The sequence below is a fragment of the Sinohyriopsis cumingii genome, chromosome 5, assembly GCF_028554795.1.
Source record: "Sinohyriopsis cumingii isolate HCF-2022 chromosome 5, ASM2855479v2, whole genome shotgun sequence".
NCBI classification, from domain to species: domain Eukaryota; kingdom Metazoa; phylum Mollusca; class Bivalvia; order Unionida; family Unionidae; genus Sinohyriopsis; species Sinohyriopsis cumingii.
In genome coordinates this window covers 41952143-42024231 of record NC_142965.1, presented here as the reverse complement: position 1 = coordinate 42024231, position 72089 = coordinate 41952143, and the positions used below count along the sequence as shown (strand labels likewise).

At 37.7% G+C, this 72089-nt stretch overlaps 1 protein-coding gene across 1 annotated transcript; it reads left to right on the top strand.

The window, feature by feature from the left end:
* The first annotated feature begins 18116 nt into the window (after positions 1 to 18116).
* LOC149799023 (COP9 signalosome complex subunit 6-like) lies at positions 18117 to 69206 on the top strand. The gene is made up of 10 exons (XM_089957968.1): positions 18117 to 18341; positions 26464 to 26595; positions 30158 to 30246; positions 36652 to 36714; positions 41276 to 41323; positions 44521 to 44635; positions 48701 to 48793; positions 51306 to 51406; positions 61970 to 62038; positions 68877 to 69206. Exons 1-10 carry the CDS (start codon positions 18185 to 18187, stop codon positions 68946 to 68948), a joined length of 939 nt encoding a protein of 312 aa, XP_089814094.1. The 5' UTR covers positions 18117 to 18184; the 3' UTR covers positions 68949 to 69206.
* Positions 69207 to 72089: the final 2883 nt, after the last annotated feature.

The following is a 72089-nucleotide window of genomic DNA, read 5'->3' as shown; positions in this document are numbered from 1 at the left end:
TGTGTGTGTGCGTACGTTGTGTAGATCGTATATTGGTTGGTTTTTTTTCTTCTTCCTCCCGAGTGTGGATAGTATATTTGGGGTCTGTATGCGTTAGCGACATTGTGTCAATAGTATATTTTGGGTTTGTTTTTTCTTCTTCCCTCTGTGGTGTGTGTGTGTGTGTGTGTGTGTGTGTGTGTGTTGGTCTCTGTTTGTCCCTATAAAACTCCCTTTATCCCTATCAAATACATTCAACCTACCTACCTACAGTAGCGCGTATTCAGGTCAGCCACTTGCAACACTGTTGACATTTATCCCCTAGTGTTCAGTACAGTGACGTCACTGACGCTGGAAATTTTAAGACTATAAATATGGACTTGGGGATTTCCACAGGTTGTAGCTATACATATGTACTAGAGTTCATAAACAGGAACGTCACTCAAGCTGAGGCTATAAAAAGATAGTGGGGTTTTCCAAAGGAATAACCCACAAGTTGTAGTATAAATAGATAGTGGGATTTCATATGAATTTTAGCTGATTATAGCTATAAATAGATACATGGGTGTTTATCCACGATGGTCACACAAGTTGATATTGTAAGTAGTTACTAATTTTATCCATTTTAGTGTAAACCATTGTAACTTAATTTTCGGGGATATATTTATTTTCCTTTAAATTCTGGGACAATTTCGTCATTTTAGCGTTACTTTTAGTCACATCCATTTTGTCGTTGAGCATTTCCTTGATTATAGCTATTTATAGCATCATTACAATTATGCAAATTTTTGAACACCCCAGCAAGATTTCAGGTCTTGGTAATGCTTTATATATAAATCTCACGCTTGTACTAGTGTATGTATGTCTCTGTCTCTGTTGTGTTTGACCCTCTACCATCATTGTCCCTAGACAATCCCAATATGTTCAATTCCCCTTGACGCTATACAGACCCACCATGTTCAATTTCCATACGTTAAATTCCCCTTGACACTAGACAGTCCCACGATTTATTCCCATGTTCAATTCCCCTTGACGCTAGACAGTCCCACGATTTATTCCCATGTTCAATTCCCCTTGACGCTAGACAGTCCCACGATTTATTCCCATGTTCAATTCCCCTTGACGCTAGACAGTCCAACGATTTATTCCCATGTTCAATTCCCCTTGACGCTAGACAGTCCCACGATTTATTCCCATGTTCAATTCCCCTTGACGCTAGAGTGTCCCAGGGTTTTCCGTAATGTTAAATTTCCCATTGACGCTAGAGTGTTCCAGGGGGTTTTGTAATGCTAAGTCCCATTGACGCTAGGGTATCCCACTTAACTACTTCTGTCTTACCTGATTAATATTTTCACCCGGCCTTTTTAGTACGTCGCCGATGCATGCTTTTCTTTTACTGACCTGACCATTTTGTTTTCTCCGTCAGGCCGTTTGGTTTTTACACGGTGAGAGATCTTTTTACTGAAAAAACTTCCCCCATTGTTAGTTAAAAATGACCTTTTCATTTCTCACCAAAGTATGTAGTCGATTAAGTGCTCATTTGAAAATGCAAGAAAAATCACAATCAGCAATTTACACGTGTCAACAGTTGAGGCTGTTCATTGTGTAGCACATCACTGCAGATATGATGTGTGATATGATTTTGATTTTTAACGTAGCTTTAACAATTTTTCAGTCATATCGCTACGATGTCTGCAATGTGGCAGTTTATAGTGATGTCTAGCACTGGGACATCATGCAGCAGACATGTAGCATAATGTCCCACCCAGTTACATTATCCTGACACCAGGCCGACCAGTCCTAACACTAACCTCTTAATGCTGAACGCCAAGCGAGGCAGCTGTTAGTACCATTGTTGTAAGTCTTTGGTATGACTCGGCCGGGGATCGAACCCACGACCTCCAGCATCCGAGGCGGACGCTCTAACCACTAGGCCACCGGAGCGGTCATCACTGCAGATTAACATACACCATAAACTAGACCCTTGTTTACTGGAAATGATTTTTATCAGTAATGTGTCTACAGCTGACTATATAGGATTAAAGGGATTATCTTTCTAAAAGTGAATTGCTTTCGTCACTGATAAACTCAACGTGAAGTTTTTGAACTGAACAAGTCAGCTACTACCCTTGCAGGTTCTCCATCTTTGCAACAGCAACACTACTGCTGCTACTACTACTGCTACTACTACTACTACTACTAATAATAATAATAAACAGAAACAACAACGTTTAATGAAATAAAAGCGTGTTAAAACAAAATAAACTGCCTTTTGTATGCACAAGATACGCGTTAAAACCGCCCTTTTTGGGAGTTTAAAGTGGCCGTTTGGGAAGATAATTACCATGCTCGTATTAGATTCCAGGAGGAAAACTTATGAGGCACACAAGATTTTCTTGATAGAAGTGTGCGACAAAATAAAAAAATTGCCGGAAGTATGCCAGAAAATTACTTGAATCCATTTTTTGCAACATTATTACAATCAAGACACAGCCAGAGAAAGGTTTAAATTTAATGTAACGCAAATACAGAACTAACTAAATCTTTCATTTTACAAAAAATGAATTTTTTATTTATTGAAAAACCCCAACTCTATGATGGTATAAACGAGGGAACTTGAAAAATGTGGCATATTGAAAATGTGAACATTGTGGAAACTAATTTAATAACATTTTTTTGCTTAAAGGCTTGATGAAGATGGTTGTAACAAAGTGTATTTAAATCTTATAATATATGCCTGTGTTCTGATTATATCCCAAATTTGTATTTTCATAATTTCTAGAATGCATGCAGTTCTTTTCATATTTTCACATTTAAGGACAATAAAGGAATAAAATGTATTTGAACAAAATATGCAATAAAATGCTCGGATGAAAGAAAACTTAAATACAAAGGGTATGATTATGAGTGTGAAATCGAAATGAAAATTTCAACCACGCTGTGTATATCAACGGCCAACTCTCTAACCACAACATAGGAAATTGAACTTTAAACACGAACAATTTGATTCAACATTTGTAATTGGAATGTCGATATTATCCATTGAAATTGGAATTGTCGACATTATACGTTGAAATTAGAATTTGTAGACATTATACATTAAAATTGGAATTGTCGACATTATACATTGAAATTGGAATTGTCAACATTATATATTGAAATTGAAATTGTCGACATTATACATTGAACTTGGAATTGCTTGAGTAGTTGGTCTGAAATTCAAAAACGGGTTCCTCAGGGGTCGATCCTTGGACCATTACTTTTTAATGATTTTATCAAAGATATCTTATATTTTATTAGATAAGGCTCTTTATATAACTATGCCGACAATAAAACATTGCCGTTTTTCTCACCAGATTTTACACTCTAATTAACACACAGAGCCGAATATTCTGACTAACTGGTTCATTGTTTACAAAATGTATGACAACTCTGAAAAGTTTCAAGCACTAAGCTGTGGTTAAAAAAAACAAAAACATTCAGCATGAAGCCTGTACTAAACGGAAACAGTGGTGACATAAATTGTGAAGAAATTATTAAACTGATTTGAAATTATATTGACTATTAATCTGCAATTCGAATTACATTTAGTAAAATCTCTGCAGAAAAGCTTTAAGGCAACCATCTGTCTTGAAACGTCCTGGCCATAAGTTAACTAGACTCAAACGTACTGGCTATAAGCTAAATAGACACAAACGTACTGGCCATAAGCTAACTAGACTCAAACGTACTGACCATAAGCTAACTAGACTCAAACGTAGTGGCCATAAGCTAACTAGACTCAAACGTAGTGGCCATAAGCTAACTAGACTCAAACGTACTGACCATAAGCTAACTAGACTCAAACGTAGTGGCCATAAGCTAACTAGACTCAAACGTACTGACCATAAGCTAACTAGACTCAAACGTACTGACCATAAGCTAACTAGACTCAAACGTACTGGCTATAAGCTAACTAGACACAAACGTACTGGCTATAAGCTAATTAGACTCAAACGTAGTGGCCATAAGCTAACTAGACTCAAACGTAGTGGCCATAAGCTAACTAGACACAAACGTACTGGTCATAAGCTAACTAGACTCAAACGTACTAACCATAAGCTAACTAGACTCAAACGTACTGGCCATAAGCTAAACTGACTCAAACGTACTGGCCATAAGCTAACTAGACTCAAACGTACTGGCCATAAGCTAATTAGACTCAAACGTACTGGCCATAAGCTAATTAGACTCAACAACTTAACAATACATTTATCCTCTCCATTTCAGTATCTGTCCCTTAGCCTATCATTTCTGTAGTAACATAAACAAAACAAAACTTTTAAAAAAATACAAAAGCGTGCTCTGAGATTTGTGTATGTTGATTTCATAATTAGCTATCATAAACGTTTACTAATGTGTGATGTTTTACCCCAACCCCTTGTATTATACATGTATTTATAAGTCTGTAAGTGGAGCCAGGTAAGCTTTGTTTTTCCAAGTGCCTAAGTTGGCTAATCCTCTTACGTAACCCAGTCTTTGTTTGAGCTCTTGAGTGGAAATCTGGCGGGAATCTTTGTACATGGGAACACGTGACGTAGACAACTTCAAAGAGCCGGAAGCCGACAATGGTAGGCTGGACAGTACATGGGGACACACAGACTGACATTTTTATGATTGACAGTTCGATCAAATGACCAGAGTCCGTCGCCATCCAATCGGGATGCGTTGTAGGTGGGACTTGATTCGAGAAGCTGGAATAAGACTTGTACAAGCCTGAAATTCGTCAGTTGGTGTTTAAGAGTCGCAGTGACACACACTCCGTTAGCCATTCGTAAAAATTGGCGGAATTTAGGAAATTCATGAAATAGCTTCGATCAGGAAGCTTTCGGGGGACGAAAGAATCTCAGAGAATTTCGGGGGACGAAAGAAGTTCAGAGAATTTCGGGTGACGGCGAGAGATACCGAGTGAATTTCGGGTGACCTCAAGGGATACCGTCAAGGGTTCCGGATACTAGAAGAGGAACCGGAAGTCAAGATAACGGCAAGGAACAAGGATTATAGAAGAGGAAGCGGAAGTGGAGATCAAGAAAGGAGAAAAAGACAAGGGAACGAAGAGATTTAGATGAGTAGCACTCAAGAAGGGAAAAATCTCCTCACACTGTGAACTCAAATGATGATCAAAGGGATCATTGGGTGAAAGAGAAACATTGATTACTTTAAATTCTTTTAAATTTCATTTATTAAATTGTTATTGTTTAAATTTCATCTTTGTATTTCTTTTAATTTAACTGTCGGCATTGCTGACTGGGGGCTCGTAGCCATAAATATATTTAGTCAATAAATAATATAGTGTCCAGAATTAACCTTCTGAATAAGGACCAGGGGAACTTCTCATAATTCGTTAAAGTCTATAAGAAGAACCCCACCCCTAGACAACCACTACACCCCCACAGTGGGCGCTTCGTCCGGGATATGAATTAGACATATATATTATTTTGGGACTTAAAGTTATTGGTAGAAGTAGTAGTGAACAGTGTGAGATATTTTCCATTCTTTGTATTTGAAATTTTGTGATTTTCTCATCTTGTATTTTTATTGTCATATGTGCAGGCTTTGTAGATCTTCCATTCATAGCAGTACGTGTGAAGCAGATATCGAACAAATATCTTACCTGAACGAAACTAGTTGTTGTCGACAGGTAAGTATTTAAACTGGTATTACAAATATCTGTATATTGTTTGAATTTTGAGACAAGGTATCACTTTACATTAGTATAATGGCTACCGAACGACAAATGATAAAGGAATACCGCGCCATGGGGTCGGAAGATCTTGGATACGAGAGAGATCGCCTGGCAACCTTTGTAGAAGAAAGGATCAAGGAATGGAAGGCCGAAAAAGCAGCGGAAAGAGAAGCCCAGAGAGAACTAGCCAAGATAGCAGCGGACCAAGAGTTAGCCAAGATAGCCGCGGACCGAGAAGCCCAGAGAGAACTAGCCAAGATAGCAGCGGACCGAGAAGCCCAGAGAGAACTAGCCAAGATAGCAGCGGACCAAGAGTTAGCCAAGATAGCAGCGGACCGAGACGCCCAGAAAGAGCTGGAGCTAGCCAGACTCGCTCACACTCTGGAGATGGAAAAGGTCAGAGTTGAAGCTAGGACCAACGGACGGGACGACGCCAGTACAAGCTCTGGAACAACCGGCCGACCTTTCATCGACCACCGGATAGTCCAGATCAACATGTCACGCTTCAATGATAGGGAGGAGGCTATTGACGATTTTCTCGTCCAGTTTGAGAAACTCGCACGCGCTCATCAGGTCCCTGAACAGCACTGGGCCATTAATGTCTCAGCCTTTTTGCAAGGTGCAGCTCGGGAAGTCTACCACGGCTTAACTGCAGAAGAGGCTGATGACTACACTGCCCTCAAGAAGGCGCTTCTCTGCCATTATCGGCTGACCGCCGAGACTTACCGGAAACTTTTCCGGGACTCGGTGAAAAAGGTAACAGAGACCCACTCTCAATTCCACAACCGTGTTCGAGGTTTATTTGAGAAGTGGATGAAAATGGCCGAAGTCGAACGCACGTACGAAGGGCTACGCGAGGTAATACTCAAGGAACATGTCCTGGGTACTTACCGTCGCGAGTTGACAGTTTTCTTAGCAGAAAGAGAACACCGGACGCTCGAAGAGATCGCTAACATGGCGGAGCGATACGAGCAGGCGCACTCGAAGAGTGGAGGTTCCGGGGTTGCTGACCGACCCCGACCCTCTGAGTCGCGTCGTATGGGGGAGGTTGAGCCGGCTGTCCGTAACCGTCAGGGCGACGGGAAGGTCGGAGGGGCACCTACAGGTAGGGCTGCCGCCTATCGACCTGGACAGGCCTCACCCACGAAACCAGGACTTGCAAGTCGGCGAGGGCCGCCGACATGTTTTAATTGCAAGCGCCTGGGGCATTTTGCCAGGGACTGTCCCAAGGGCAGGCAGACCCAGGTGAATGTCGTAGCTAAGAAGGAATGTGTGCCGGAAGCGAGTCGCAACCCAGCCAACCTTGCGGCCGCAACTGTCAATGGTGAAGGCGCCACCATCTTGTATGACACTGGGTGCAGCGTCCCCGCGCTTGTCGACAAGAAATATGTCAAGCCGGAGGACTATACAGGGGAGGTAATAGAAGTTCAGTACGCGAACTGCGCGCGTGACTCATTACCAGTAGCTGTCATTGACCTCGATTCACCATACGTGAAGGGGAAAATTGAAGCTGCTTGCTTGGAGGGGCTATCACATGACGTCATATTGGGTTGCCGTTATGTGTTACCCCAGCCGAACCCCGAAACCTGCACACCTATGCCAGTGAGTGCTGTTGAAACCAGGGCCATGAGTCGACAGCCGAAACAAAAGCCAATCCAAGTTACATCGACACCGGTTAGTAATGTTATTCCAGCGGAGTTAAGGAAGCTGCAACAGGAGGACGCAACTCTGGCGCCGTTGCACAAACACGCAGAAGCGGGAACAGAAAGGGAAACTCCGAACGGCGCGGTGAAGTTTGTCTACAAGAAGGGAATCTTGTATCGCCACGCCAGGAAACACAACGAACACTTCAAGCAAGTCGTCGTGCCAAAGGAAAAGCGTTGCGAAGTACTGAAACTTGCACACGAGAGTCTCATGGGTGGACACATGGGAATTGCTAAGACGCGTGACCGTCTTGTAAAAGAGTTTTACTGGCCAGGGGTCCAGGGAGACGTAAAACGGTTCTGTCTCTCCTGTGACAAATGCCAGAGAATGGCACCGAAAACGGATCAGCGACCCATCCCTTTGGGGAGTACGCCCCTTATCGATGAACCATTTAGACGTGTTGCCATGGATTTAATCGGACCGATAAAACCCGCGTCTGCGCACGGAAATCGATATATTTTAACGGTTGTCGATTATGCTACACGCTATCCGGAGGCCGTTGCGTTGCGTAACATTGACACGGAAACCGTCGCGGAAGCTCTGTTTGCGATCTGGTCAAGAGTCGGAGTGCCCGACGAGATCTTGACCGATCAAGGAACACAATTTATGAGTCGTGTGATGGCGGAGGTGAATCGTCTCATGTCGATTAAACACCTCACGACTACACCGTATCACCCCCAATGTAACGGATTGGTCGAACGGTTTAATGGGACCTTGAAAAACACGCTCAAGAAATTGTGCGAAGGCCGCCCCAAGGATTGGGACCGGTATATTCCGGCCATGCTTTTTGCATACCGGGAAGTACCGCAAGCGAGTTTGGGGTTCTCTCCCTTTGAACTCTTGTACGGGAGAACCGTACGCGGCCCAATCGCCGTACTGAGACAGCTGTGGACAGACGACCACGCTGTAGAGGAAGTACGCACTACCTACCAGTACGTCGCGGACTTGCGCAACAAACTGGAAGAGGTTTGTTCTCTCGCGCAAGAAAATCTCAAACGAGCTAGGGCGCAACAGGCGAAAAATTACAATAAGCGCGCAAAACCACGTCAGTTTGAGGTAGGGGACAAAGTGTTGTTGTTGTTGCCCCAGGAACACAACAAGTTGCAAGTTTCCTGGAGGGGTCCATACGTCGTCACCAAGAAGGTCGGAGGTCAAACCTACCGGATACAGCTACCGACGAAAGAGAAATTGTACCATGCCAATTTGCTCAAGAGGTACCGGGAAAGGGAGACCGCCAGCGATTTTGTTGTCGCAGCGATAGTCACCGAGGATATCGAAGGCGATACGGAAGGTGCTAACACTGTCCCGAGCTGTCCATTAACGAGGGCCGAGACTCCGTCGGACGTGGAGTGTGACCCCATGTTAACTGAAGGGCAGCGGAACGAGATAGAGACCTTGCTGGCCGGATATTCCGACGTGCTAACAGAAAAACCCGGGAGGACGACGCTTGTCGAGTTCGGGTTAAAGATGGTGGACGACCGACCAGTTCAGCGTAAACCCTACCCCTTGCCCCACGCGAAACGACAAGTTGTAAGGGAAGAAATCGAGCAGATGATTGCTCTGGGAGTAATCGAACCTGCCGACTCTCCGTACAGCTCACCAGTAGTCTTAGTGCAGAAGAAGGACGGCACCCATCGGTTCTGCGTCGACTACCGGAAGCTGAATCAGGTGACAGAATTTCAAGTTGAAATGCTACCTGACCCCGAACATATCTTCGCTTCGGTCTCGAAAGCGAAATATTTTTCCAAACTGGATTTGTCCAAGGGGTATTGGCAAATTCCGGTAAGGAAAGAAGACCGACCGAAGCTTGCTTTTGCTACTCCCGACGGGACATACCAATGGTTGGTGATGCCGTTCGGGGTACAAAACGCGCCCAGCGTCTTTACCAGAATGATGCGGAAGTTGTTGGAGCCCTTGCGCGATAGGGGTGTCCACAACTTCATGGATGACCTCTTGTTAGCTACAGAGACATGGGGTGAACACCTCGCTCTGTTAGCTGACGTTTTGGAGCGGCTACGTCAGGAGGGCTTGACAGCCCGCCCTTCCAAATGTCACCTTGGTTTCAGGACATTAGACTATTTAGGACATACCCTGAGCCAAGGCACGCTGTCTCCAGAGAAGTCGAAGGTGGAGCAGTTGAGAAACGCCGCACGCCCCACCACGAAAACGGAAGTGAGGTCATTCCTGGGACTGGCCGGATATTACCGGAGGTATGTCGCTAATTTCAGCGCGATTGCGGGCCCGTTGTCTGACCTAACCAAGAAACGGACCCCGAGTAAGTTCGTTTGGACAGATGCGTGTGAGCACGCATTCCAAACGCTAAAGGATAGACTTACATCCGACGCAGTTGTTCGTCTACCGGACTTGGATAAAGAATTCGTTCTGCGCACCGATGCATGCGACACGGGACTGGGAGCAGTACTGCTCCAGGAGCATGACAAGACGCTTTTTCCTGTCGCATACGGCAGCCGGAAGTTGTCTGCTGCCGAGAAGAATTACTCAGTATCGGAGAGGGAATGTCTCGGAATCGTGTTCGGCATATCACGGTTCGAGCGATACCTATATGGACGTAAGTTCATATTGGAGACCGACCACCAACCACTCGCCTATCTGGCGCAGGCAAAGTTGTCCAATGGTCGATTGATGCGATGGTCGCTGTTTTTACAGCAGTACCAGATGCAGATCAGATACGTGAAAGGATCTGAAAACGTAGGCGCAGATTTCATGAGTAGAAGCGCCGAAATGATATAGATCATTTGTTATATTTTCGTGTTCATACTCAGTTTAGCATTTAGTTCATTTTGCTGATTTTGTTCTTTATATCGTGTAACACTTTTGCTTTTTTAGTTTGAGTGAATAAAATCCTGATTTTATTCTCAAGCGTGGGGGGATGTGATGTTTTACCCCAACCCCTTGTATTATACATGTATTTATAAGTCTGTAAGTGGAGCCAGGTAAGCTTTGTTTTTCCAAGTGCCTAAGTTGGCTAATCCTCTTACGTAACCCAGTCTTTGTTTGAGCTCTTGAGTGGAAATCTGGCGGGAATCTTTGTACATGGGAACACGTGACGTAGACAACTTCAAAGAGCCGGAAGCCGACAATGGTAGGCTGGACAGTACATGGGGACACACAGACTGACATTTTTATGATTGACAGTTCGATCAAATGACCAGAGTCCGTCGCCATCCAATCGGGATGCGTTGTAGGTGGGACTTGATTCGAGAAGCTGGAATAAGACTTGTACAAGCCTGAAATTCGTCAGTTGGTGTTTAAGAGTCGCAGTGACACACACTCCGTTAGCCATTCGTAAAAATTGGCGGAATTTAGGAAATTCATGAAATAGCTTCGATCAGGAAGCTTTCGGGGGACGAAAGAATCTCAGAGAATTTCGGGGGACGAAAGAAGTTCAGAGAATTTCGGGTGACGGCGAGAGATACCGAGTGAATTTCGGGTGACCTCAAGGGATACCGTCAAGGGTTCCGGATACTAGAAGAGGAACCGGAAGTCAAGATAACGGCAAGGAACAAGGATTATAGAAGAGGAAGCGGAAGTGGAGATCAAGAAAGGAGAAAAAGACAAGGGAACGAAGAGATTTAGATGAGTAGCACTCAAGAAGGGAAAAATCTCCTCACACTGTGAACTCAAATGATGATCAAAGGGATCATTGGGTGAAAGAGAAACATTGATTACTTTAAATTCTTTTAAATTTCATTTATTAAATTGTTATTGTTTAAATTTCATCTTTGTATTTCTTTTAATTTAACTGTCGGCATTGCTGACTGGGGGCTCGTAGCCATAAATATATTTAGTCAATAAATAATATAGTGTCCAGAATTAACCTTCTGAATAAGGACCAGGGGAACTTCTCATAATTCGTTAAAGTCTATAAGAAGAACCCCACCCCTAGACAACCACTACACCCCCACAGTGGGCGCTTCGTCCGGGATATGAATTAGACATATATATTATTTTGGGACTTAAAGTTATTGGTAGAAGTAGTAGTGAACAGTGTGAGATATTTTCCATTCTTTGTATTTGAAATTTTGTGATTTTCTCATCTTGTATTTTTATTGTCATATGTGCAGGCTTTGTAGATCTTCCATTCATAGCAGTACGTGTGAAGCAGATATCGAACAAATATCTTACCTGAACGAAACTAGTTGTTGTCGACAGGTAAGTATTTAAACTGGTATTACAAATATCTGTATATTGTTTGAATTTTGAGACAAGGTATCACTTTACATTAGTATAATGGCTACCGAACGACAAATGATAAAGGAATACCGCGCCATGGGGTCGGAAGATCTTGGATACGAGAGAGATCGCCTGGCAACCTTTGTAGAAGAAAGGATCAAGGAATGGAAGGCCGAAAAAGCAGCGGAAAGAGAAGCCCAGAGAGAACTAGCCAAGATAGCAGCGGACCAAGAGTTAGCCAAGATAGCCGCGGACCGAGAAGCCCAGAGAGAACTAGCCAAGATAGCAGCGGACCGAGAAGCCCAGAGAGAACTAGCCAAGATAGCAGCGGACCAAGAGTTAGCCAAGATAGCAGCGGACCGAGACGCCCAGAAAGAGCTGGAGCTAGCCAGACTCGCTCACACTCTGGAGATGGAAAAGGTCAGAGTTGAAGCTAGGACCAACGGACGGGACGACGCCAGTACAAGCTCTGGAACAACCGGCCGACCTTTCATCGACCACCGGATAGTCCAGATCAACATGTCACGCTTCAATGATAGGGAGGAGGCTATTGACGATTTTCTCGTCCAGTTTGAGAAACTCGCACGCGCTCATCAGGTCCCTGAACAGCACTGGGCCATTAATGTCTCAGCCTTTTTGCAAGGTGCAGCTCGGGAAGTCTACCACGGCTTAACTGCAGAAGAGGCTGATGACTACACTGCCCTCAAGAAGGCGCTTCTCTGCCATTATCGGCTGACCGCCGAGACTTACCGGAAACTTTTCCGGGACTCGGTGAAAAAGGTAACAGAGACCCACTCTCAATTCCACAACCGTGTTCGAGGTTTATTTGAGAAGTGGATGAAAATGGCCGAAGTCGAACGCACGTACGAAGGGCTACGCGAGGTAATACTCAAGGAACATGTCCTGGGTACTTACCGTCGCGAGTTGACAGTTTTCTTAGCAGAAAGAGAACACCGGACGCTCGAAGAGATCGCTAACATGGCGGAGCGATACGAGCAGGCGCACTCGAAGAGTGGAGGTTCCGGGGTTGCTGACCGACCCCGACCCTCTGAGTCGCGTCGTATGGGGGAGGTTGAGCCGGCTGTCCGTAACCGTCAGGGCGACGGGAAGGTCGGAGGGGCACCTACAGGTAGGGCTGCCGCCTATCGACCTGGACAGGCCTCACCCACGAAACCAGGACTTGCAAGTCGGCGAGGGCCGCCGACATGTTTTAATTGCAAGCGCCTGGGGCATTTTGCCAGGGACTGTCCCAAGGGCAGGCAGACCCAGGTGAATGTCGTAGCTAAGAAGGAATGTGTGCCGGAAGCGAGTCGCAACCCAGCCAACCTTGCGGCCGCAACTGTCAATGGTGAAGGCGCCACCATCTTGTATGACACTGGGTGCAGCGTCCCCGCGCTTGTCGACAAGAAATATGTCAAGCCGGAGGACTATACAGGGGAGGTAATAGAAGTTCAGTACGCGAACTGCGCGCGTGACTCATTACCAGTAGCTGTCATTGACCTCGATTCACCATACGTGAAGGGGAAAATTGAAGCTGCTTGCTTGGAGGGGCTATCACATGACGTCATATTGGGTTGCCGTTATGTGTTACCCCAGCCGAACCCCGAAACCTGCACACCTATGCCAGTGAGTGCTGTTGAAACCAGGGCCATGAGTCGACAGCCGAAACAAAAGCCAATCCAAGTTACATCGACACCGGTTAGTAATGTTATTCCAGCGGAGTTAAGGAAGCTGCAACAGGAGGACGCAACTCTGGCGCCGTTGCACAAACACGCAGAAGCGGGAACAGAAAGGGAAACTCCGAACGGCGCGGTGAAGTTTGTCTACAAGAAGGGAATCTTGTATCGCCACGCCAGGAAACACAACGAACACTTCAAGCAAGTCGTCGTGCCAAAGGAAAAGCGTTGCGAAGTACTGAAACTTGCACACGAGAGTCTCATGGGTGGACACATGGGAATTGCTAAGACGCGTGACCGTCTTGTAAAAGAGTTTTACTGGCCAGGGGTCCAGGGAGACGTAAAACGGTTCTGTCTCTCCTGTGACAAATGCCAGAGAATGGCACCGAAAACGGATCAGCGACCCATCCCTTTGGGGAGTACGCCCCTTATCGATGAACCATTTAGACGTGTTGCCATGGATTTAATCGGACCGATAAAACCCGCGTCTGCGCACGGAAATCGATATATTTTAACGGTTGTCGATTATGCTACACGCTATCCGGAGGCCGTTGCGTTGCGTAACATTGACACGGAAACCGTCGCGGAAGCTCTGTTTGCGATCTGGTCAAGAGTCGGAGTGCCCGACGAGATCTTGACCGATCAAGGAACACAATTTATGAGTCGTGTGATGGCGGAGGTGAATCGTCTCATGTCGATTAAACACCTCACGACTACACCGTATCACCCCCAATGTAACGGATTGGTCGAACGGTTTAATGGGACCTTGAAAAACACGCTCAAGAAATTGTGCGAAGGCCGCCCCAAGGATTGGGACCGGTATATTCCGGCCATGCTTTTTGCATACCGGGAAGTACCGCAAGCGAGTTTGGGGTTCTCTCCCTTTGAACTCTTGTACGGGAGAACCGTACGCGGCCCAATCGCCGTACTGAGACAGCTGTGGACAGACGACCACGCTGTAGAGGAAGTACGCACTACCTACCAGTACGTCGCGGACTTGCGCAACAAACTGGAAGAGGTTTGTTCTCTCGCGCAAGAAAATCTCAAACGAGCTAGGGCGCAACAGGCGAAAAATTACAATAAGCGCGCAAAACCACGTCAGTTTGAGGTAGGGGACAAAGTGTTGTTGTTGTTGCCCCAGGAACACAACAAGTTGCAAGTTTCCTGGAGGGGTCCATACGTCGTCACCAAGAAGGTCGGAGGTCAAACCTACCGGATACAGCTACCGACGAAAGAGAAATTGTACCATGCCAATTTGCTCAAGAGGTACCGGGAAAGGGAGACCGCCAGCGATTTTGTTGTCGCAGCGATAGTCACCGAGGATATCGAAGGCGATACGGAAGGTGCTAACACTGTCCCGAGCTGTCCATTAACGAGGGCCGAGACTCCGTCGGACGTGGAGTGTGACCCCATGTTAACTGAAGGGCAGCGGAACGAGATAGAGACCTTGCTGGCCGGATATTCCGACGTGCTAACAGAAAAACCCGGGAGGACGACGCTTGTCGAGTTCGGGTTAAAGATGGTGGACGACCGACCAGTTCAGCGTAAACCCTACCCCTTGCCCCACGCGAAACGACAAGTTGTAAGGGAAGAAATCGAGCAGATGATTGCTCTGGGAGTAATCGAACCTGCCGACTCTCCGTACAGCTCACCAGTAGTCTTAGTGCAGAAGAAGGACGGCACCCATCGGTTCTGCGTCGACTACCGGAAGCTGAATCAGGTGACAGAATTTCAAGTTGAAATGCTACCTGACCCCGAACATATCTTCGCTTCGGTCTCGAAAGCGAAATATTTTTCCAAACTGGATTTGTCCAAGGGGTATTGGCAAATTCCGGTAAGGAAAGAAGACCGACCGAAGCTTGCTTTTGCTACTCCCGACGGGACATACCAATGGTTGGTGATGCCGTTCGGGGTACAAAACGCGCCCAGCGTCTTTACCAGAATGATGCGGAAGTTGTTGGAGCCCTTGCGCGATAGGGGTGTCCACAACTTCATGGATGACCTCTTGTTAGCTACAGAGACATGGGGTGAACACCTCGCTCTGTTAGCTGACGTTTTGGAGCGGCTACGTCAGGAGGGCTTGACAGCCCGCCCTTCCAAATGTCACCTTGGTTTCAGGACATTAGACTATTTAGGACATACCCTGAGCCAAGGCACGCTGTCTCCAGAGAAGTCGAAGGTGGAGCAGTTGAGAAACGCCGCACGCCCCACCACGAAAACGGAAGTGAGGTCATTCCTGGGACTGGCCGGATATTACCGGAGGTATGTCGCTAATTTCAGCGCGATTGCGGGCCCGTTGTCTGACCTAACCAAGAAACGGACCCCGAGTAAGTTCGTTTGGACAGATGCGTGTGAGCACGCATTCCAAACGCTAAAGGATAGACTTACATCCGACGCAGTTGTTCGTCTACCGGACTTGGATAAAGAATTCGTTCTGCGCACCGATGCATGCGACACGGGACTGGGAGCAGTACTGCTCCAGGAGCATGACAAGACGCTTTTTCCTGTCGCATACGGCAGCCGGAAGTTGTCTGCTGCCGAGAAGAATTACTCAGTATCGGAGAGGGAATGTCTCGGAATCGTGTTCGGCATATCACGGTTCGAGCGATACCTATATGGACGTAAGTTCATATTGGAGACCGACCACCAACCACTCGCCTATCTGGCGCAGGCAAAGTTGTCCAATGGTCGATTGATGCGATGGTCGCTGTTTTTACAGCAGTACCAGATGCAGATCAGATACGTGAAAGGATCTGAAAACGTAGGCGCAGATTTCATGAGTAGAAGCGCCGAAATGATATAGATCATTTGTTATATTTTCGTGTTCATACTCAGTTTAGCATTTAGTTCATTTTGCTGATTTTGTTCTTTATATCGTGTAACACTTTTGCTTTTTTAGTTTGAGTGAATAAAATCCTGATTTTATTCTCAAGCGTGGGGGGATGTGATGTTTTACCCCAACCCCTTGTATTATACATGTATTTATAAGTCTGTAAGTGGAGCCAGGTAAGCTTTGTTTTTCCAAGTGCCTAAGTTGGCTAATCCTCTTACGTAACCCAGTCTTTGTTTGAGCTCTTGAGTGGAAATCTGGCGGGAATCTTTGTACATGGGAACACGTGACGTAGACAACTTCAAAGAGCCGGAAGCCGACAATGGTAGGCTGGACAGTACATGGGGACACACAGACTGACATTTTTATGATTGACAGTTCGATCAAATGACCAGAGTCCGTCGCCATCCAATCGGGATGCGTTGTAGGTGGGACTTGATTCGAGAAGCTGGAATAAGACTTGTACAAGCCTGAAATTCGTCAGTTGGTGTTTAAGAGTCGCAGTGACACACACTCCGTTAGCCATTCGTAAAAATTGGCGGAATTTAGGAAATTCATGAAATAGCTTCGATCAGGAAGCTTTCGGGGGACGAAAGAATCTCAGAGAATTTCGGGGGACGAAAGAAGTTCAGAGAATTTCGGGTGACGGCGAGAGATACCGAGTGAATTTCGGGTGACCTCAAGGGATACCGTCAAGGGTTCCGGATACTAGAAGAGGAACCGGAAGTCAAGATAACGGCAAGGAACAAGGATTATAGAAGAGGAAGCGGAAGTGGAGATCAAGAAAGGAGAAAAAGACAAGGGAACGAAGAGATTTAGATGAGTAGCACTCAAGAAGGGAAAAATCTCCTCACACTGTGAACTCAAATGATGATCAAAGGGATCATTGGGTGAAAGAGAAACATTGATTACTTTAAATTCTTTTAAATTTCATTTATTAAATTGTTATTGTTTAAATTTCATCTTTGTATTTCTTTTAATTTAACTGTCGGCATTGCTGACTGGGGGCTCGTAGCCATAAATATATTTAGTCAATAAATAATATAGTGTCCAGAATTAACCTTCTGAATAAGGACCAGGGGAACTTCTCATAATTCGTTAAAGTCTATAAGAAGAACCCCACCCCTAGACAACCACTACACCCCCACATAATGGTAAAAATGCAAACTCTAATGGTGAACATACTTCGGGTTATGGCTCAAAAGACCTTCTAATTACTGATAAAGTGTTTGGATGATTTAATGTTTTAAAAACAATAAATATAATTTTGGATAATCAAATAGTTTAGATGTCTCAAGAATTACAACATAAACATTTGACAAGAAATATTTTAGTTATTCAGCTGCCATTCTACGGAATGAGCTAACAAATCACTTTAGAGAGCAATTCAATTTTAGTTAGTTTAGATCTAGAATTCTATCCTGGAATGGTAAAGAATGTAAATGTAATATCTGTAAATAATACACCCACCCACGCCATAATGATAGCTAATGCGTGTTAGCGTTTGTTGTTTATCTGGCCTTGCCTTATACACTAATCAATAACCTTACTGCTTGCTCCTTTTTTAAGTATGGTGTGAGCTGCATCGCAGCATGCTTTTAAGTCCTAATTTGGGGCCCCTGTCTTTATTTTAAATTTAAATTTTGATAAATTTTGTTTGTAAAACCTAAATTGTGTGTTTTTTTTTTTTAAAAAAATTCCAAACAATAAATTCATTTTTGCCCGCTGACTTCTGGGGTTCTTTGCTTACTCATGTCACAAGTTGTGCGTTATGTTTTATCCAGTTTGTATCTATGTATAATGATGCGTTTGGGTATCTTGCTAATCATGTTGATTGTAATGCCTTATTTGTTTTATATAACGTCAGTAAAATGCTCATCAGAGCTTATTTTGAATTGTTGTTTTAAATCATGCCGACTTTAAATAAAATCTTATAACCAACTTTTATCCGTTACGGCATCTCATATGTTGTTCGTATTTAATGAAATTAAGTCGAACCTCTATCCGAGGTGATCCGAATTGTTTAGCTTTTGTAAAGTGAAATTATGCGATAAAAATATTAAAATTTCATAAACGATGGCTACTAGCATGGAAGTGGAATATGGAAATCCTGGCGTGATGGCATCTGCCGGAACGTCAGGAAGTGTTTCCATATCTCTGCACCCACTTGTTATAATGAATGTCTCGGAACACTGGACAAGAGTACGAGCTCAAGAGGGAAAACCACAGCAGGGTACTTGATCTCTGTCATGATAAATTAACCTTTTGAAATTTTCAGGCACATAAGCCAACTATTTTAGACGTACAACTTGATCGTACTGATTTAAAAAGTTTGCGTCCAGGACTTTCAGCCTGGTAAAGTTGAAACATCAGCGGAAAAAATAAACCGGGATTCCGGAACTAAAATTAAGGTTATAAAACCTCATTATTTTCATCTGTTGGCGCTTTGTGACATAATTAGTTATTGTTGTCTCTTTTACATGGATTTTCCTCAGTGTTGTTAAAGATTTTATCTTTATTTTTTGACAGTCGGAATACAAAAATGGTCTCACCCACCCACTTCAAAAGCTATACAAATGTATAGTCCAACATGTAACACCTCGGGGGCCCCGAGTGGCCGAGTGGTCTAAAGCGCTCTCCGTTACGGATCACTGCCATCTCACCTCTGTCTACTTGGGTTCGAATCTCGGATTCAGCCAATGTGGGTATGTGAGAAAGCTTGCCAGTAGCTTCTCGTGGGTCGGTGGTTCTTTCCGGGGTTTTCCTGGGTTCTTCCTCCACCATTAATACTGGCCGCCATGTATAGCCTATCGTGTGCTAAAAAATGGCGTTAAACCCTACAACAACTACAACAACATGTAACACCTCGACGCTGATATTTATGTTGTGTAGGTCAATGTCTTACAGCCTAACTAACTGCGCTGTGTAGTGTGTTTTGATGTCGACTAACATCGTTACGAAAGTCAAATTTTCAGGAATATTTCACACAGCCGACAACTAAAATAATGCTTTTCTACAAAGTAAATCCATAATGTTTTAGTCAGACTTTACTCACTCTGACGTCTTTTCTCAAATCAATTCAAATTCTCACAAAAGAAATGGACTTGTTTTCAAGTTTCATTGGCCTACATTTTAGTTGGCTGGAAAGCGATGAAACCCGGGAATGCCGAAATTGGGTTAAATTGAAATATTATTCTTTAATGAAAGGAATAAAAATATATTATGCTTGTTGGAACTGTTTCGTACAAGAAACGTATCCCCAAAATGAACCTACTTGAACTTACTTTGGCATACCTTGACTACTGCCGCATTGCAGCAAATTGAAATGTATGTCAACAGAACATGAAAATGCGTCCATTTACTAGTATCATATTTTCATTCCGCCAGGATAAAGACGCATAGTAAGTATATTAATGATGCATAAATTAGTGGAGGAGTGCCGATATAGACTCCCAAGTGTGCAAGATGTTCCTGAAACTTTGATTACTCATTCCAGTATCAACAACATCGGAACATGCTATACAAGGCCGTTATTTGGATAGTATGACGTAGCACTAAAACAAAAACGTGCTATGTCTTACATTGTAGGACTATACAAATGTAATAATCACACAAGACATACAAAAACCTTAGCTGAGAAATCTGCAAGTATACAAACAATACCAAGAGTAAAAGAAAGAGATAAATGAAACTTCCATATTCTTAGTTCAAAATTAAAGAGATGTTAGATTTCAGTCTATCTTGGCCAAGTTGACTGCTGTTGATTTTTAGAAACTAGTAGTTCCACTTGCCTGCTGACATTGTTGTTATTATTTGGGATTTAATGCTATTTCTTAGTGCAAGATAGGCTATACATGGCAACCAGTAGAATTATTGGAAGAAAAACTCAGTGGGTGGCAGGGACAACCCAGTAAGAACCACTGACCCATGGGAAGATACTGGTAAGATACTGGTATATGAAGAACTCGCCACATGGAGAACTTGCCTTGGGAGAAATCGCTCAATGGAGAATTCGCCCCAATGTATCTGGAGAAGTCAACCTAGATTGGAGATATACATACCACTTTTCGGCACAGATATATCATTTCTGTAAATATTGGATCATGTTTTGTTTTGGTCAAAAATCAATTTGTATGAAGAAACAATGATCTTTCTTTAATTTAGGTAAGTAATATTCATAAAATGTAATAAAATTAAAATATATCCCACATTTCTATTCTAAATGCATATGTAAATGTGATTTCTCACTGTCAACATGAAGACCCAACCCATGACCTTCTTCAAGTTGTAACTTAGAAAATCCTATTTAATATTTATCTTTCAGAATCATCCAGATAAATAAATTATTTGAAAGATAGAATTGTTCTTGAACAATACTGCATCTTAATCCAAGTTTCAAATTTTGCAAGAAGTTGTCCCACACCAAGTTTATCATCTGCTAATGAACTTTATCAACTTGCTGACTGAATGAGATTGTTAAGAAGTTATCGGGTTTATATTCAGTTTCAAATTTTGCAGTACTTTGGTGGTGGTGGTGGTGGGGGGGCCGTATAGAGGGGTTGTTAACACACTACATCCTGATCATTATTTTTTCTCTTCAGTTTAATAACTTATGAAATTTATAAGATGTTGAACTTTTCCAAATATTTTATTTTTTTAAAATCAGTTGTTTAGTTTGCTTAGTATATCTTGCCATTTGTTACATTGGTGGGTGGTTACTAAAACATGAGTTAGTTCCTCTCTTATAATGCTTGATGCATAAACACTACATCTTTTCAAACACATACAAAGAATAGGCCGACATATCATGAGTCAGCATTGAAGTATTTTATTTTAATTAATGCTTAGCAAAAAGTTAATTAGGGCTTTCTCTGGTTGTTACACCTCAATAAGCATTTGACATAGTTGATTGTCTGTGTGTGTGCTGATCCACATCTGTGAAGTTAGTGGACAAGCAGAGATAGTGAAGACTTCAGATATTCCCCACATATTTCAGTCATTCTAACCCAGGTTTATTCCAATTACAATGTTTATTTGGTGATATAGTTTATATGTTACTAAATTAAGAGGCAAAGATTAAATTCCATTGAAAATAATTGGGTTTATTTAAAATAAATAGTTACAATGAAGGGTCTGTTTTTGATGGAATGAGACCAAGTTTATTATGGGAAATTAGGAAACTGTACAATAATCTGATAAGTGATGTAATAAATAGGGCTGCTGTGAATTTCTTACCATCTTGGACACCACACAGATGATTATATCATCTCATTTTTTGGTAACTTTCAGTCAAACAAGTCTGAAACAGCAAACTGCAATTCCACAATGACTGGTAATACTAGTCCAACCTATACAGGGCCAAAGTAAACAATTGCTATAAAAAATGATAAAAGGAAGGGGCTTATATTTGAATTTTAGTGTGAATGTTAATCAACATGAATTATAATCTTAATTAGGTAATAGAATAGCTGAAGAGGCGATATAATAAAGTGGTAACCACCATGGGGTGACATACCCAAATTAGTACTGTATATATGATCTTTTGGGTGACTTCTTCAGATGGATTGGGGCGACTTCTCCAACCACTATAGGGCTACTATTCTTTTCTCACATACATTGGCCGAGCCAGACAATCGAACCCACATGGATATGGGTGAGATTGCAGTAAAGGTAAGTGCTTTAGACCACTTGGCTGCTAGGAGCACCAACAAATAAATAAAACTTCTGTGTAATAAATAGTGGTTGTGTTGGATGAAATACTAGAACACATTTGACACTGAAAAGATAATGAGCATCGAAAACATTGACTAGAGCCAGTAGGTGAGGGTAATGAAAAAGTGCCTTATATCTAATGATTAGCCTGCCTTCCATTTTTAAAACGTTTGAGCAAATACTTGCTAATGACATTGTTTGGACAAATTGTGAAGGCCAGTTCCTCTCTGTATCATAGGAGAAACAGGGTTCTCCATAGGATTTTGAAAGTTGCAGTGCAGGACTCTTCCTTGAAAAAAGTTGCAGTCCCAGACATAAAAATAAGAGTCCCAGTATATATAGTTTCTTTTCCCTTGCAGTAATTCAGGACATTATGTGTATATTATTAGGTCACCAATAATGTCATCAGATTGCTAAGGCTCATTCATTGTGAAATGTTTAGAATTATATCAAATAAATTTATGGCAATTAGAACAGTGATGACTGTGATTGTGATGTTACAACTAAAACATTGTTCAATCACTATACCCTGTCATTCTTTGTTTTTTTAATACAGCTATAACATTGCTCAGTTGCTTTATCCTGTCATTCTTTATTTTTGTATGCAGCTTAAAGGAACTGAGGAAGACATTACATTTTCTTTTCTATATTAATTTACTGAATTCTCTCAATTCCATTTCAAAACAATCTATTTGCCATGTAAAGGTATGCCCCTCACTTGCAAGGGGTGTGGGTTGATTGGCAGATTATACCTTCTTTCAAGGTGTCCACTTTATTTGGTTCTCGTTATCTAGGAGATGATCGCCCTCGGTGTTATTGCCCGGATCAAGTAAACTTATAGGTGGAATAAATAGAGATCAGAGCATATATATAGAACAGAATGACACGAGCCCCGTACAAAAAGAATCAAAATTGAATCAATTACATAAACACTGGAGATAATATAATACATTAGGAAGATACTCTTCTTTGGAATGAATCTTTCACCGAATTTCAAAATACAAATATATTTATAAAAATAGCTAATCTGTTTTACTGATAGAATTAGTCATCATACAATCAAGTGAACAATCAAAGTTGTTGCCTTGTACAATTGCATAACCTGCTTAGCTCTGGTTCCCTCCAGTTTCACTGTAGCTGTTCTCTGTCCTTTTGCCCCTTCGTTCCTTCCTTTTTCTTTCTCCTTTCCAACCTTTCTACTGCCTCCCTTTGGTCCTCTTTCTTTGTGTGGGTAGGTGGTTATGTAAGCATGTAGATGCACAGCTAATTGATTGCATTAGTGCGTAGGTACATCTGAGGATATGTTGGAAGAGCTATTTTCCCCTTTTAAAATAAACAAACAGCGACCTAAATCATCTGTCGGCTATCCTACTGGGAATAGATCATTCCTCCACTTCTCGTTATTAGATCTTACTATCGGCATTCAAATACATACCAAAGGCTATTTAGTTGGGCCAAGCATGGCAGACCAAAACAGTCCTAGTTTCATAAAATTAATATCATTCTTAATGGCTATAACGGTTCCACTCTCATCTCAATTACACAAATGAATGAATAAAATTCATTACAGGTCATAATTACGCTATTCCAGCGAGTACACACATTCAAGTCTTTATCATACGTGAAATCATTTAATATCGGTGAATTCAGATGGATTCCCGTAACTCATATCAGTAAAGGTTATACATGAATTCTTAGAATACCCAATTCCTATACAAACAAGACGACAAATTCGAACAATTTGACAGTCTTATATGAAGAAGATTATTGTACAAATTCATATATGTATAAACTCAACACAGTTATACTCATATCAAGAGAATTGATTTACGAATTTAAACAACTAAATTCATGCACATATTATAAAATAATTCAAGCAAAACATTATATTGGCATAAATGAATTTGAGGAAATTTTGACGCACATACCTGTGCTTTCAACGTTTTCTTGCTCTTACTGCCAAAATTGTGACTGTTGAACTTTCAGACCTCTGGTCCCTTGGACAAGTGTTTTACAAGAGAGAATATCTCCTCTCGGACTCCACGTTCGTTTACTCTTGCAGCAAAGCTTAGACTAAATAGATTTTTTCGATGTGGTGATATTTAAAACTAGGAAATTTAGTGTGGGAAACATGCCCCTTATTTAGCGTAACCAATCAGGATTAAATGTATTTACCACCTTTTATAATAGGCGCCAAATCTGGGGTCAGTTTGACCTTCTACATTGTGACTAACGGTTTATGGAAATTTTCAATTTTTGATAGTTCCACTATGAAATTGAAGTTTAACCGTGTCCCTAATAGTCCGTCTGGCTGCTATATAAACAAAAGTGTAATTAGCCTCACTACCGTCCCTGACTAGACATTTAGAAATTTTTGCAGTATAGCGATTTAACAAGTGTCTGTCTCCATAAATCTGTTTAATTGTTCTCTGGTCTCAAAGTAATGAGTTCTTCATAGATCAACAGAAATTTGCCCCCTCACATGCCAAGACACTGAAAGTAGAAAAAATGACCCAAGCTACATTCACTGTTTTCATTGCATCTTTAAGAAAACAGCATATTATCCTACATTCACTTTTTTCTTAAACTGTAAAGTGTGCCCATCTTGGACATTACACCATGTATTTTGCATATTAGTTTCAAACGAGCACAGCAGAGACTATACATGATAGTTACTTTTAACCAACAGGAATACCTGGACTACAGTGTTGTGGTCACAAATAGGTAACAAAAATTAATTAGAAAGATTACTCAACTGCCACTAGAACAAGCTAGTTTTGTTTGTTTGTTTTACTTCTCAGAACTTTGCAAAACATTAACCATGTGCAAAAAATCCATGTTTCTTTTGAATTAACCCCAAAATATGTAGTTGTACACTTAAGGTTAATCATCTGTAACATCAGACCTCTCCGGTGGCCTTGTGGTTAGAGCGTCTGCCTCGGATGTGGGAGGTCGTGGTTTCGATCCCTGGCCAAGTCATACCAATGACTTACAAAAATGGTACTAACAGCTGCCCCGCTTGGCGCTAAGCATTAAGAGGTTAGTGTTAGGACTGGTCGGCCTGGTGTCAGGATAATGTGACTGGGTGAGACATCATGCTACATGTCTGTGGCATGATGCCCCAGTGCTAGACATCACTATAAACTGTCACACTGCAGACATCGTAGTGATATGACTGAAAAATTGTTAAAGCTATGTTAAAAATCCGAATCACACACACACACACACTGTAACATCAGTGACAACTATGGTTTGAGTAGAGGAACACTGTGGCATGAAGACATGTTTTCATGTACTTTATGTATGTTTATAGAGATTGTGTCAAAATTGTTTTGAAGTGTTTCTGACTTTTATTTCAGGTGAAGTTGTAGAAGCTTAAAAGTCTTCATTGCTTGTTTATCTCGTAGTTGATTAACTATTTTTACCGATTTGTAATTAACCGTTCCAGTGGCCTAGTGGTTTTAGCATCAGTCTTGGATGTGGAAGGTCGCGTGTTTGAACCCTGGCCAAATTGTACCAAAGATTTAAAAAATGGTACTAAGAGCTGCCTCTGTTAGTTGCTCAACATTAGAGGTTAGTATTAGGACTGGTCAGCCTGGTGTCAGGATAATGTGGCTGGTTGGAACATGATGCTATATGTCTGTGGCATGATGCCCAGTGCTATACATCACTATAAACGGCCACACTGCAAGACATAATAACAAAATAACTGAAAAATTGTTAAAGCTATGTTAAAAATCCAAAGCACATACAAATCTACATGTAATTATAATACTATCTGGAAATATGAGTGCATATAGCTAGCATTATTTTCGGATTTTGAGTCCCATGGAAATGTCCTATTCATTGCATGAATCTCTCAGTCTCTTGGACAAGCTATGCTCTTTTACTTTTAAAAAAAGACAAATACATTAACTGTTTTCTGTTGTCCAGTTGTGCAAGAGTCAGGCTCATCAGCTGCCTTGCACTTGGCATCAAAGAAATTATGCAGAGTTGCCACTGGAAAAAGAAAGTGATAATCTCTTGAATTGAAAGTATATTCAGAGTGTATTAATATGTATTAATACCAGTGTAGAGACAGCTCCAGTATTAAGTTAATTAACAACTCCAAATATTACAAATGCTTTCTGGTTGTTTTTTTTTCTTCCTTAAAATGAAGTTACACTTTTTTTTTCCGAGCCGTAAGGAATACCATGTCTTCATTAATTTGCAATTCAGGAATCCAGAATTTATTTATGTCTGTTTCTTTCCGGATCTGTATTGTGCACTGAAAGCATGTTAGTACACTAGGGACATGTATCTAGTCTGGCCATTATGGAGACTGTAAAAGAGCTACCACTCATGTGTCATACAAATTGCACACATAAGCTGTGTTTTATCAGGCTTTCTTTGTTATATTGAGAAATAGGATGAGGTTGAGTAATACCAATATCTAGCTGTAAATACAATTCTCAGACTTAATTTAGTGCAAGCACCAAGCTTCAGTTTCTGTACGTGAACTGCATGTACGAGTTCAATGTTTTGTATGTGCCAAGTGCTTTTAATGCCCAATTCATATACATTTTTGTATGAAATGGAATACTGATATAATTAACTACATTTTACCTCACTTGATTTTTTTTCTATGATTTCTTTATTTTCAGTTCTTGGTGCATTGATTGGGAAGCAGAAAGGTCGAAATATTGAAGTGATGAATTCCTTCGAGTTGCTGTTTGATATAATTGATTCAGACATAGTAGTTAACATGGATTACTACAACACAAAGGAGGAGCAGTGTATGTGTATCAGTCTTAATATTTTACATCAGATATTTTATATTCAGTGTTCATATGCAGGTATGAAGAAAATAATTTAAATAGATTAAATTTAAGAAAATGTACATTTTAAACATTTTAATTAAAAAATTTTAGTCATGAAGTTCAAAATTTGTTGCTTTTCTTGATGCATTTAGGTTTTACTGAATTTGTCAAACAATAGTGTCACATAATATGGTACCAAGTTTTTATGTCGGGCTTTGTACAGGGCATATCTTTTTCATTTAGTTAAAGCAAAGAAAACTCCGTTTTAATTTGTCAATCTGATGTACTTATAAATAGTAAAGGAAGGAAAAATCATGAAGCAAAAGACAAGTTTTTCAATTCCCTGGGTAAGTAAAGTTTTCTGTCACTGACCAGAATTTTACATTTTAGTGCAGCTTTGTGAAAATTTGGTTTTGCACAAGTAGACAGTTTCAGCATTTGTCCAGCCTCACAGTGGGTTTGTTGAACGTCTAAAAAAAGACAGCTGTCTTGCATATTGCTGTTCAGAATCAGTTTCATGTACATCAGTCATGTATGAAGTCACTGGAGGGCACAAATTATCAAACTTGTAGAATTATGCATTTTGAAAATACCTCATTTGAATTTTTACAAAGATAGTGTTCCAGGTATAAAATATAATATTAAATGGGATTGGAGACTGTCTGCATTATAAAGCGGTATAGCGGTATCTTGAGAGGGTTAATAATGAGGGACCACTGTACGTATTTTATCAGTTAATGTGTATACCAGTGAAAATTGTCAACCAGGTTCACTACTACCCAGTACTTTGGGTATTTCAACACAAACTCTTTCTTTTGGAGGTTATGAACTATGAGTACATTTTTGCATGTGTATTCCTTCTGGCACAAGTAAAATAAACATGCATATTTTCAGCTGGTGAACATAAAAAATATAATCCAATATTTCAGTGAAAGAACTGTTGATGATAGTCCATTGTCATAGGTCCAGTTCAACTTTGACTTAATGTATTTATCATTTGCCGCTTGCCCACTGCTTGCCTACTGGCAAGTTAAAATTTTGTGTAATATCCGATCTTACAAAAAGTTATTATTTTTATATCCTAGAACTATGAATCACATGACCAGGAAAGGATTTGAACAAAGCGGGAAAAGAGAAATTTACAATGTGTATGTGTGATTTGGATTTTTGACATAGCTTTAAAAAAAATTAAGTCATATTGCTACGATGTCTACAGTGTGGCAGTTTACAGCGATGTCTAGTACTAGGGCATCATGCCACAGACATGTAGCATCATGTCCCACCCAGTCATATTATCCTGATACCAGGCTGACCAATCCTAAAACTAACCCCCTAATGCTGGGTGTGAAGAAAGGCATCTGCTTGTACCATTTTTAAAGACTTTGGTATGACTCTGTTGGGGTTTGAACCTGCAACCTCCTGCATCCAGGGTGGACACTCTGACCACTAGGCCACTAAAGCAGTGAGAAGTTTACGGTCTAAAGTCACATCGTTTATGTATTGAAATGGCTATGTTGCTGCATGAGTGGACTAATGTCATAGCCAATAATCTCACTCTTGATATTTAGATTGACGGGTTTGTTAACCAGTCAGCTTGTCATCTTGACATTTGGATTGGTGAGTTTGTTAACCAGTCAGCTTGTCATCTTGATATTTGGATTGGTGGGTTTGTTAACCAGTTAGCTTGTCATCTTGACATTTAGATTGATGGGTTTGTTAACCAGTCAGCTTTTCATCTTGATATTTGGATTGGTAGGTTTGTTAACCAGTCAGCTTGTCATCTTGACATTTAGATTGACGGGTTTGTTAACCAGTGAGCTTGTCATCTTGATATTTGGATTGGTAGGTTTGTTAACCAGTTAGCTTGTCATCTTGACATTTGGATTGATGGGTTTTGACCAGTCAGCTTGTCATCTTGACATTTAGATTTGTGGGTTTGTTGATCAGTCAGCTTGTCATCTTGTCATTTGGATTGATGGGTTTTTGACCAGTCAGCTTGTCATCTTGACATTTATATTGATGGGTTTGTTGACCAGTCAGCTTGTCATCTTGACATTTGGATTGGTGGGTTTGTTAACCAGTTAGCTTGTCATCTTGACATTTAGATTGACGGGTTTGTTAACCAGTCAGCTTGTCTTCTTGATATTTGGATTGGTAGGTTTGTTAACCAGTTAGCTTGTCATCTTGACATTTGCATTGATGGGTTTTGACCAGTCAGCTTGTCATCTTGACATTTAGATTTGTGGGTTTGTTGATCAGTCAGCTTGTCAGCTTGTCATCTTGTCATTTGGATTGATGGGTTTTTGACCAGTCAGCTTGTCATCTTGACATTTGGATTGGTGAGTTTGTTAACCAGTCAGCTTGTCATCTTGATATTTGGATCGGTGAGTTTGTTAACCAGTCAGCTTGTCATCTTGACATTTTGATTGACGATTGTATTATGAGTCAGCTTGTCATCTTGACATTTGAATTGGTGGGTTTGTTAGCCAGTCAGTTTGTCATCTTGACGTTTAGATTGACAGGTTTGTTAGCCAGTCAGTTTATCATCTTGACATTTGGATTGGTGGGTTTGTTAACCAGTCAGCTTGTTGTCTTGTCATTTTGATTGATGGGTGTTTGAACAGTCATCTTGTCATCTTGATATTTGGATTGGTGGTTATTTTGACCAGTCAGCTTGTCATCTTGACATTTATATTGATGGGTTTGTTGACCAGTCAGCTTGTCATCTTGATATTTGGATTGGTGGGTTTGTTGACCAGTCAGCTTGTCATCTTGACATTTTGATTGGTGGGTTTGTTGACCAGTCAGCTTGTCATCTTGACATTTTGATTGGTGGGTTTGTTGACCAGTCAGCTTGTCATCTTGACATTTTGATTGGTGGGTTTGTTGACCAGTCAGCTTGTATTCATGATACATATTATCAGCATATGCTTCTGATAAGGACAAATGTGAAAGACATAATTATTGAATATTTAATATTTTCATTTATAGGTCACAGGAATATTTTAGGATTAATGTGATAAAACTTATGTGATTGTTAATGATTGTGAATAATCATAATTGTGGCGTATAACTACCTTGTCAATAAAATCTTGGCACAAGGATCTGACTGTAACTGTTGACTGTCCCACTCACTGCAATAGAATGTATATTGATGATGTTTATTGGAATGATTCTTATGTCAAATTTCTCAATAGTTAGTGATCAAAGGATTCTCTTTTAGTTTGGATGAATTTCTTTCTCTTTTTGTTCTGAACTAAGAATGTTGGATTAGATTTTGCACTTTTTTGCAACAATTGATTCCTTCATTGACAATTTGTAGCTTTCACATGAGATGCTCATCGTTTATAAGGAAGAGAGATTGTCTTGTGATTGACTGTTTTTCAGTCTTATATACTTTCAAATACATTTTGTAGCCCATGAGAGTAGCTGCAATATCAAATATACCAATTTGTCTTTCTGCTGAGCTGAATACATGCATTCTTGAGCTGAACAGTGGCGTATTTCTCATCAGTTAACTGTTGTTTTTTTCTTTCAGTCAAACAAGTATTTAGTGATATGGATTTTCTTGGGTGGTACACGACAGGTGATGACCCAACAGAATCTGACATTAAGGTTCACAAGCAGGTACAGTAAATGAATGTGTGGAAAACATTGTGTTACCAAAAATTTTCAACAGTGTTAACTGAAGTCTCATTAAGAGATGAAAATGTAACAAATTTTGTAACAGGTCTATCGGGAAATGAAATTTTAAGTGACCTTTCTGCTTGTGATGATTATGATACAGTAATGGGGGTTGCTTGAGGCACTAATTTGGTTTGCAGTTTTTAAATTTATGTAGTTACACAATTGTAACATACACATCATAGCAACAAAAGACTGTGTAAAGGGCAAGAACTCTAATGCTATTTGTTACTTGCTTATATCTCCATGTTATTGCCAGTTTTAATAAATCACTGAGTACAGATTGTTACAGAGTTTGGCATTATATTGATGTTAAACTGTTTTCTCTGGATACTTCGGTTTTGCACCATCAAATATAACCCTGTGCATTTAGCATCTAATTCTGTGAGAACTAAGTTACTGTAAATGCACTGTCTTTTTTGGGCAACCAGTTTTTATGTTCCTTAGAAATATTATCTGATCATGATACATTAGGTGAGTAAAACCATAACCTCACAAATTCTGCACTTATAATGTTTTTTTTTTTAGTAACAAAAATGCAAACAATGTTGTCTGCCCACTAGGGTGGGAGTCAAACAAGAGTAATCTCCCCATGGGTTAAGTGATTCACTCCAACACCCATCTGATCATTGAGCTGTGAAGTATACTCAAAATATATTTCTGTCTTTGTATTACTCTCGTATCATTGTAGATGAATATCTATCTTGCAGTTCATATTGTTTAATGATAAGCATGTTGGTAGCATTAAAATAGATTTCCCAGAGTTCATAGTACTTAACAGCAGTTCAGCTACAGTACTTGAGCTTGTCTACAAACTCTGATTTCACTTATTTGGCACTAAAATCTCTGGCTTGAAAACACAGATAGTGCTCAGCACATGACCACCACAATTAGCGTTCTCTCAGACCCGTATGAGAAACATGTTACGCATATCCAACACTGAAATTGGTGAACTGCCGAAAGCTACCCTGTATCACACAGCTTGTTATGTCATATCAGTTATTGTTGCCATCCCTTGCTGTTGTCGCCATTGTGAAGATTCATGTTCACAAGAACCTTCATCCCTTATCAGTTGGAGGATGTTCAAAAAATACTCAGCCCTCCATGATCGATCGAGTTTTCTGCCTTATGCCTACAGGGCTGTTTCGTTGGGCAGCCAAGCTATCATATGGCAATTTCAGTTACAGAACAGTTTAACACTTCCCAGAGACATGTTGAAGGATGAATCATTGTTGTCCTTACAAAAGTGGTGCTAGTTCAAACATAAACTCACTAAACATTTACTCCAGGCCTTTCTTGGTACCAAAGGCCAGTGGCACACTTTGTCTAGTTATAGAACAAAGTACTCTAAACCTTTTCATTGCAACACCTTGTTTAAGAATTGAGACTATTTCTCAGTGCCATTCAGAATGGAGATTTTGCATTGAGAGATGAGATATTTTATTTTAGGGCACTTACTTTTGGCCAGAATATCAGTATATGTGTCTTCATGAGAGTTATGGACAGAGTTGTGTCCCCTGTCACATTTTGAACCGTATCCCCATGTCCATGATTTTCAGTTGCCTGGACAAAATTCTACGAAAGCACCAGGTGAATTATATGCTAGATCAAGACATTTCTCATCTGCTCATCCTTGGATTCCATGTCAGTAGAATCAAATCTGATATCATCCCTTCTCATTTTATCCACTTGGGTATGGGGTAAAAATGCTTGTGAATGTCTCTCTGTCTCTCTCTCTCTCTCAAAAATGCCAAAATGTGCCTTGAAAATCATCTCAAACTTGCATCACAGCCTAGAAATTTCTTCACATTATTGGTTCTCTCCATTGCACCAGTGGATCTCGGTTATTTGGATTGCCTGCTTTATGAGACTTTTGCAAATAATTCTCTTGTCTCAGTGAGTACTGAAACTATGCATGCATGATCAAGCAATCCAGATTTCAGGATACATAATATCCCATCTCAACAAATGGGAGAACCTCACCTGACTTTCTGTAGGTATTCACTTGCAGATTTAGTCTTTGCAAGTTACAATCTGCATGAATTCCATCATGGTTGATAGAGATACTCACCACCTGCCCTCCTTTCAGGATGTCATTGGTGTGTGACCCCTTTAGGAGTCTCCTAAAGATGAAGTCCATATTGAATACATCTCAACCTTAGCAGGAGATTCTGTCTGAGAAAAGCATTGTTCTAACATACTGTATATAAGCATGTATAAACTGACCCCTCAAACTGAATAGGTAAAACTTTAAAAAATGCATGACCCACATGTAAGCCAACCTATATGTCCAGCCATATTGAAAAATCTTAATTGGAGAAATTGAAAAATATGTGAAAAGTCTTGAAAAAATCTTAAATTTTTGTTATTACAACCCTTTTAGTCAGAAACTAGTAATGTGGCTACTCTTTTGCCTTTGGGAGAATTTTAGTATATGGATTCAGACCTCTTTGGGAGATACTGTTAGGTTTGTAAATTTTTATGTTTTGGATGGGAATCTGCTTTTAAAGTTGTGGCAGGAACCCTGAATATAACAGGCCCTTGGGGTTCAGATTAAATATGTGAGCTCATCTTTGGTGATCTGCATTAACAATATATTCCAGTAGTCAACAAGAAAACTTAAAATTTTTTAAGTTTAAACCTTGTTCCATTAATAATCTGACCTCCCTTCTTCCAGGCATTTATTTTTTCCTGAATTATTCGGCTTATATACAAGTATATATAGTAATCTAATATGACAGTCTGTTCACACCTTGGTATTGAGATGAACTTTTGCCTGCTGGGAACAATCACTTGTGGATTTATTTGCAACAAGGTTGAATGCATAACTGCCAACCTTTTATATCTCAGTCCCTTATCCAAAAGCCTGGGCAGCTGATGCTCATTCCATGACCTGGAATGGTTTAGATGAATGCTATTTCCAACCACTCTTGTCCCCAAGGTCTGGCAGAAAGTTAGGGAATGTGAGTGACATCAGGACCTGATAAATGATCAATTAAAATTAGCAGCAGAAGCTCTGAAGAAAGTCTTGGTTGTTCCACACTTGCTCAAGCAACATCAGTTATATCTGAATCCAGAATTGTTTATCCTGCATGCCTGGCTCATATCATGCAAACCCTCAGGGGAAACCAATTTTCAGAACGTGTGATGGACAAAATCGCTCAGGCAAGAAGACCAACTAAGTTGAAAACATGAAGAGAAGGGGGCTTATAGGCCAAAACAAAGACCTCTCTAACCTGGTGAACTTTGATTTGTCTCAGTCGAATGCCATGACCCTGTGTCCAGAATGAAACCTATTGTTGGTTCTTGAATAGCTTCATAAAGCAGCTTTCAAACTTATGTCTGTAACCTTCTCAACTCAATTCCTATTCAAAACATGCTTCTTAGGCATTCTAGCTACAGCAGGTAGAATTACTGAATTACAGAACAGGTTCCTACTCATGGGGAATCAGTTGTTTGCTGAGAAACCACTTTCTTTGATACATCCTTTGCCTGAGGGGCATCTGTGTAAGGATTTTGAAGTGGTACCTGAAACAAACCGAGCCAGTAAGAAGATGGAAATCTTGTTTGCTTCTACCATTTAAAGGACAGTTCAGCGCTATCATCCTGGGTAAAGTGGGGTATTCACTTGCTTGTAAAGATTAACTGAAGAAAAAATGAGTTTCTAGCTTGTATTGGCTGACGAAATTAGGGCAGTAGCCTCCATTATAGCATTCTACTGTAACTGTTCCCTGACTGACATTTTCCAAGCTGTGGAATGTTTGTCAGATATGAATTTCTCTTGCTTTTGCCTCAGAGACCTTACATCCTAAAAGGCTCATTTTGACCTGGTGGGACCTATAGCAGCAGCACAACAGGTTACCTTACCAGGTCATTCAGCAACTTCACACTATCATGGCTGTGTTCCCTAAGGAAAAAAACAAATTATGAATAAAAAGAAATGTGTTTGATACTTACCTGATCATAATATAGGCACAACTTCTTAGCTTTTGTGCAGTAACATCAAAACCTGTACAGGATTCACATCTGCTCCACTAGCAACTTACATCTAGACAGTATTTGGCACAAATACATTTACCCAAGGGAGACTACTCATGTCTGATTTCTTCCTTAGTGGGCAGGCAACATTTAGTGCTTTTGCAGCTAAACCCAAGCTTAGGACAGCTAGATTTGCATTGCAGTGTTTGTACCTTGATATACTATGGATAGATATGAATAAAACATATTTCATGGTTGCAGAGAACCACAGATTTAAAGACCAGACAAACCTTGTAGTCTTCCAAAATCCATGAATGTAAGCACAAAGTGAAAAATTAATTCTTGTTACAAAACCATAGCAGTTGATATCCACAGAAATGATGTACAGTATTTTGACTCAATGGTCTTAAAATAAGTAATGGAAAAGAGTGAGAGGCAACAAGCTTTGTCCATTTCAACAGATAATTTATTTCCCTAGAATAGAAAGTAAAAATAGTAAAAAGAACTTATGGTATTGCTAATTAAATCTTAGCTAGTCTTAGAATCGCAGATACAAGTCCTAATTATTAAAGTACTGAATAAACTTTTTTGGTAATCAAAATTACATCCAATGCTGGAAGTGTTGTTGTGCCTTTAGTGGCCTGTGTAGTGGTGATGTGCCAACAGTGTTTTGTTGGATAGCATTAATACAATCCCAAAATATACACTTATTTGAAATTATACTATAAATGGAAGTCTCTCTTTCCAAGACCGTTATTTTTGATGAGAAACACACTGTCCTTGACTCAGGCCAAGATAATAATCCCAATAGTTAAGCCATACTCATGGGAAACTTTTTGTTATGTATAAGTTGTTTACAGAATAAAAAACAAACAATGATACAGGTGAAGTAGAAAATGAACTTGATTTTGGACAAGGTCAAGTCCAACATACCATTTTCCGTAGCATATAATCAAATTAAAAAAAAAATTAAAAAATAACTACCAAACAATGCAGATTAAATACACATGACAAGTAAGTTCTTTAAAGAGTTTTTTTCTATATAGAATCCTTCATATGCATCAATCTAAAATAAGAAAATTCCACCGGAAAGTCAGAAGTTTGTATCAGACATGAGAATCTGCTGAATCCAAGGATAGAGTTTTCCCATTCAACAGTGTTGCACACTGAAGGCCCATTTTTCTATCATTTCTAAATGAAATTTAATATGGCATACTGTGAATACTAATGAAAGATGCATTGAAAATGTTCTTGCCTTAAGATATTGCATAAAAAGGTAGCCATACACTGAAACTTCAAGCATAAATTTAAAGTGACTTTTAAGTACATATCAGCATTGAGATAACAGTGGTTGAGACCATCAAAGTAATGACAACACAGCATCCAATGAGACCATCAAAGTAATGGCAACACACATCATCTAGTCAGACCATCAAAGTAATGGCAAGACAGCATCCAATCAGACCATCAAAGTAATGGCAACACATAATCCAATGAGACCATCAAAGTAATGGAAACATAGCATCCAATGAGACCATCAAAATAATGGCAATACACAGCATCCAGTGAGACCATCAAAGTAATGGCAACACAGCATCCAATGAGACCATAAAAGTAATGGCAATACATCATCCAATGAGACCCTCAAAGTAATAGAAACACAGCATCCAATGAGATGATCAAAACAATGGCAATACACAGCATCCATTGAGACCATCAAAGTAATGGCAACACAGCATCCAATGAGACCATCAAAATAATGGCAACACAGCATCCAGTGAAACCATCAAAATAATGGCAACACAGTATCCAATGAGACCATCAAATAATGGCAACACTCAGCATCCAATGGGACCATCAAAGTAATGGCAACACACAGCACCCAAATATTGTACTGAAGATAGCTTACACAATGATACATGTGTGAACAGGCAAAGAAAAAGCCTACTGTTGATAGTGTGATTAAATGAAACAGTAAAAAAGATAATGACATAGTCCTTAATTCAGGTTTTTGTTTAGAAATGATTATCCATCGATTGACCCAAAGCCAGATTCATAATCAGTTCTTGTTAGGTTGTTGTAATCAGTATGTGTGGCAGGTGAAGGTCATGTGATAAAAGTCATCTGTCACATGATGAATGATAGATATATCTCCACTAGTGTTCTGCGCTGGATAACACGATCTTACACATATAAGAATACAAGAAAAACATATAACATGGACAATGTTATGGGTTTTTTTAAGTAATGATGCTAAAATGGGTAAATTTTTAGAGTATTTTCATATTGAAATAGGCAGAGAATATTCTTCAGTCATATTTAATGTTTAAAAAGAATGTTACTCTTTGATATTAATTCTTTCCTTTTCAGATTTGTCGCATTAACGAAAGTCCTGTCCTTTTGAAGTTGAATCCCTTTGCAAGACATGCAGATGTAAGTTGAATCCCTTTGCAAGACATGCAGATGTAAGTTGAATCCCTTTGCAAGACATGCAGATTAAATTGAATCCCTTTGCAAGACATGCAGATGTAAGTTGAATCCCTTTGCAAGACATGCAGATGTAAGTTGAATCCTTTTGCAAGACGTGCAGATGTAAGTTGAATGCTTTTGAAAGATGTGCAGATGTAAGTTGAATCCTTTTGAAAGACGTGCAGATGTAAGTTGAATCCCTTTGTAAGATGCAGATTTAAGTTGAATGCCTTTGCAAGACATGCAGATGTAAGTTGAATGCCTTTTCAAGACATGCAGGTGTAAGTTGACTGTTGATAAATATGGATTTCTCTGTCCAGAAAATGTCTTAGCATTATTTAAGTTTAATTTCATTGACAGAAGACTGCCTTTACTACTTTATAAATCTGTTTATAAATTTATGGATCTACATGCACCCAGGAATTAATGAGGTAAATTCTGAAGGCATCACCTATTTATAGGTTATTGCATTTGTATGATAAAATATGAACACGTTTTTTGGATGGATATACTGCACGACTTTGGGAGTGCAGTATATCCATCCGACAAAACGAGTTCATATTTTCCCAAACAAATGCAGTAACCTTTTTATTATATGCTCATTTTCTTATTCTACCTAAGGCTTAATTATATAAACAAAAAATACACTACAAGAAACAAAATGACTGAAGTTATGCTGTATTCCAAACTAAATACACAAGCGCTGATTCATCAGTACACAACAACAACATTATTAATGCGCACATAACTCCGCCCAGATAAATTTGAACTTAGTCGCACACTTGACATCACTTTCGAAAGAAAATGGCATTTCGGTCTACTTAAATTTAGTCATATTGTGAATGATTGCACATTGCAGCAACTTTTCTATTTAGTCTGGAATGAATAGATTTTGGTATTTTTGTCGATTCTACTAAATTTTTTGATAATGAAGGGATTTATCTGTGTCAGCTCTACATGATGTATGTCTGATTTCAGCAGCAAGTGAGAAGCATGTTGACATCTGCAAGTGTGTTTTTGTTCTGTCATTGAATGTTTGAATCCCTTTGTGGGAAAAATTTGAAGTCTTTCAATTGTAATTATCAAAAAGAAGCTTTAATATAATGTTTGTTTTATTTTGAGTGCAGTAAGGAGGATGTAATTTGACTTGGAATGTAGTTATAGGTTACTGCGTTTGTATGGGAAAATATGAACGAGTTTTCGGAATGAATACTGCACGAACTTGTGAGTGCAGTATATCCTTCCGACAAAATGAGTTCATATTTTCCCATACAAATGCAGCAACCTTTTTATTATATGCTCATTTTTTTATTCTACCTAAGGTTTAATTATATAAACAAAATACACTACAAGAAACAACGTAAATGAATGAGTGCTGTATTCCAAACTAAATACACAAGTGCAGATTTGGCATTACAAAATGACATCATTATTAATGCACACATAGCTCCGCCCAGATAAATTTGAACTTAGTCATGCGGTTGACATAACTTTCAAAAGAAAATGGCGTGTCTAGTTAAAATTGAAATTTGCAGTCATATTGTGAATGAATGCGCATTGCAACGACTTTTCCATTTGATCTGGAGTGAATATATTTTGGTAATTTGTTTCAATTCGACGAAAGTTTGTGATTTTGGACTGGATTCATCTGTGCAAATTATACATGAAATACATCGGATTGAAGTGGTGCGGGAGAAGCTTGTTTACGTCTGCAGATGTGTTTCTGTTTCTGTCATTGAATGTTTGAAATCATAACATGGGAAGAATATGAAGTCTTTCAATTGCAATTATCAAAAAGACGCAATGGAATTTAATGCTTATTTCATTTAGAGTGCAGTAAGGAGGAAGCAATTGCACTTATCATCGAAATTACAGCACAATTTCGAAATGTGTAATCCAGATTGAAAACCTATGACATGGCTCATGTAATTCGGATTTGCAGAATTAAGAAAAAACATTTTGAGGAAATTCAGGATGTAAAACTGTAAGTATATTTTATTTTGCCATTCTAATCACCAGCTAATGAAAACAGTTATATGCCTTGTTATTTGTAAGGACCTAATCCGCCATTTATATAAGGCAGCTAGCCTAAATCCGTAACAATGTATCAACGCAAAATGTCAAGACAGCTGGGGTTTTTTGCAGTTTACAAAACATGTTTTAGTTCATTCAGAAACAAATTTAAACAACCACAACGTAAAGAGCCTCTTACGCGAGTGTACATGATTTGTTTACAAATCAAAAGTACTGGTGTATGAGTCCATTGTTTATTTACAAAAGAAAGTACTTCCTTTATTCACGTGAATGCTATATATGTATTGTCGCGCGCGTTCAGTATGGGGGAATATTGAACGATTCTGACAATGTAAAGTTAACACGGAAAAAATGAGCATATAATAATCTAAATTACAGTACAATTTTGAAATGTGTAACCAAGCTTTGGAACCCATGACATGGCTCATGTAATTCAGATTTACAGAACTAAGAAAGTACATTTTGAGGAAATTCAGGATGTAAAACTAAGTCAATTTTTTGTCATTCTTATTACCAGCTAAAGAAGACACATTTATGCCTTATCACTGGCATGTTATCGACCCAACAATTTTTTGACCTGTCTGGCATCTATTGCTAGCCTACATCTGAAATGTTGTATCAAAAAGTTAACACGGAATATTGCAAAGCAGTTGGTATGTGGCAGTCCACAAAACATCTGCTTCAGTTCATTCAGAAAAAAATTTATTCAACCAAACCTTAAAGCGTCTACTACATGAGTACATGATTTGTTTACAAAGTAGTTCCAAATACACTGGGCACATGTGTCTTGCACGTGAGTGCAATATGAAGGTATGCAATATCGTAAAGTATTGCATGATTCTGACAATGTAAAGTTAATGGAGACAGAAATGAGCATATAATAATATAATTGCAGTAAAACTGCATGAGGGGATTGAGTAAGAGCTGCCACATAAAGTTCATTAGAGGATGTGAAGTGGTGGCAAAAGGCACTTGTTCAAACCCATTGTTAATCAAATGTTAATGTCATTGGTTGCTTATGTTACAACATTAGATCTTAAACTGTATAATAAAAAAGAAGAGAAACCAACAAATTTAGTAAAATTCAACAAATAATTTATTTGCCTTAAACACAAAGTGAAAATTCAAAAGACACTTACAAAATATGCATTAAATTTGAAATAATCATAAATGTTCTATCACAAGTCCAGAATTATAGAATGTTCCAAATGAATTTTAGCAGCCTTAATGTTATGTATATTTAACTTGCACTTTTTGTCTGTTAGTTTTTTTAAATACTTTTTTTATTTCATTATATGCTGTGGGTAACATTGTATCTAGTGGCTGACCTTGTCCAAAATAAGGGACAGTTTTTGTAAACAACATTTTTCATTTCAGACTGAGGATCATTATCTTATCAGATATTGCCGCAATTACATTCAGTCCTGTGCAAAATTGGCTTTTAGTCTATTCTGAATAACTCTGGACTACATAACACTCTTTGGAGGAAAGGTCAAAATGAACAAATCATGCCATTGACCTCTTATTAATTGCTTCCAGCACATCGTGACATTCAAATGCTAGTCATGGACTCCCATCGTTCTAAGACTGTGCATACTCTGGACCTTAAGTAACTAACTCTGGACCCTCAGTTTTCTGAAACCATGAATTCTCTCATCCCCAACAGGTTATAAAAAGTATTAGAAAAACCTTTTAGTTGGCAAAAGGAAATATCTGCATATATATTCAGAGGTGAAGAAGATAATCAATGGATTGTGATAACGATTGTTAGTATAGTTTGCATTGTTTTAAATGTAATGATTCCCTCTTATGCCTCTGCCCCCTTTTTCCTCTCAAATACCTAAAGAGAACTCTGTGATATATGTCGTTAATTTACATGCCAGGGTGTTCCAAAAGAGAACAAGTATGATGGTGTTAAATGGAGCTAAGCCATTGGCTTAGATTTGAGCGAAGAACATTCCCTGTTTTGAATTCATTTGTTAAAATGTGCACACAAGTGCCAATTGAGGTGCATGGTGTGATGAATCCTAAATATTTTCCTCATCGCAACAATGATTGATAAATTCTACTTCATGATAAAACCACTTAATTTATTTATAATTTAGTCTATTTAACAGTGTCATTTTGTGGATAACTTGGGAGAGAAAGAAACATTTACTTTGGATGTATTAAAATCTTTGCTGAGTAACTTTACCAAGTATGCTAAGAATGGAGACTACAGTACCTGTAGCTACCTTGTTAAACAAAAAGGATGGCTATTTTGTCATGATTTTTATTTCAAAGTTGTATAAATGATAAAACATTCTGACCTCATGTATTTCAGCAAATAAAACACTTTGATGGAATTACTTTGCAATTCACATGAATGTTTAAGTCTGCTTTTTAAACTCTTTAGAAATAAAGTCTTTTTTTAATTTTATCAGTCATGTCATCAGTAATGCAATCTTTAATTGACAGTCTTAAGATTAATTGTTGATGTTGTTTTATTTAGCTTCCAGTTGCAGTCTACGAGTCTGTGATAGACCTGGTGAATGGAGAGGTAATGATCAGTAACACAAGGTGCAATCATACTAGTGTTTTCATGCGTATGTGCTAGAACACACACACTAAGGCCAAGGAAAAAAGAACATATGTCTTTCCTAAAATTAAGGTAGGCAGGTCTTTTTTTTACCATGGGGTGGGGGGAAGTGGGTCAACATGGGAAACAGGGACAGATACATTTTTTTGTTTGGCCGTATAATTTTGCATTCTTTGTTCCCAAGTTTGCACAACCATATACAAAGTATTGGTACCTGACATTGAGTAAGGGGATTAGGCAAGTTTAATCATACATCTAGGCTTCTAGCAATAATTGGTGGAATTTCTAATGCTCTCACAACTAGTTCAATTTCAAAAGATTAGATTCTTTAATCGAATATAACACAGAATACTTGATACATACTGCAGGAAGACCTTCTTATGACTTAAGTTTAAGAAATGATAGTGCTTTTGATACAGTTATGTGGTTCTTTATTATTGATCATTAAACTAAAAGTAGGTAAGGACTGAGACCAGACTAATGCAAGCACCACGATTTTAATCACTTGCAGAATGAGATGCAAATGATCAGGACTGAATGAATATTTTATTTATAAAAAGGTTTAAAATGCCATTTTGATATCAGTCATTTGTAACCATTTCTCACATCATGGAAAATTAAAAGGATTACGAGGAACAAAACTATGGCAAACTTGAATGCAGCTTGCCAGATTGTTGCATCTCACTGCCACCACATGGATACTAGACAGGGTTATTTTTAATCTGGAATTATTATTTTATGACCTGAATGTAGAATGTTTTGTTCTTTTGACCTCTGGTGGTTTTTTTTCTCAACTATGAAGAAAAAGCGAATTGGTATGAATATTCCTAGCAGTTATGGTTCTACTCAGGAGTTTTGCATAATATTTTTACAGGGTCATACATTTGAAGAGAAGGTTTCCCCAAAATTGTACCCACTGGTTTAACTTGTCATAAAGGCAGGAATGAGAATATCTTATGGAAAGTTTAAAGAACTTTCAGTTTTCTTTATTTTAATATTTTAATGATGGGAATTATTCTGGGTTTGAGAATACAAACTGGGCTGGATCTTAACTGTGATCTATGTGTCCCAAAAATTGTTTGCTCAGACTGACTATATTTACTTTCTGAACTTCATAGGTAAATTATAATAAAGTCAATCAGTTTTAATTTATTTAATTGTTTGGTATAAGATTAGTGCACTTAAAAAAAAACAAGAAACTCAGTGTACTTTGTGTTATTCCTAGTAAAATATTTCTGCACACAGGGACTGTCATTATTATCAGCTGCCTGGTTGAGACAGTACAGTTTTCTAAATTGTGATAAAACAAAAACATCAGCATAGATGAAAAAATGTACGTTAACCTTCACCACAATGTTTCCTTGCCCTCTGTGGTCCTTATTTTCACTGGCACTCCAAAACCTCATGGCATGATCTAATCTTTTATTAGCAAAGACCACAAGAAATTTAAGAACTGTCTGTGTTTCTTCAAAGTTCCTAAGAGATGCAAAAATCTTGTATTAAGTCTTAATATTATGAAATCGAAATAAATTGTTTTTGTCAATTAGTATTGTTTTTGTTGTCAATAAGTATCGTTGTTTTTGTCAATAAGTATTGTTGTTTTGATGTTAATTTAATGAAATCCATCATATGGTTTGGTGGGATTCAGTTTATTTGATACCTGCAGTATTGTTTGCACTCTAAAGAGTTAAAATGATAGTTGTGTTGCTAAAGATATCCCTGTTCCAAACAACAGACAAAATTGAAAATAAATAATTTTCACAACTTAACAAATGAATGCTTTTACATCTTTATGATGAGAACAAAATAAATATAAGATGTGCATTTAGTTGTTTAGTGCCCTCTTTGTGGCTCTGTGCTTAATATTATTTGTTTTTCAATGTAAATAACTACTGGAAATAAAGTCTTATGTAGTGTTAATTTCGTCTGATTTAAGAGTAACACATTTTGCATTATATATCCAATATATATCCAGAGGATTACCAGATAGCATCTGTTCTCTCTGATTTGCAGATGAGGCTGCTAGTGATTTGTTGATGATATTTCACTATAATTAATAGGTTAGAACATATTAGTTGATGGCATTTCACTATAATTAATAGGTTAGAACTAAAACTTTTTATCAGCTTCTTGTAATCATTTTTTGCACACCTGCTATTAAACCCTAATAGTGGTTCCTAACCTTTTTTGGCTGTGACCCTACAAAATAGTTGTTTTGAGCCTTACAACCCCATTTCCATATTTTGAAACGTTTTGCCACTTTAAAAAAACAAACAAAAAAAACCTAGTGACCCACCATAACCCTCCAGAACATCCTCAGTCCTGATTTGGGTTGTGACACATAGGTTGGAAACCACTGTCCTTGTACATATGTACATATTTGTTCAATAATTTGCTTAAATGTTTAGATAAATTACACAAGTGACCATGAATGAGCTTCTTGGTCCCATTCAGTAAATACACATATTAATGATCTTACAGTGCCCTTGGTATGAGTTTGCAGTACAGTATGAAATAGGTGATATTTAACAGACTAGGCAGGGAGTTTGCTGTACAGTAGGAAATGGATGATATTTAATGGACTAGGCGGGGAGTTTGCACTATAGTAGGGAATGGGTAATATTTAACGGACTAGGCAGGGAGTTTGCACTACAGTAGGGAATGGGTGATATTTAACGGACAAGGCAGGGAGTTTGCACTACAGTAGGGAATGGGTGATATTTAACGGACTAGGCAGGGAGTTTGCAGTACAGTAGGGAATAGTTGATATTTAACAGACTAGGCAGGGAGTTTGCAGCACAGTAGGGAATGGGGATATTTAACGAACTGGGCAGGGAGTTTGCAGTACAGCAGGGAATGGGTGATATTTAACGGACTAGGCAGGAAGTTTCCAATCTCCCTGTATGTTAGTCTCAGCGTGCTGTACTATAACAAACATATTTCATCAGTATTTATGTAGGTCAATTTTTCCTTTCTTTTCTTAAACTATTTCCCTGAAAGCTGTTGTCAAGCTTGATCATTGTATGACAAACATGAAATAAGTTATTGACCACAGCATGCTGTTAGTCATTATGTCAGTACTGTTAGAAACTCACTTAAGATTGTATTATCTGTCATTTCTGAATTTGCTATAACTTTTTTTTTCTCACAAATTTTAGGCCACCATGCTATTTGTAGAGCTTCAATACACATTGGCCACGGAGGAAGCAGAGAGAATAGGGGTGGATCACGTAGCCAGGGTTTCCACCAGTGAGGCAGGGGAAGGCTCAACTGGTACTTAATATAATAAAAATAGCAAGTTCCAAAATTTCACAAATTTAGAGATAGTGCCAGCCATGTTGGTGTGTAATCAATGCAGAACTTCTTAATCATTTGCAGACTTGGGAAACGGTGACGCGTTAGAAATCATATCAGTTAGTTCAAAGTTTAGCTTATAAAAGTGAAACCTGAATAGTATAAATTTTTATTTATCTGTTATGATAAACTGGATAAGAAAGAATCTCGAACAATATTTCAAAGTAAGGATACTTATGTGATGAAAATACCTCATTTCATTCCAAAGAATGCAGGGGGTATTTTAATACAAAGGATGCTTGGAAATCCAGCTAATTGTTTATAACAGAAAAATGCATTTACTGGGGTTGTTCTCCACTTTATACCATTTCCTCACATTTTGTGTATGTACAAATTTTGGGCAGAAAGTTACTGATTCTTTTTAACTTCAAGTCATTGCTGGTGTAAATGTGCCATGTGAGTGGCAGAATGAAGAGGGTGAAGGATGAAGTGAGTTTCTCACAAAATGGAGGATGATATTTTTAAAATTGTCTCACATGCCAGTTTAGATGAACTGCCAAAGAAGCCAACTTTGATACAAACTTTAAGAAATATTAGCTTTTACAGTATAGATGGATCACAGTACCATCATGGGAGGTTTGTTGTGGGAAATCAGCATTTGAATGTTCGGATGTTATATGGGATACTGAATTACACCCGATTACATATGTTTTGAAGCAGAGATATTCATGAGACAGTACATGTGATCTGTGGAAAGTTCTAGAAAACAACCTTAAAGAACAGTTTCCTAACTTGTTTAGGCTGGCTCTGCATATGCCCCTTCAGGAGGCAGACTATGAAAGGGTCTTCTCAGCATAGAATACTATTTATACACAGAACTGGATGGAGGCAGACTGTGAAAGGGTCTTCTCAGCACAGAATACTATTTATACACAGAACTGAATGGAGGCAGACTGTGAAAGGGTCTTCTCAGGACAGAATACTCTTTATACACAGAACTGGATGGAGGCAGACTGTGAAAGGGTCTTCTCAGGACAGAATACTATTTATACACATAACTGGATGGAGGCAGACTGTGAAAGGGTCTTCTCAGCACAGAATACTATTTATACACAGAACTGGATGGAGGCAGACTGTGAAAGGGTCTTCTCAGCACAGAATACTATTTATACACAGAACTGGATGGAGCTGTGACAGTTTTACTAAACATCTGCTGGGTAACCATTGATCTTAATGATCAGGTACCCGGTGAAAGGAAATTGTATTAAATATGTACAGACATGAACTGCTTTGTTGTAGGTTGACACTGGCATGAATCGCATGCAAAAGTGTATTTTTTTAGTTGTTGAAGTGTACAAGTATTTTGCAAGTCAAATCTGTCTGAAGGGTGTCTTGATACAAGTAAGTTAGAGTTGCTTTTTGAAAAATTAATTGCCCAACTTGATGATTGGATGGATGAATCGATGGAAAATGAACAACTATGTAAAATATACTTGTATTATTGAAAGAAATATGTCACAAATAAATTGTTCTAATTTAATCCAGTAAAATGCACAATGCTGACATTTTAAATCCATTTATATGATAAATCCATGAATTGACTTATAGGTCACATAGTGGTATAAAAATAGTTCTGAACAATCTGATTCACAATGTCCCGTAATATGTTAATTCCATGCATCTTACAAATAAGCAAATAACGTTAAGCCCACATTTTTTTAAATTCACAGTATCCTATAAATGTCGCTACCTAATGTCATCTGGTAAAAAGTCCAAGAATTCAATCTCAGTGTCTGATAAAGTTCTGAAATCATCCATCATTGTCTAGTGACTCGTCTGACTCCTTTTTCTTGGCCTCACTGTCATATGCATGTATTTATGTAGAGACCGAGCTTGGGCTCTGTAAGTAACACTGATCATACAGTTTGTGAAATGTATTAAAGTTTGCAACTGAACACGTATCTTTTGTGCTGCAACATCAAATAACCATGCTCTTTTACTTGCCACTGAGCAAGTATCACTCATTCCTCAATTAATGGGTTGGCCTACAAGCTAAGAACTTAAGGTCAAACATTTACTGGAAGAGGCAGAATTCTACTTGGCACTGAACAAGTACATGTAATAAATTCAGAGTTCAGTTAAAAGGCTTGTCATCTTGAAAACAAAATGAGTGCTACCTTTACAAGACAAGGGCTTATGCGGGTCACTTGCACTGTTCGACAACCTGTATATGGTAAAATGGTACCCAATTGCTCATGTATTACTTGGGTTATTATTGATGGCAACTCTAGGTAAGGAATATATGAAGATAAGAGATAGTCAATATATTAATGCTTAACTAGACAGGTGGATTGTGTGAGGAGTTTGATTTTAGTTGAGACCAAACAGATTGGAACAGGAAGAGAGAGGGAGACAGATATAAGTGCTAAGTATATACTCAGCCACTCTCAAATGTCATAGATCATCATCCAGTGTCTCACCAATTGTACGCTGATGACACCCAAATATACAGATCTAGCCACCCAACTGAAGTTGATGCTACCATCCAAGGTGAAGAGAGGTGCATTTCTGGTGTCAAATCATGGATGACATGTAACAAGCTGCAGATGAATGATGATAAAACTGAGGCCACTCTGATCACAACACAAAGACTTTCTCATTCACATCCTTTACCTCAAACAATAAATATGAGCAACACCAACATTAAATTCACACAATCAGTACGAAACCAAGGTGTTACTCTGGACAGTACTCTCACACATTGCATCAACATGTCATGAACATATGCAACGCTGCATATCTTGAGCTGAGACACATCAGCTCCATTTGCAGATATCTTTCAGTTGATGCCACTAAAACACTTGTGTGTTCATTAGTACTTTCAAGACTGGACTATTGTAACTCAATTCTGTCTGGTTCATCTCATTATCTACTCCAGGAACTTCAAAAAGTTCAAAACACAGCTGCTCAGATCATACTTTGAGTACCACGGTCAGAGCACACCTCCCCACTGCTCTGTACCATACACTGGCTATCCATTCGATCCAGAATCAAACACAAAATTTGTTCTCTGTGCTACATTTCACTGATGGACTCCAGTCCAACATACCTATCCAACCTCACCCATGTGTACACACCAGCAAGATACGTACGCTCCTCTTCTGACAATCGTATACTCATTATTCCCACTATTAAAACAAAAGTCATATGGACAGAGTTCTTTTGCATACCAGGGCCCAGCAACGTGGAATGAATTGCCCACTGAACTTAGACACAAAGATACAGTGATCACATTCAAGTGTGCTCTCAGAACTAACTTATTTTGACTGCAAGAACAAACTTAAAGACCTAATAATATTTCTTACCTTAAATATTTTCAGCATGTTTTTTTATGTTTTCTAGTTTCATTGTGTTTGTTTTTTTGTAATCATATCATTATATATGTTTTTTGTCTTATAGGTGTTGTCTAATGTTGTAAAGCTCTTAGAGCTTCTAAAGATGAGGCACTTTACAAAGTCCTCATTATTATTATTTATTATTATTCCCCCCCCCCATTTCTTTTCAACTTCCAGCCCCCAGTTTTTTTTGTGACAGGTGGGGTGGGGAGATTCCCTGATCAGATAAATTCTTGTTAGTATCTCAAAGCCGAGAAACTAGATTTGTAAAAGAAATTATTCATTCTCAAGTAAGTCAAGCCCAAACAAATAATACATTGAATTCTCACAAGCCAGTTATTTAATTTATTACATATGTTCTGCATTGACTCTATTTTACAATGTTAAATCCTTTGGCATGAAATAATCATGGTAATGAATTATGATTACGTGGCTGTTGATGATAATGATGCCATTACAGTTGATGATGATGATGTGGCTGTTGATGATGATGATGATGATGACATGAATGTTGATTACATTTTCATGACTGATAATGATGATGATGATGATGTGACTGTTGATGATGATGATGATGTCATGAATGTTAATGATGACATTGACATGATTGTTGATGATGATGATAATAATAATGACTGTTTACTTTCAGTTGCAGAGCATCTCATAGCACAACACAGTGCAATAAAGATGTTACATAGTCGAGTCCAGTTGATTTTAGAATATGTGAAGGCAGTACAAGCAGGTTTGTGGATTAAAGATTGACCAGGTGCTTGCTTACGAAAATTGATATTGATTTTAACACAGAATTATTAATCAGAAGCATAATTCCTCTTGTATTCACATTTACATTTGTCCTTTTATCTGTCCATTCAGCTTTACTTATTTGTGGGAGGGGGTAGATGAACTGCCTTATTCATGAAAAGTGTATTTTAAAAGTTTTGTCTTTCCAAGTCTTTTTTTTGACAGAGTTACAGCATTCAGGAATCATGTTAGATAAAGTTTGTGGACAATAATTACCCATGTCTTTAAACCATTGCCTCAGCAAGCCATACAACTGAATGATGTGTTGACAACAAGCCATGAAACTGCATGGTTCATCTGTAAAACTTTACCTCAGCAAGCCATAAAACTGAATGATGTGTTGACAACAAGCCATGAAACTGCATGGTTCATCTGTAAAACTTTACCTCAGCAAGCCATAAAACTGAATGATGTGTTGAAAACTTTAATTCAACAAGTCATAAAACTGAATGGTTCGTCTGTAAAACTTTACCTCAGTAAGTTATGAAATTGAATGGTTTGTCCATAAAACTTCACCTTAAGAAGTCTTGAGACTGAATGGCTTGTCTCTAAAAATTTACCTCAACAGGCCATAAAACTGAATAATTTGTAAAACTTTACTTCAACAAGCCATGAAACTGAATGGTTTGTCTGTAAAATTTTACCTCAATAAGCAATGGAACTGAATGGCTTGTCCGTAAAACTTTACCTCAACAAGTCATGCAATTGAATGTTTTGTGCGTTAACATAATCATAAGAAATGTTATGAGAGTTATCTTATTTTTTAATCTTTTGATGTAGTTTAAGGTGCAAATGAAATTACAACCCAAACCAAGGTTCTGTAGTGCAGAAAAGTGAAAATCAAAGGTAGAATTTGGTCTTTGTTGCAGTCAGAGGTGCAGTAGTCACATTTTGGAAAAGTCCTGAATTAGGCATTCTGAAACATTTTCATCTCTGATATATTATAGTGCTACTTGGTAATGCACTGGCTGGGAAATACCAGTTAGCAGTACAAGCAGGTTTGTGGAGTTTTGTCTTTTTGTATGTGAATGCATTTGTCTCTTCCTCTTCGTTTGGTTGGAGTTATGGCCCCTTTTTACCTTTGCTTCAGTGTAGGAACCTGATGACTTGATAACTCAGATATTTGCTTTTGTTTTGTTCCACCTGCTAAACATTTGCCAGACAAATAGGTATCACTTTTTTTAAAGAGGATTGTTGGCATAGATGTATAGATTTTGCATGCAGCTCTGGTTTGGAAGTGTTTTTAATATATACATTCTTCAGGTATTTTGACACAGAAATCTCTCATTTGCTGACATATTTCACTATTGGTTACATAACAGTCTTCTATATGGCATTGCAGATCTTGTATTAACTTGGCTTTGGTCTTCACTGTTTTGTCTGCAGTCTCTTAAGTTGTCTCTTTTCAAGGAAATATTCATTTAGTGTTAAATTATGTTTTTCTGCAAGCTTTCTTATTTTATTACTTATACAACCTTGAAAATACATTACACTTGTAGACACTAGTGACCTTTAAATGTGAATGATAAATTTATAGATTTTAAGTCACTATCTGAAAATTGCAGTCACCTGTCTGTGATTTTGGTGATAGTTTGCTCCAACATTGTAGTTGTTTCTGATTTTATCAGTCTTATTTGTAGCCATGGCAACTGAGTTGGTAGAGCATTCGACTTGTAATCCAAGGTTCACTTGGTAAATTCTCACTTAGGCTTTTGTTTACCCTTGGTAAAAGAAATTAGATCTCATTTCATAGCCAAATAAAGTCCTTAATGTACTGTTAAAAGTCAACCAACCAATGTTGATCAGTCTTAAGTAAATGCAGTGTAGTTCACAGCAACCTACTTTTAGGACTTTTGCTAGGTTTAAGGGGTCATACAGGACAGTGTAGTTCATGATAATCTACTTTTAGGACTTTGGCTAGGTTTAAGGGGTCATACAGGACAGTGTATTTAATGATAATCTACTTTTAGGACTTCAACTAAGTCAAGGGTCATACAGTACAGATTACTTAGGCTAAGTTGAGGGCTCATACAGCACAGTGTAGTTCATGGCAACCTACTTTTGGGAGACTGGATAAGTCTTGGGGTCATAGAGCAGCAAAGGAGACAGTACAGCATTGTTTTATTTTAGAACATACTAAATAATAAAATAAACCAACAAATTCATTCATATTGTTTAAAGATATAGACTGTTTAATATGTACAATCGGTAGTACATTGTAAGTTGTAAGCATTAATTAAGAAATAGTCTTTTCTCATTTTTGGAGTGAGAGGTATAGGCAAATCATAGCTATTATTTTTCCAATGATTTTCAAACCATTTCTATTGTTGATATAAATTTATCATTTTGCATTGGGCTCCATTTCTTTCAAACTGGAAGACAAATCAATGTATTTTAGATAATTTGTGTTCTTTTTGTATGTATACTGTATGTATACTGTATGTTTATTTCAGGTGAAGTTCCTAAGAACCATGACATCCTCAGGGAAGCATACAGCCTTTGTTATCGTCTACCTGTTTTAAATACAGACCAGTTTAAAGAAGATTTCTATGATGTAAGCTTGTATAGTTTTAGCTGACCTGGCCTTTAAGGCTGTGAGATTATGGTGTGGTCTTTTGTCATGGATAGAACATTGTCTATTCACAGTTGTTATTTAGAGTGTCGCAAAAACCACTGAATAGAATTTGAGAGAATGTCATAGCATGAAGTTTTTCAGTTTTGTTCAAATGATGCCAATCTGCCATCAAATAATAATAGAGAAACCTTTATTAAAGACTTCTCAAAAAAACTGCTGAACGAAATTATTAAAAATTTGACATAAAGCATCCTGGCACTAAACTCCTTAAAATTTATTCAATGATGCCAGCCCACTGAACAAACTTTTTATAATCTGCTCAGCAGAATTTGACTATATTTGAAGGTCAGATTTTTTAATATGATGCCAATCTATCAACTCTGGCCAACATTACTAAAAATAAAAAATCTTTACATGACTGCCTTTGAAAAATCACTAAACAGATGTTGACCAGATTTGATGGATATAATTCAGGCATGAGGGTCTTTTAGATTTGTTAAAATGATGATGATCCATCATTGAATATGAATGTTATTACTAAAAATTAAAAGAAAATCCCTCCTTTTAAATGACTGGTTCTCAAAAAACACTCAAGAATACTTGACCAATTTTTATAGAAAGCATCCTGGTATAAAAGTCCTTTAGCTTTGTTCAGGTGATGCCAATTCACCATCAAATATTTCCACTGTTCTAACAATAGGGAAAACTTTAAATGACTTTTCAAAAACCACTAAATACAAAATCTGACTAATTTTGTTAGAAAGCATCCTGGCATGAAAGTCTTTTTAATTTGTTCAAATGACCACCATCAAATTTGACTGCCAGTGCTAAAATTTGGAAATATTTTATAAAAAAAAACTTTTTGTCAAGATGATTTAGCAGAATTTGACTATGTTTGACAGAAAGCATCCTTGCATAGATAACTGCCATTATGACATTTTAGATTTATGCAAATGATGCAGAACTGCTCTCAAGTATGACCACCATTACTAAACAGAAAATTGTTTAAATGACATCTTGTAAGAAACTGTTGAATAGAATTTGAGTAAACTTGATTGGAATCATCATGTATCGGATTGAGTTTGAAAGCAAACGCAGTATGATGCATTGTTGTGAATCACAGGTTTGGGCTATGCAGAATTCTCTGCCTTGCTGATTAATATTTTGGGTGTGTATGTTTTTGGATTTGTAACATAGCTTTGACAGTTTGAGTCATATTGCTGCTGTGTCTGCAGTGTGGCAGTTTATTGTGATGTTTAGCAGGGGGCATCATGCTTTAGTCATGTGGCATCATGTTCCATCCAGTCATATTATCCAGACACCAGGCTGAGTAGTCCTAACACTAACCTCTTAATGCTGAACACCAACTGAGGGAGCTGCTCATAACATTTTTAGAAGTCTTTGATATGACTCGGTTAGGGTTCAATCCTGTGACTTCCCACATCCAAGGTGGACACTCTAACCACTTAGGCCACATGTGCAGGCAATAATATTTAAAAAAATATATTTAGAATACAGGGTTAAACAGTTTCAATAAAACAAGTTATAATAATTTGCAAAATAATACACTATAGGGATTAAATTGGTAAGCCTGTAAATTAAGAAGAAAAATTATAAAAAGAATTAAATATTCAAAGTAGATAACAAATTATGGATAAGATGGTTTTGGAAAACAGTGTAGTATGTGCATTCTTCACCCTTGCATGGAATTGAGAACAATGGAGCCAGGCTTCCCGGGTAACCTTTTGGCTTTATGTGCCAGCCCAGCCCACAAGTTGTATATCACTTTTGTCCAGTCAGCCACATCACTTGACACGTCCTTCAAAGATTTTACTCCCAGCAGACTGAATGGCAGGCTGACCATATGGACCTACCATATCCATGACACCAGTACATGGCAAACCAGCATCACATTTGGAACAGTTAGTCTCATCCCAATAGCTATGCTGGACAGGCATTCCCCAGCCGGACCACATTTCATGCTGGACATGACTAGGCTGGTACTACTAGACAGAACCATTTTATATATGGTGATGATTTGGCATCATCGTTGCCATGTAGAATGGACACAGTATACAGGAGGTGGACAAAGGGATTGACACTGACATGCCTCATCATTCCAATCCAGCCATGGAAAGGATGGAATTTAGTTTTAAGGTTGCATTTGAAGAGATATACAGAATTTTGTTTCATTTGGAATGTTTACCTTCACTGGTAGTTAATCTTACAAGGTCTCTGTTGATATGGATTATGGTTATGAACATACATCTTTCAAAACTTCACTACAGTTACTTGCAGGCATCTTTCTCAACACTCGGTTACATATCACACACTGATGTTTATTTTTGGGATTTATATGAACAACTGTCTTCAGATGTCAGCTTCACTCTTATAAAGTGGACAGACAATTGCATAATGCTTGAGTTGGTCATGAATGTTATATCAACTTACGCCCTACTCAACCTGGTATCTCAGACAATGTATTGCCTAGCCAAGAAATTCAGAATATACCACATCCAGGAATCAGTATGATGTTTTACCAAGGTAGTCAATAGGACTACTCATCACATGATGCCAAATGCTCTAATTACCACCTTCTTGCTCAACCCCAGCAGTTTGGAGGCTGAATTGAAGTTGTGAGTTAGCAGGTGGTATAGTGTTTCTGGATAATATGTTTCAAAATTATTTGGTAAGTTCAGTTTTGGTTCGTGATATGAACAACTTTCTCAACCACATTTATGGTTTATGGTGGATAGTCAGTGTGCAGAAGTTGGATCATGTCCGTTCTCAACATTTTGCTCGTCTTGGTATGGTCTTTCGAACTCCTGTCAACCTGGTTTATCTTCTGCCCATTAGCATCAGCAGCACTTGGCTAGGGAGTTTCTTCAACTGATTGGCCCACTCTTTGTGGTGGAAGACCTGTTATACATCAGTGGCCTTTGCATGCATCCTCTGCTCATGGCCCTTCTAGCACCATGGCACGCAATCTCTGGTTCTTTAGGTCACCAGATTATGATCTTGACCAAAGTCAAACATTTCCTGCTTCGCTGGATAGAAAAAAAGTGCCATTGGAGGGAATACCATTAGAAGCCCCACAATCAGTAATCACAATTTGTTCACGTACTAGTTTGTTGGGTCGGGGTGACAGTCAGCAGCAAGTGGACACTGTGAGAGAAGGCACTTAATCAGATTCATGGAAATGAAGGCCTTTCTCAGCATCTCCCTGCCAGGGTGAAACACATCCAAGATAAATCTGATAATGTTTGACAATTTGATTGTAATGACCTACCTCTTCAAACAGATGGGGAATGAAATCACCAGACCTGGTATGTGCATATCTTCACTGGGATGAAAAGGGTGATTAAATTTTCAAGCCCAACACATCCTGGGCAGGCTTAATATACTGGATTACTCATTAACAAGGAGAGGACAACTGCTTTAGACCTAAAGGTACCCCCGTGTATCTATCTTCCATCAACACTATGCCCTATGGAGCCAAATGATGTTAGAACTATTTACAGTGAGGTAAAACAACCAAATGCCCACCTGTCTCTTCATTCCCAAATCCAGAGGCATGGGCCTTTGATGCCCTTCCAATCAGCTGGGATGGAATATGAACTTGTGCTTTCTCTTCAGTGTTTCTAATATAGAAAATAATCCAGAAAATGAAGCACACAGACAGAAAAATAGTTTTGATTTCCCCTCTCCAGTGGAATAAATCCTGGATGAATGACTTTTTAAATTTAAAGTTCCATGAATGATGTTCAGCCTTATAAGAAAAACAGAAGTCAAAGCCACAACAAATTTAAATGACCACAAAAATTTGTACTTTTTAAAATATAATAAATTCACATTACATCACATTTAATTGTTGTCATGACAATTTCTCGAATTTTATATTTTTTAAGACTGAAGCATGGACTTTTGTTGAGGTATTCATCATGACAGTCACCAAAAATATATAAAGTTCAGGATAGAAAAATAAATCTTATGTAAGAATCATAGAGTTAGCTGTGTGCAAATATTTGCCAGGTCATGGGGAATAGAACTTCAACCTTATGGCAGTTAAGTATGTAAATTATGTACCAAAAATCTACTGAGGTTTTCTTATTGCACAAAATTACTATATTGAAGCAGCAAATGCAATTTTAGTGCTTGTGTACAACTGATTTCACAAGAAACATATGTTTACCTTTCTAAAATTGATATAACAAGAACTACTTGCTGACCCAGCTGAAACTGATAAGAAACATACATGTTGACCCAGCTAAAACTGATGTAACCAGAAACACATGTAAAACTGAATTCATCACATAAGAAAGTGATACAAAGTGCAGTTACTCAGTATGAAGACATTTACCTTTTATGGTTTGTTTCAGTGTTTATTTTGATCCCTAAGGTGGTTAGTGTTTGACGGTCTTCACTCTATATGATCAACAGTTTTTGATCCAGTCTTTGTAGGGAACCATAAAATAAATATATATTTTTTGTACCATTTCTTAACTCTGCTGGTTATAGACGGGGGGGTGGGTGGGTGGGTGTGTGCTTATGCTATGGCCTTTTGTTCATTGTCCAGCCATCATCTCTCCAGTCTCCATTTATCACTATTGCTTCTGAAATACTGGGAGGATGAAGACCAATCTTTTCAAATATATTCATCCCAAAGTGTAGTTTCTGATAAATGAAAATGGGATCTCTCAGACATCCAGTTAGGCTATATCCACAGCTGCTACTCATTGCCAAATTTCACTAAAAGACCTTGAGATATTTAGTTCATCCTAAATTAGACTACTGCCAAAGTGACAAATAGTATGCCTTCCACTTTGGCTGTCTTGAGATATTTAGTTTATTTTAAATTAGACTACTGCCAAAGTGACATATAATATGCCTTCCACTTTGGCTGTCTTGAGATATTTAGTTCATCCTAAATTAGACTACTGCCAAAGTGACATATAATATGCCTTCCACTTTGGCTGTCTTGAGATATTTAGTTTATTTTAAATTAGACTACTGCCAAAGTGACATATAATATGCCTTCCACTTTGGCTGTCTTGAGATATTTAGTTCATCCTAAATTAGACTACTGCCAAAATGACATATAGTATGCCTTCCACTTTGGCTGTCTTGAGATATTTAGTTTATTTTAAATTAGACTACTGCCAAAGTGACATATAGTATGCCTTCCACTTTGGTTGTCTTGAGATATTTAGTTTATTCTAAATTAGACTACTGCCAAAGTGACAAATAGTATGCCTTCCACTTTGGCTGTCTTGAGATATTTAGTTTATTTTAAATTAGACTACTGCCAAAGTGACATATAATATGCCTTCCACTTTGGCTGTCTTGAGATATTTAGTTCATCCTAAATTAGACTACTGCCAAAGTGACAAATAATATGCCTTCCACTTTGGCTGTCTTGAGATATTTAGTTTATTCTAAATTAGACTACTGCCAAAGTGACAAATAGTATGCCTTCCACTTTGGCTGTCTTGAGATATTTAGTTTATTCTAAAATAGACTACTGCCAAAGTGACATATAATATGCCTTCTACTTTGGCTGTCTTGAGATATTTAGTTTATTCTAAATTAGACTACTGCCAAAGTGACAAATAGTATGCCTTCCACTTTGGCTGTCTTGAGATATTTAGTTTATTCTAAAATAGACTACTGCCAAAGTGACAAATAATATGCCTTCCACTTTGGCTGTCTTGAGATATTTAGTTCATTCTAAAATAGACTACTGCCAAAGTGACAAATAATATGCCTTCCACTTTGGCTGTCTTGAGATATTTAGTTTATTCTAAATTAGACTACTGCCAAAGTGACAAATAATATGCCTTCCACTTTGGCTGTCTTGAAAATCATCACTACTCCTGATTGAGCATTTGGGTCATCCAAGTTGTTTTGAAGGAGATCCAAATCTTTTAAATATAGTTCATTCCATTTTCATGGTCTACCTGGGGTTTTCACTAAAATTTATCTTATTATGTATGGTTAGTCCTAAAATGAAAATGGCACTTATTTGATATAGTGGCCATCTTTAAAATTGTTTATTGCTTCTCTTCCTGAATGGTAGGTCTTATTGAAATGTGATTTTCACTGAAAGACTTCATGCTGATATTGCTGCTTCTAAATGAGAAGGGTGCCTGTTAGATAAGTAACATGGCTACAGAGGTGGCCATTTTCACTGCTCTAACTGAATGGATGAATTGTTTCTCATAATTTTTCACCAGAATAATTCTTATGTCTAGTAGGTACTAAATGAAAGTGTTGCTGATCTGGCATCCTGCTTGAAAATCTTGTCCTTGTTCCTCTTGAATAGAATGGTGTTTCAGATTGGATATTGCTGAAAAGCTTGAATAGATGGGATATTGCTGAAAGGCTTGAATAGATGGGTGTTTCAGATGGGATACTGCTGAAAGGCTTGAATAGATGGGTGTTTCAGATGGGATATTGCTGAAAGGATTCTTATGGTGTCTAGTTTGTCCTAAATGAAATGGTGCCTGTCAGACCTAAAATATGATGGCGATATTGACCTGTATATAAACTAAAATGTTTATCTCAATATGTAGTTGTTCCTAAATGAAGATAATGTCAATGTGATTTATTTCCACCTCCCAAAACTTGACAGACTGTAAAAGCAACTCAAGAACAAGTAACCATACCATTTTGTTGTTGTTGTAGTTGTTATACAACTTCTTTCATGCAGTACATAGCTTTCAAGTATTATTATGATGCTGGGACAATCTTCAACATGTCTGCCCTGATGACTGTCCAGAAAATCTTTTTATGGCTACATCCGAATGGACAGTGGTTGTTGTTGTTGTGGGGCTTGACGCCATTTTTCAGCACACGATAGGCTATACATGGCAGCCAGTATTATTAATGGTGGAGGAAGAACCCAGGAAAATCTCGGAAAGAACCGCCAACCCACGAGAAGCTACTGGCAAGCTTTCTCACATACCCACATTGGATGAATCCCAGACTATCCGCTGCAGACAGAGGTGAGATGGCAGTGATCCATAATGGAGAGCACTTTAGACCACTCGGGGGCCCCCTGAATGGACAGACATCTTGACATGGGTTTTTCAATAGAACACCATAAAAGTATATAGCTAGTTGTAATGAAATGGAACTTCTCAGACCACCATCATGGTACCATAGAGGCCATCTATAAAATCTTATGATTACTCTTGTACAAATGGTGGCATTGACAGGGGCTTTTCTATTAAAAGCTTCTTGCAATATTTAAATGGCTCCTAATGAAAATAGCTGACCACCCAAATAACTTTTGTAAAGTGATTTTGATCAAACTGACCTTGGTGGACAAGTCATGTGTCATTGCTTCCATTTTGTACTTTAATGAGCTTACAAACACAGTGACTTATGCACATACAAGCAAAAGCTTGATCAGACTTTGTATTTAGTTGTACAATACAAGCAAAGCATGACCAGACTTTATATTTAGTTGTACAATACAAGCAAATCTTGACCAGACTTTATATTTAGTTGTACAATACAATCAAAGCTTGACCAGATTTTGTATTTAGTTGTACAATAAAAGCAAAGCTTGACCAGACTTTGTATTTAGTTGTACAGTACATACAAAGCTTGACCAGACTTTGTTATTTAGTTGTACAATACAAGCAAAACATGACCAGATTTTGTATTTAGTTGTCCATTACATGCAAAGCTTGACCAGACTTTGTATTTAGTTGCACAATACAAGCAAAGCTTGACCAGATTTTGTATTTAGTTGTACAGTACATGCAAAGCTTGACCAGACTTTGTTTTTAGTTGTACAATACAAGCAAAACATGACCAGATTTTGTATTTAGTTGTACAATACAAGAAGAACTTGACCAGCCTTTATATTTAGTTGTACACTACAAGCAAAACTTGACCACTTTATATTTAGTTGTACTATACAAGCAAAGCTTGACCAGACTTTGTATTTAGTTGTACAATACAAGCAAAACTTGACCAGATTTTGTATTTAGTTGTACAGTACATGCAAAGCTTGACCAGACTTTGTATTTAGTTGTACAATACAAGCTAAACTTGACCAGACTTTGTATTTAGTTGTACAATACAAGCAAAACATAACCAGATTTTGTATTTAGTTGTACAATACAAGCAAAACTTGACCAGACTTTATATTTAGTTGTATACTACAAGCAAAACTTGATCAGACTTTGTATTTAGTTGTACAATACAAGCAAAGCTTGACCACTTTATATTTAGTTGTACAATACAAGCAAAACTTGACCAGACTTTGTTTTTAGTTGTACAATACATGCAAAACATGACCAGACTTTGTATTTAGTTGTACAATACAAGCAAAACTTGACCAGACTTTGTATTTAGTTGTACAATACAAGCAAAACTTGACCAGACATTGTATTTAGTTGTACTATACAAGCAAAGATTGACCAGACTTTGTATTTAGTTGTACTATACAAGCAAAGATTGACCAGATGTTAAAGTTAAAATTCACAATAAAGAATTTTATACTGTACCCACATCTTTTGAACATGTTGACTTGGATGTTAGGCACATTGTTGGAAGTATAGGGGATGGTACACAGTACTCATAGGATATGGTACACAGTGCTCATAGGAGATAATAATAATAATAATAATGAGGACTTTGTATAGCGCCTAATCTTTAGAAGCTCTAAGCGCTTTACAACATTAAACACCTATAAGATAAGAAACATAATAATATTATTACAAAAACAAACAAAATGAAATTAGAAAAACATTAAAAAATAAAAAACATGCTGAGAATATTTCAGGTAGGAAACATTATTAGGTCTTTAAGTTTGTTCTTGCAGTCAAAATAAGTGAGTTTTGAGAGCCTTCTTGAATGTGATCACTGTGTCTTTGTGTCTAAGTTCAGTGGGCAATTCATTCCATGTTGCTGGGCCCTAGTATGCAAAAGAATGCTGTCCATATGACTTTGTTTTCATAGTGGGAATAATGAGTATACGATTGTCAGAAGAGGAGCTTAAGTATCTTGCTGGTATGTACACATGGATGCGGTAAGATAGGTATGTTGGACCAGAGTCCGACAGTGAAATGTAGCACAGAGAACAAATTTTTTGTTTCATTCTGGATCGAATGGATAGCCAGTGTAGGGTACAGAGCAGCAGGGAGGTGTGCTCTGATCGTGGTACTCTAAGTATGATCCAAGCAGCTGTGTTTTGAACTTTTTGAAGTTCCTGGATTAGATATTGAGATGAACCAGACAGAATTGAGTTACAATAGTCCAGTCTTGAAAGTACTAATGAACGCACAAGTGTTTTAGTGGCATCAACTGAAAGATATTTGCAAATGGAGCTGATGCATCTCAGCTCAAGATATGCAGCCTTGCATATGTTCATGACATGTTGGTGCAATGTGAGAGTACTGTCCAGAGTAACACCTAGGTTTCGTACTGATTGTGTGAATGTAATGTTGGTATTGCTGATATTTATTGTTTGAGGTAAAGGATGTGAATGAGAAAGTCTGAATGAGATGGTACACAGTACTCAGCAGTGCAGAAAAAGAAATACTCTTATCTTGAATTCCTGGAAATTCTTTTCATTTAATAGAGCATCATTCCAATTAAGATACTCTTTGTAATATGCATTATTACCAAAAAAAAAGTAGTACACAATATTATACATGGTGGTCATAATGGATGTTTGAGGGCACCATTCAATTAAGGGACTCTTTGTAATAATAAATATGCATTATTACAAAAAAAAGTAGTACACAAGATTATACATGGTGGCCATATTGGATATTTGATGGCACCATTCAGTTAAGTGACTCTTTGTAATATGCATTATTACAAAATAAAGTAGTACACAAGATTATACATGGTGGTCATATTGGATGTTTGATGGCACCATTCAGTTAAGTGACTCTTTGTAATATGCATTATTGCAAAAAAAAGTAGTACACAAGATTATACATGGTGGCCATATTGGATGTTTGAGAGCACCATTCAATTAAGGCCAACTAGACCTTGGAATGAATGTGAACCACTCGTTTTTACCATGGTCCTGTAGGGATTAATTAAATGGTTATTTCTCAGCAACATGTTGATTTCCAATTTTATAGCGCTATGCACTTAAAAATCCCATAGTAAAATTGTCAAGACGAAGACTGAATTTGCTTATCTGATTTATATTATATCCTTTTCTTTGCACAAAATATGTCCATGAAATGTAGAATGTTTCTGTTAATCTGCAGCCACCACAGGGAGTTAAGTTAATTTCATCTGTATGTGGATAAATCAATTTTGTTCTGAGCAAACAAATTTGTATGGGTTTGGGGTGCTGTATTTTTGAAATTGCATGTGTATAGTTGTGTAATTTATCTGTCTTATTTAATCTGCATTTTTTTCTGTATTAGCATTGCAACTATATGCATACATGTTTTAACAGTCTTTATCCTGACCATTCAGGTTTTACTTTTGTATCAGCAATATAAATATTTGCATACAGCTATTAATGTTCTCTACCTAACAATTAAATATTTATTTCTGTTTCAGCAATGTAATGATGTTTGTCTAATGGCTTATCTGGGTACAATTACAAAAGGTTGTAACACAATTAATCAGGTGAGTTTCAGAACAAAAGTTATGCAACATTGCTTTTAAAACTTGGGTTTATTCTACTTCAGTTGTTATCCGAACATGCTGTGTAGTACTTTGTGGATTTTAGAAAGCCAATAAATTGAAACCTTATAAAAAATGGTTACTATTGAGACATGTGATCAGATTTAACCATCACCTGCATGAAGAAACTATGACAATGTACTGAGAAAATGTTGGATTTTGTTTTAGAAAATGCAGTTTATTTTTTTAAAAAATTTAACCATACATATTTTGAGGATTTTCATATGTTACCGTTATATGTTATGTAGATTTTGCGGAATATCATTTTTTATCTTGTTGTACTTTATGTTTACTTTTATTTGGAAGGGTTTGTCTTCCTTAAGTTTTTGTACAATTCATTTTGACATTTTTCAAACAATTATCTTTAGTTGGCACCATATGGTTCAAATTGTGCTGAGGTGCCATACAAAGTTGCAGCTACATTCATCCTGCTTTAATTGGCTGCACAGGCAGGTTTGTGTTGCGGAAAATTGATGGGATATTATTGATAAATGTGGGTTTTTTTACAAAATTTTTTAGACACAAGCATACACTTTTGTGTGATAAGAGGAGTTAGTAATCTTCAACCTTTCTTAAATCTGTGGATATTTAAATGCTTTCAGCTGTTATTTTATTGGTAATTTTGATGTCTTCCAATCCTGATATATGTATTGACAATAAATTGGGGTAGATGTTCAGCTTAATGTAATGGAAGAAAATGCACACCAACCTGTAATTTATCTACCAAATACATTACCCATCCACATTAGCAATAGCAATTACTTTTGGATACCTTCAAAATCCAACCTTCCCCTGACACACAAAAACATCTTTCATCATTATATTATAGACAAAGGTGAGTAACTCAGTACAGATCTACAGGAATCATGTATGATACAAATGATTAAGAAAGCCATTTCATTGAGAATGTCACCAAGTGAATTAAATGAATTTAGGATAGTTTTGAATCCTTGTTTGCATAAGACCTTATCCGTTTTTGTGTACAGTTGGGGAATATTGAAACCAGATATGTGGGATTATTTTTCTACTTTGCTGGTCAGTCTAGCCAACAAGTCATATTAAAATTGCCATATTCCATCCTGGCTGCTAACTAACCAATAAAGCCATCCAGAAATGTATGGTGTGATCCAAGCAGATTTCAGTCTGTCTTAGAATGGTGTACAGTGCCTAAATTGACATTTTCTATGGTGATGGTTACCTATAGCTTTCATGACAATACAACCTTAATTCTGGGAATGACCTTGCAGCTTTCATTGGATTCTCCCAGATATTGTTTTTGTTACTCTAAGGCAATAGCCAGGTATGGGATCAAGCATTGATTGCTCTTGTGTACATATTGATGCATCATCATTGGTTGTACTATTGGAGAAGTTCATCCTTTCAGTACAGCATTAATGAGACTGCTGCAGGATGACCTTGGTAGAGGTTGGATGCCCTAACTTATTCTCCTAATGTTAATGTGATCAGGCAATGTATTGGACAGGGAAAGGAAATTTTATAGTAAATTATGTTTCTCTGATAATACTTACCTGATTACTGATAACACTTACCTGATTACTGATAATAGATACCTGATTACTGATAATACTTACCTGATTACTGATAATACCTACCTGATTACTGATAATACCTACCTGATTACTGATAGTATTTACCTGATTACTGATAATACCTACCTGATTACTGATAATACTTACCCGATTACTGATAATACCTACCTGTTTACTGATAATACCTACCTGATTACTGATAATACTTACCTGATTACTGATAATACCTACCTGATTACTGATAATACCTACCTGATTACTGATAATACTTACCCGATTGCTGATAATACCTACCTGTTTACTGATAATACCTACCTGATTACTGATAATACTTACCTGATTACTGATTCCCTCCCAACCATGCTAATGTGAGCATACTATTCACATTGTTGCTCAGGGTTAAACTGATGACATCAATCTGTAAGAGTTAACCCCCCTTGTGTGTGTGTGTGTGTGTATATATATATATATATATATATATATATATATATGTATATATATATATATATATATGGATGGGAGGGATGGAATCTGGAGGTAGCAGGAAGTGATTCCAAATGATAGTATGATTGGGAAAGACTTTTTGGAAGAACATAATATACTATAAAATTTCCTGATACAAATTGGTTTTGGATTGTTTGGACCTTTAACGGTTTAAAATTGTTGTTTTTGAAAAGTTCAATACCCTAATATTTTACTAGCAGTCCTCTTTAAGGTGGAAGAAACTAGAAGCCCCTCTTCTCAAATAACAACTTTTTATATCAAAATCAGGGATTGAACACAGGTCCAAAGAGGTTTGTGAATGATGTTTTATCATTGGGCTTTTCAAAACCTCTGTAAGGCTTTAGCTATTGCCTTTCTCTTGTAACTATTCTCACGAAAAGGCAAAACTAAAGTTTCAGCTTTTATAAAGGAACAAGACTGTGTCAGCATGATTCTTATCCCAGTAGCTTTTTAACTTCCATTGTTACATCATAATTTGTGTAATCCAGGGCAGATGCATTAATCACTTTAATCTAAATCATAGATGAATTGGATAAAATATCTGAATTCTTTGTAGTCTTGGGACTAATATATATTGTTTACTTTGCTTGGGTATCATACACATACAGCTCCAGCACTGACTTTGGGTATAATGCACATACAGCTGTAAACAGTGTAAGCTATGGGTGTAATGCACATACACCTGTAAACAGTGTAAGATATGGGTATAATGCACATACAGCTGTAAAAAGTGTAGACTTTGGGTATAATTCACATACAGATGTAAGCAGTGTAGGCCTTGGGTTTAATGCACATACAGATGTAAACAGTGTAGACCTTGGGTATCATGCACCTACAGCCATAAACAGTGTAGACCCTGGGTAGGCCTTGGATATAATGCACTTACAGCCATAAACAGTGTAGGTCTTGGGTATAATGTACCTACAGCAGTAAACAGTGTAGACCATTGGTATAATGTACGTACAGGTGTAAACAGTGTAGGCCTTGGGTATAATGCACGTACAACTGTAAACACTGTAGACTTGGGTATAATACACATACAGCTGTAATTAGTGTAGGCCATGGATATAATGCACATACAGCTGCAAACAGTGTAAGCCATGGGTATAATGCACCTACATCTGCAAACAGTGTAGGACTTTGGTATAATGCACCTAGAGCCATATACAGTGTAGGCCTTGGGTATAATGCACATACAGCTGTAAATAGTGTAGGCCTTGGGTATAATGTATATACAACAGTGTAGGCCTTGGGTATAATGCACATACAGCTGTAAATAGTGTAGACCTTGGGTACAATGCACCTACAGCTGTAAACAATGTAGACTTTGGGTATAATGCATATACAACAGTGTAGGCCTTGGATATCATGCACATACAGCTGTAAACAGTGTAAACCATGCTTATAATGCATCTACAGCTGCAAACAGTGTAGGATTTGGGTATAATGCATCTAGAGCCATAAACAGTGTATACCTTGGGTATAATGCACATACAGCTGTAAAGTGTAGGTCTTGGGTATAAGGCACATACAGCTGTAAACAGTGTAAGCCATGTGTATAATGCACCTACAGCTGCAAACAGTTAAGGACTTGTATATAATGTACATACAGCTGTAAATAGTGTAGGCCTTGGGTATAATGCACATACAGCTGTAAACAGTGTAAGCCATGGGTATAATGCACCTACAGCTGCAAACAGTGTAGGAATTGGGTATAATGCACCTAGTGCCATAAACAGTGTAGACCTTGGGCATAATGCATATACAGCTGTAAATAGTGTTGGCCTTGGGTATAATGCATATACAGCTGTAAATAGTGTCGGTCTTGGGTATAATGCACATACAGCTGTAAACAGTGTAAGCCATGGGTATAATGCACCTACAGCTGCAAACAGTTTAGGACTTTCATATATGTACATACAGCTGTAAATAGTGTAGGCCTTGGGTATAATGCACATACAGCTGTAAACAGTGTAAGCCATGGGTATAATGCACCTGCAGCTGCAAAACAGTGTTGGACTTGGGTATAATGCACATACAACAGTGTAGGCCTTGGGTATAATGCACATACAGCTGTAAACAATGTAGACTTTGGGTATAATGCACATACAACAGTTTAGGCCTTAGGTATAATGCACATATTTAAACAATGTATGCCTTGGGTTTAATGCACATATTTAAAAATGTAGGCCTTGGGTATAATGCACATATGTATTTAAACAATGTAGGCCTTGGGTATAATGCACATATTTAAAAATGTAGGCCTTGGGTATAATGCACATATTTAAAAATGTAGGCCTTGGGTATAATATTTAAAAATGTAGGCCTTGGGTATAATGCACATATTTAAAAATGTAGGTCTTGGGTATAATGCACATATTTAAAAATATAGGCCTTGGGTATAATGCAGGTATTTAAACAATGTAGGCCTTGAGTATAATGCACATATTTAAACACAGTAGGCCCTGGGTATAATGCACAAATTTTACAATGTAGGCCTTTGGTATAATGCACATACGTATTTAAACAATGTAGGCCTATATTTGACTTCTCAATAAATAGATTAATTCATATATAGTTTAGTTGAATATTGGTGACTTGCATTGAAAATACCAAATAACTGATTACATTGTCCATGTTTGATCTTTGTTAAAAGCCAGCTCTGCACTCTTCTTCTTGTTTCCAAATCTGAGGTATTTATCAAATTTTAGTCATAATTACTTAAAAACGAAAATCCTTTAAATAACTAATTATAGAACCATTTGACAGAATTCAACTAGATTGGTCAGAATTCATGCAGATTTGACAGAATTCAGCCAGATTGGTCAGAATTCCACTGGATTTGACAGAATTCAACTATATTTGACAGAATTCAACTATATTTGACAGAATTCAACCAGATTTGACAAAATTCAACCAGATTTGACAGTATTCAACCAGATTTGACAGAATTCAACCAGATTGGACTGAATTCAGCCAGACTTGACAGAATTCAACCAGATTTGACAGAATTCAACCAGATTTGACAGAAAGCAGCCTGGCATAAAGGCTTCCAGATTTATACAAATGTTTCTAATTAGCCATAGAATATGGCTGCTGTTACTAATGTTAGAAAAACTTTAAACCATGTCTTCTCTGAAACTGCTCAGCAGAATTTGGCCAAATCAAAGGGAAAACATTCTAACAATAATTTATACAGGGTTAGAAGTGGACCTCACAATCTTGAAAAGCCTAGAGTTGTATTGTGTCCTTAGAAACAAAAAAGCCGTAAAAAATGAAAATGGTAATTGGCTCTACCCTGACCCCATAAAAATAGCTTTTTCTGCACAATTGTTTTTCGTTATGTTAGCAAAGCAGTATATAAAGTGCATGAACTATGCAAATCAAAGACATCCACTCATTTTAATTATTTATTTGTGCTTTATTTTCATTTTATTTAGGAACAAACTAAAAGCATACTTTATCAGATTTATAATAAATGTTATGCTCACCATGGAGGTAATCTTGTAACTGTTCTGTGTCTTAAACCTCAACAAATATTTTAAAACCTTGAAAAAAAACTAGAAATAACCTACAATTTTTTAAAATTTAGTTCTTCTAACCCTGTTTATATATGACGTTGATGGATGAAGAAGCCAAAAATACAGAAGAGAAACATAGATACATTTGCTTTCATAACCTGTGCAATCAACAGCTATGGATGTAATTTCAACAAGAAGTATTTTTCAGATCCATTTTTCTTGGCCAACTGCTCTTGTATTTGTTAATGGTCAGATCTCAGCTAGTGAGTGATCTCAGATTCACTTTTGCCACATGTTTATCCTGCTTTTCTAATGATGGATTCAAGTAAACACAGCTTTTGGCAGGATTTGATGTGGAAAAAGTATCCGCTATTAATTGATTTTTATAAGTTGTTTGAAGAAACGTTATGATTGGTCATGAAATTGTAACCTCTGTTCAGAAATTGTTCAAGGGAGACAATTTCAAAATTTTTGACAAAATCTGTACAGTTATGTGTTCGTACCCCAGTCACAACATTCTGCCAGCATTATTTTTTAAATCACACTACTCCAGGGAATTATATTTATGCCAAGTGTCTAATTTTATTTAGCATGAACTCTTCAACAACAGATGTTGCATCCATACAAAATTTACTTTGAATATGACGAGTGGGAAAAACTTACTTTACACTAAAAGCAAAATTTCGATCTAAATATCATCTTAAAGACATTTTTTTATTTCATCCAGTCATGGATTCAGTTAAAATGGTTGAACAATGAACTAAAGATGGTAGTAATGATACTTCAAAGCTTGGTATGGGGGTTAAGTTTATTTAGGATTAGCTGGGCTTATTTAGGATTACCTGGGGTTATTTAGGATTAGCTAATGTGTTGCTTCCATGGGCAAAGCACTTTCGTCCAATTTTCTAGGCACAGAATAACATTTTAGTTTCTGTGCTGTAAAACACCAGACAAAACCAAAACACTACATTTACAAGAATAGTTTGATATAAGGATATAATTGGTTCATTTTAGTCACAGTATAAGGCACTACTTCTGTTACTTTCTTTTCAGTGAAATAGAGACAACAAAAAGTAGCATGAAAAGTCACAAGGAAATTTCAAATTATTCATTAGAAAAAATAGCATGGATGAATCTGAATTAATCTGTTTCATTAGTGGACTAAATACTTCATTCTTGAAAATATGTATTTTTAATCTTTTACAGTTTGTGAACAAGTTCAATGTGTTATATGACAGACAAGGGATGGGCAGAAGGATACGAGGACTGTTCTTCTAAGTGTCATTATTAAGATGTTTCATGGATGTTGAGACACTTCATTGTTATGGCTACTTAATCTCAGCATCAGAGTGGACTCACCTTTGCCTTTTGATTAAATTTAAGCAAAATGGAAACATTCTTTGTCTGATCAGCAAAGTTAATTTATGTTTTACAGACAGAACCTTTTTAGAAGTGGACAGTAGTAATTTTTCACAAACTTTGTCATTGTTCAATCAGATCGCAAATAAAAACATTGTTGCTGAAAAATGTGCAAAATTGTGTTTAGACATCTTAATTATTTTTAATTTAAAATGGCATCACAAATGGTACCTGTTGATGCAAGTAAAATATATTGCAAACAGCTTGAAAAATATACAAAATTAATCTTACATGGGGTTTCATATTTCCATATCATACTTTTCTCTTTTAATGCAATGAGTATACATTCAAGACCTCTTCCAATGATCAAGTCGCTCAAAATGCTAAAACTGTCACCATATTGTTGTCTAGTGTCTCTATGCAAGGGAACACAGACTCCAACTTTCAGCAGTTTCCACTCATTTACTGTTTCAGCATTTTTAAATAGTTTTGGTTCATGAAAAGTTCCCCTTTTTCTGAAAGGCTCTTGTAATATTTTAGGAAATTGTTTTTATTGCTAATTATGATAGCTTATTGTTGGGTCATATCAACTTCTGTCCAGTTGTATATGTTCCAAAAAATTTTATTACAAGAGCCTTGAACATTTAATGATGGATTGCATGCATACTGTTCACGCAAATAGTGAAATGTATGAAATAACTGAATCCTCTATTAAAAGAATAATATGAAATAACTGAACCCCATGTAAAAGAACAGTATGAAATAACAACCCCATGTAAAAGAACAATATGAAATAAACTGAACCCCCTGTAAAACAACAGTGTGAAATAACTTAACCCCATGTAAAAGAACAGTATGAAATAACTGAAGTCCATGTAAAAGAACAGTATGAAAGAACTAAACCCCATGTAAAAGAAACACACTATACATATTTCAGGCAATTTGCAATAATTCATTTTTAGGTTCAGCACTGGATACCATTTGAGTTGCTATTTGAACCAAATTTAGTATAAATAGTTAGATTCGCTTACAGCAGTTTATGAAAGTTGGCAAAAAATAAACTCTTGCAAGCCCAAAGGACCAGTAACCTGAAAATGCAACTGGTCCTGTTCATAACCAACTGGTCCAATATCTCATCATGCAAGGAGATGAAATATAGTCAATGAATCAATGGTAAATTCAGGTAGACATGAAAATCATCTCATAGTAAGGTTCTTTATATGATGAAAAATTGAACTTAAAGAAAAACAAAAACTGTTTATATCATTTGTCAGATTTATTAAATTTTATTATATTCAGCAGAACATGGCCACTGTTTTATTGACCAGGACACTGATGCTTACTGTCCAGCTGATCCAGATCCATACATAACTTAGACAGAGGCTGGGCATCATAATTTGACCCTGGATGACCAGTCTGAATTATAGTCAGGATTCTTATGAGGCTGGGCATCATAATTCGACCCGTCTGAATTATAGTCCGGATTCTCATGAGGCTGGGCATCATAATTTGACCCTTGATGACAAGTCTGAATTATAGTCCGGATTCTCATGAGGCTGGGCATCATAATTTGACCCTTGATGACCAGTCTGAATTATAGTCCGGATTCTCATGAGACTATGCATCATAATTTGACCCTTGATGACCAGTCTGAATTATAGTCAGGATTCTCACGAGTCTGGGCATCATAATTTGACCCTTGATGACCAGTCTCAATTATAGTCAGTTTTCTCATTTGTTGATGTATCATTAGTTATAGTATCAGAACTAGACTTGAAATTTGGTCTGTGGAAAGATGAATTCCAGTATTGGATTTCTGGAACTGGATCAAATGCATCAACAGTTCAGCTCGGTATCTTGAATGATGTAAATGTTTGGCTCGATTTTCACATCTTGAGTTATAGATTAATTTACCCTATTCAAATATCATTTGCATCAAGTTTTCTTTTGTAAAATATTTTAAATTTTTACTTATTATATGTTTGTGATATTCTTTGTCGAATGAGTATATCATGTTTGTTTACCAGTAGCATGTGACACCTGCCATAACTACTTAGTCCTGTATCAAAAAGAACTCTTCTATAACTCCAGGACCGACATGGCTGATTACATGTACAGGCCACTCTTTTTCAGGATATATTAAACAGTAGTGTTGATTGTACATTACAAATGGTGTTTAAATAATTCGTGTATGAAATGAATTTGGTAACTTGTGCACCGTTTTTGAGGCATATGTGGAAATTCATTGAGCTAGTCTCGGTTGTTATTTGTGTTGTTGAAATTGGTTGTTGTATTAGTATGCAGCCTGTTTCTTTATTCCAAGTGACTTTGCTAACCCAAGTATCATGTTCATTTGATAGTGTGGTATTCCTTTTGGGTAGTTTTTTTCTTTTACGTGGCATTTGTTGTTGGGTTTTTTTGTGTGCCTCTTGTGGCTTCTGGGCATTCAAATATCTATATCATCAGATATCTATATAATCAAATATCTCCAAATGTTGACACTGGGAGTCAGAAGTAGCATCTGTCATCAAATATCTATATAATCGAATATCTCCAAACGTTGACACTGGGAATCAGAAGTAGCATCTGTCATCAGATATCTATATAATCGATTATCTCCAAACGTTGACACTGGGAATCAGAAGTAGCATCTGTCATCAGATATCTATATAATCAAATATCTCCAAACGTTGACACTGGGAATCAGAAGTAGCATCTGTCATCAGATATCTATATAATCAAATATCTCCAAACGTTGACACTGGGAATCAGAAGTAGCATCTGTCATCAGATATCTATATAATCAAATATCTCCAAACGTTGACACTGGGAATCAGAAGTAGCATCTGTCATCAGATATCTATATAATCAAATATCTCCAAACGTTGACACTGGGAATCAGAAGTAGCATCTGTCATCAGATATCTGTATAATCAAATATCTCCAAACGTTGACACTGGGAATCAGAAGTAGCATCTGTCATCAGATATCTATATATTCAAATATCTCCAAACGTTGACACTGGGAATCAGAAGTAGCATCTGTATCAGATATTGCAGA

What these genes read in the sequence shown, in the direction of transcription:
- LOC149799023 (XM_089957968.1), top strand. Translation starts at nt 18,185, where the DNA reads ATGGCTACTAGCATGGAAGTGGAATATGGAAATCCTGGCGTGATGGCA. An exon ending in AGAGGGAAAACCACAGCAGG is followed by an intron (nt 18,342 to 26,463) that starts GTACTTGATCTC and finishes CTTTATTTTCAG; the next exon opens with TTCTTGGTGCATTGATTGGG. An exon ending in TAGACCTGGTGAATGGAGAG is followed by an intron (nt 41,324 to 44,520) that starts GTAATGATCAGT and finishes CACAAATTTTAG; the next exon opens with GCCACCATGCTATTTGTAGA.